This window comes from Nannobrachium achirus (genome assembly GCF_963921795.1).
Source record: "Nannobrachium achirus genome assembly, chromosome: 15".
Classification (NCBI taxonomy): domain Eukaryota; kingdom Metazoa; phylum Chordata; class Actinopteri; order Myctophiformes; family Myctophidae; genus Nannobrachium; species Nannobrachium achirus.
The window spans coordinates 50476757-50548845 of NC_137822.1; the positions used below are offsets into that span (position 1 = coordinate 50476757).

General features: G+C 43.9%; 4 protein-coding genes across 4 annotated transcripts in view; 1 reads left to right on the forward strand and 3 right to left on the reverse strand.

Annotated features, from left to right (window-relative positions):
• mapkap1 (MAPK associated protein 1) overlaps positions 1 to 8459 on the reverse strand; it is a 63413-nt gene extending 54954 nt beyond the window's left edge. Inside the window, exons 1-2 of the mRNA XM_080743136.1 lie at positions 8363 to 8459; positions 5933 to 6281 (exon numbers count right to left, since the gene is read on the reverse strand). Coding sequence (XP_080599262.1) covers positions 5933 to 6113 — 181 coding nt within the window. The 5' untranslated portion in view covers positions 6114 to 6281; positions 8363 to 8459. The remainder of the gene's footprint in view (positions 1 to 5932; positions 6282 to 8362) is intronic.
• Positions 8460 to 14899: 6440 nt separating this feature from the next.
• LOC308298989 (26S proteasome non-ATPase regulatory subunit 6-like) lies at positions 14900 to 16075 on the forward strand (the record flags this gene model as incomplete). The annotated part of the gene is made up of 1 exon (XM_080742707.1): positions 14900 to 16075. The coding sequence occupies one exon, from the start codon at positions 14900 to 14902 to the stop codon at positions 16073 to 16075; it is 1176 nt and encodes a 391-aa protein (XP_080598833.1).
• A 7544-nt stretch (positions 16076 to 23619) lies between these two features.
• fbxw2 (F-box and WD repeat domain containing 2) lies at positions 23620 to 52772 on the reverse strand (the record flags this gene model as incomplete). The annotated part of the gene is made up of 9 exons (XM_080743020.1): positions 52694 to 52772; positions 50123 to 50251; positions 46784 to 46941; positions 38998 to 39220; positions 34179 to 34373; positions 27684 to 27817; positions 26608 to 26694; positions 25336 to 25505; positions 23620 to 23908 (listed from the first exon to the last, which is right to left on the reverse strand). Exons 2-9 carry the CDS (start codon positions 50229 to 50231, stop codon positions 23620 to 23622), a joined length of 1365 nt encoding a protein of 454 aa, XP_080599146.1. The 5' UTR covers positions 50232 to 50251; positions 52694 to 52772.
• Positions 52773 to 60181: 7409 nt separating this feature from the next.
• The window catches only part of naif1 (nuclear apoptosis inducing factor 1), a gene marked incomplete at its 3' end in the record, with an annotated part of 16752 nt that continues 4844 nt past the window's right edge, over positions 60182 to 72089 (reverse strand). Inside the window, exons 3-7 of the mRNA XM_080742821.1 lie at positions 68405 to 68702; positions 65726 to 65773; positions 64043 to 64191; positions 62388 to 62678; positions 60182 to 60328 (exon numbers count right to left, since the gene is read on the reverse strand). Of these exons, the coding sequence (XP_080598947.1) occupies positions 60182 to 60328; positions 62388 to 62678; positions 64043 to 64191; positions 65726 to 65773; positions 68405 to 68702 (933 nt within the window). The remainder of the gene's footprint in view (positions 60329 to 62387; positions 62679 to 64042; positions 64192 to 65725; positions 65774 to 68404; positions 68703 to 72089) is intronic.

Genomic DNA, 72089 nt, shown 5'->3' on the forward strand with positions numbered 1-72089 from the left:
TTTTTACAAAAAATTAAAATGAAAATAAAAAAAAAATTAAACATTTTTTGAAAAAAAATAAGCTCTCAGAAGATGTCCATTGCCCCCTTGCAGTTGGCAGAAAAATATAATCAACCCCAAGAAAAATCTATTTTTAGATTAACACACACAAACAATTACAGCATGTGGATGGTGGCCATTTTGGCAGCCATCTTGAAGAAGGTGTGCAGAAAGCTGATTACATGAATAACATTTTTATAATTTTTTATCAGCATCACAGGCTGCCCAAAGAGCTGTGAACACATTGCTGTCTCATATATTAGTGAACAGTGCCCCCCAGTGGCCAAAAACGGTAGAACGTACAGTAACGTGTAAGGCGGTAGATAGCTGGGCAAAATAGAACGTTTATAAACGTGTAAGGCGGCAGATGTGTTAATCTGTCATTTCAAAAGGGCATATTTCCAGGTAAAATGAAAACTGCAAAAGTAATCCCAGTATTTAAAACGGGTGATAAGCATCAGTTTACTAATTATAGGCCAGTGTCCCTACTTTCACAATTCTCAAAAATCCTAGAGAAACTTTACATCGCTCGACTAGACAACTTTATAGAGAAACATCATTTGTTATCAGAAAGCCAATACGGATTTAGAGCCAACAGGTCTACAGCTATGGCATTAACGGAGTTAACAGAGGAAATAAACTGTATAGATAATGAGAAGTATGCTGTGGGAATATTTATAGACCTAAAAAAGGCGTTTGATACAATTAATCATGATATATTGCTTAAAAAAATGGAAAGGTATGGGATCAGAGGAGTGGGACTTGAGTGGTTAAAAAGTTATATCAGCAACAGGCAACAATTTGTTCAGTTAGGCGATCACAAATCAACTGTACTAGATATCATATGTGGAGTCCCGCAGGGGTCAGTACTTGGGCCAAAACTGTTTATTTTATATATAAATGATATATTTAAAGTATCACAATTATTTAAATATGTCATATTTGCAGATGATACAAACATCCTTTGTTCTGGAGAAAATTTACAGCAGCTCTTGGAAATGGTTAAAATAGAAATAAATAAATTAAAAACATGGTTTGACATTAACTTTTTCCCTGCCAGATGTTGTTATTTATTATTGGGTTTTGTGCCAGCAAAAGCACCTTACCTTTGCGATGATATAGACAAAGATGTATTCATTTTTTTTTTTTTTTCTCTTAAAGAGGTGTACCGTGGCTCTACCAGCAGTAGGGGGCAGCCTCATGCAAGAATTAATGTGAAAATGGTTTCAAATAGGCTCTCGCTTGTCAAGGCTGCTCAAGGCTGTGCAGTCGCTACAGAGCAATAGATCCAGAGAAAAACACATGGTGTGTTTTGTTACTCCATTGATGCTAACGTCCAGTGGGATTTTGAGAGTACTTTTACGAGAGCTGTTTCAACGGTACACACCCGCGCGACCCCTCATCAGGTTACAGACATCAAACCAAGGTACAAAAGAACGAGCCAAAGAACGTACAATTGGCGTTCCGCCGCCGTCAAAAATGGGGCGAACAGGAACGTTCAAAGCGTTGATAGAGTTAATAGATTATCTTTAAATTTGAATAAAACTAAATTTATGATTTTTGGTTATAGGAGGATAGACATACGTTTGCAATTGGTAGTGGACCATATAAGTATTGAGAGGGTACATGAAATTAAGTTTCTAGGGGTAATACTTGACTGCAAACTTTCTTGGAAGCCGCAGGTACAATATATAAGATCTAAATTATCAAGGAGCATTGCTGTGCTGGGGAAAGCAAAACATATACTGGAACAAAGGGTGTTGTATATTTTGTATTGCTCACTTGTATTACCTTATTTGACTTATTGTGCAGAGGTCTGGGGAAATGCCTATAAAACAACTTTACAACCATTATGTATACTCCAAAAAAGAGCATTGAGAATAGTACACCATGTTGGGTATAGGGATCACACAAACATACTATGTATGAAGTCTAAGTGTCTTAAGGTTATGGATCTGGTCAAGTTCAAAACAGCTCAAACAATGTATAAAGCCAAGAATCATCTACTCCCAAGTAGCATTCAAAAGTTATTTAAGGACAGAGAATGTGTGTATAACCTAAGGAACAAAAATAGTTTCGAGAAACCTCATGTTCGTACAAATTTGAAGAGTATGGGTATTTCATTTAGTGGAGTGACTCTATGGGACAGCTTGGATGCTGAAATCAAGGAAAGTAGAACTATTCTACAATTTAAGACAAAGTTTAAAAATATGATTTTAGGGACATACAGACAAGAGGAAGAGGTGGGAGGGGGGGTTGAGGGTACATGGTAATAGTCTATATAGATAACAGTATGGTTCAGCACTGTTCAGTTTTATTATAGCATATTTCAGTTTTATATGGATGACAGATTTAATTGGATGTTGGAAATGTAAAATAGGGGTAGGACCTGATAAGCTTAGGCTTCCTTCCTACTCCTTTCCGAACAGTTATGTTGTTGAAATTAGTATAATTATTCAATATTATGTAAGTTAATTTGCGTTTTGCTTTTGTTGTTTTTGTTTTAATTGTTTTGTTTTAATGCATTATTATTGTGTATTAATTTGTATTTTATTTTTGTCTTTTTAAATGTTCGAAATAAACATTCATTCATTCATTCATTCATTAATTCGTTTTTTAATGTATTGTGTAAGATAAACACCGTAAAGATTTATTATCAGTTAAACCTGGAACAGCTAAAAACAATTTTCACTAGTGGTTCTCAAAGTGGGGTCCTGGGTCCTTGAGGGAGTTCCAGGGGGTCCCCAGATAAATGATAGTTAGGAACCAAATAGAACTTTATGGGTCTGTAACTCGGTGAACAAATGGAACCAAATGGACCTGTTCCATTTGTACTCTAGTATTTTAACATTTAATATAAATTGGGGTCCCAGTGATATAAATATAATTAAATGGGTGTCTGTAGCCTAGTGTATTTAGAAATCCTAGTTCTAAGTTCAAACATTAGCCAAATTGTAAAATAAATATAAGAAATAGGCAAACATTTTGAAAATAGCCGATCTACAAGCTCACACCGCGCGAAAACATTGTATTGAGGACTCATAAAACTTTTCTGGGACCCATTTGAATGACCACCTGTGGGTCCCGGGACCCATTACATTGAAAACCTAGTAACATCACTGCAGTTCAGCAAAAGCTAGGGTATGGCAAAGATGGGAGTCGGATGGACGGATTCGGGGCGCCTATCCGGCTAGACAGAGACGCCGTTGTAACAGGCAAGTCAAAAGCCGGCGGGGTATGCTTGTATATTAATGAACGGTGGTGCACTCTGTACTTTTCCCCTCTACACCAAACATCTTTGCCGAAAATAGCAGATCTACAAGCTCTGATCTGCAAGCTCACAACGCGTCGCGGATGCGAGCTGCTGTGAGCTTGTAGATCGGCCACTTTTGGCACGCAACACGGTGTGATGACGAAGAGTTAGCCAGGATGTGACGGACGAGGCTTGCACACAACAGAGCTGTAAAATAAACATCCAATGCAAGGTACAGTAGTGGGGAACACAGCGCTAACAAGTTGGTAGCTCCCTTCAGCCAAATCCATATCATGCAAGTTCAATGCAATTCAATTCAAAACCTATTCTCTTAGTGTTTCCATTTCCCTTTTGCACATTTAGTTTTTTTTTATAAAACCTCAAAATCCACCTCCTCCAAGAGCATAAATGTTTTTTTGCGAACAATGAAAGTTTATTCGATTTTTTTTTTAATTGTTTCCATTAAAAGATTTATGTGCAAAAGAAAATGGAAACACCACTATAGACATGGCAGACTATACTTTACAGCTGTACTGTAACACTCTGGTGTGTACTGTACACTGGCCTTGTAAAAATAAAAGTATTACTTGGATAAAACAATCCACCTCAATGCCGTGACAACTATCAAATGAGCCTATAGATTTATACAGTATCTCTTATGGCAGTGTTTCTCAACCACTGGTCCTGGGGACCTTTGGTGTGCCCCTGAGAAGGGTCAAGAGTGCCCCTTGACACTGCTTGAAAGCCAGTTTTGTATTTATCATTTTAAAAATGATTTAAACTGCCGATCTACAAGCACACAACGCCTTGTGTGCTTGTAGATCGGCTGTTTTCACTACTGTTGTGCGACGGCCTTGTATGAAGAAGCAGGGCTTTGCTTTGCGAAGAAACGTACAGATTTTAAACTTGGGAAACACAAGGTTTCTTCCCGACAGTGACGATATTTACACCCCCGTAGTATGTTGGTGTGACCATGGATTCTTGGGACATGAAAAGTGTGCCCATGCAGAAAAAAGGTTGAGAAACACTGTCTTCTGGGATATGCATACTCCATAGGTCACATTGCATTATGTTTAGCTCTGGTCCATCGTGTCACCTCCCGGTGACGCTCTGACAGACCCGGCGGGAAATGGCTGGACTCCAGTATCTCAGCCCCTCCGAGCGCTCAACTTCAGTCAAAATAAACTAAACTACTTCACTACTCACCAAACCAAAGGTAGTTTTGCGTTGTTAAAAGTCTATTCTCCGCGGTGGTGAACCCCTCAGCACCCCACCCACTCTGTAAAATACACTATTTTTGTCATGAAATAAAGTGCATCCAACTCGACCGCCGCGTATTTCCGGGTTGTGAACCATTGTATCTGCGGTGGCCGATGGGTGGCTCGAGGTGGGTGCGTTTTATTTCATGACAAAAATAATGTATTTTACAGAGTGGGTGGGGCGCTGAGAGGTTTACCACCGCGGAGAATAGACTTTCAACAACGCAAAACTACCTTTGGTTTGGTGAGTAGTGAAGTAGTTTAGTTTATTTTGACTGATGTTGAGCGCTCGGAGGGGCTGAGATACTCGAGTCTAGCCATTTGCCGACGGGTCTGTCAGAGCGTCACCGGGAGGTGACGCGATGGACCAGAGCTACATTATGTTATACATATGGACTCATGGTTGACTGTTTCACTGTTACATTATAAACAACATGTTTGAGTACAGACGGGGGCATCTGACATGCCCGTAGATCCCGGAAATTTAATTAGCTTTAATCATTATTGTTACGTTAAGTTACGCCCCAGGCTAGGGGTCCCTAGGTGTAACGTAACAAAATGGACTCCCTCCTTCCCAGCCCCCAAACACATCCAGCCAACACCAGCTTAAAAGCGACAAGAATGGATTTATTAAGATTGGCAGACTTTACAGCATGTTACCTCAGGGTGGGCCCTGAACAGAACATCATAACCCAAAAATAAAGACATTACTTCCCAAAACAACCAAAAGGTAACCCACCCCTACATTACCATGTCTGCACTTCACTTCACCCATAGTAACACAGACAGCTAAAACATGCTAACATTAGTGTTGGAGGCTGGCAAGAAGGAAGACATCTTCAAGCTGGTGCCAGCCAGCTTTATAGATCAGCCTAGTCCAGGAGCCAATCAGCAGTCAGGTCCACCTGGTAGCCAACCACTCACAACAATTAAACAATTAAAAGTATGATCGCAGATTATAGCCGTATCGGAGACTTTAGGCCCGCCTCCTAACTGTATCCGGTCGTATTTCCGGTTCAGACCGGATCTAGGTTTCCATATCCGGTCTGAGGCCGCGTCTCCGGTCCCATAGGTTTCCATTGTAAACAAGGAAGCTGACTGCACGGCCATAACATCATATTTTGAAGCCGTTTGATTCTTTTACCCGCCTGGTATATGATCTGCGCACATATGGTCTGCTATGTGCGCGACGTCCCCTCGCAGGAACATAGCGCACAGCTCTGCGTTTCAATGAGTTTTTATGTAAACAGTGGCAGATACAGCCTGACAACGGATATTTATTTTTCCAATGGGGATTGTGCGCAATGCGTGCACGTGCCCACATTAAAAGCTGAGTTCAGGCTATGTTTAAAATGGCAGAGAAAAAGTTAAGATCACTCACCTCCCGTCCAGGCTGGGCCCCCCAGCCCCCCCGGCCCCCCGGGCACCAGGGCCAGCTGGCTCTTCTCCATGTCCACATCCTGGTCCATCAGAACCATCTCACACATCCCCGTGTCGTCGCTGGTCACATGGGACTGACGGATGTGAGCCAGGATGATCAAGGGGTTGTCCAGGAACGCCATGGCGACCGCGGGTCGGTCGGTCGGTGAGACAGACTGTCAGTCTGTCAGTCTGTCAGCCTGTCTGTCAGTCTGTCTGGGGGTTTCAGTGTGTTGTTACGGGGTGAACTAAGAATCAGTCCCGGAGGGAGAAGCAGACATCTTGTTTACGACGGTGGTTCTCCTGGCTTCCTGTTGGGGAGGAGTTAAGAGATGATAGGATTACATTTATTAGTGTTAATAATCATCATATTAATAAAGTTAAAGGACAACTTTGTTTTTTACAACAAGGGTTCATATTCTAGATTGTAATTAGAAGAGAAAGAGACTGCAAAGGAGGAGAAAGCCCTCAACACATTAAATAAGACCGAATGGTCGAAACGCGTGTGTTGTCTCTGTCCAGAGAGGTGGATAAATCATTTGAAATGATTTCCTTGTGTACTGGAGATTGTAATCAGAGAAAAGATATGGTGGCGCTATATGAGAGAGATCCATGTTGATGACATGAGTGTAGACAAATTGTGTACCGATTTGCGTGATTTTAGGGCAAAATCTGTAGGAGCAGTGTCCAAAAATGTGTTTTGCAAGAATCGGCCTAATGGTGGCGCTAGAAGAGGGTCATTGTGAGAATTGGTTGTGGTTTGGCAGCCAAGGAGTGTGTGTGCAAAATGTGGCATGGATCGGGGCAACGGTTGCGGAGATATGAGTAGGGCAAAAGTGTGACGTGTGACAGACTGACGGACTGACAGCCGGTGGAGGTTTTGATAGTAACTGCGACCTGGCGGTCGCAATAACATTACAATCAATGCAAATCAATCAATGCAGAAGTCATGCGTACGTTGGTACGAGCTGACGAGCCCAGACGACGACTACGAAAGAAAGCTTTTGGCTTCTGGTCAGCGACTATGCGTACTTCAAAATAAGGGTTCTGTAGCTGGAGTTGTTGTGGGACTGGTTTGTAGTGTTGACACAGTGTACAGAGACACTGTTGATACCTGACACATCAATACACCTTACTGTGATCCTGTCCTTACCTTACACATCAACACACCTTACTGTGATCCTGTCCTTACCTTACACATCAACACACCTTTAATGACCAGAACTACTGAACAAACCCAGAACCTAACAGAACCCACTAGATGTTACTGAAGTTGAATGTGCAAACAACATCTAATGAATCTCCATTGATTTGACATAAATGTAGTTATAGTTTCTCTTTTAAAATAATAAAATAAAACACTTGCAATTTCCCACAATTGCACTTTCCTTGTTGTAGATTAGCTGTTTGTCTTTGAATGTCGGGATGAATTGAATACACACGACCTTAATGGAAACAAGACACATTGATGTATTGGCTTTTCTGTGCCGTGTTTTTACAAACTGTTCTAAAGTATGACAGACAGACAGACAGACAGAACACAGTACTATGATAGATATTTATTTAACTCATATAACATTGAATGACAGACAGACAGACAGAACACAGTACTATGATAGATATTTAACTCATATAACATTGAATGACAGACAGACACAACACAGTACTATGATAGATATTTAACTCATATAACATAGAATGACAGACGGACAGAACACAGTACTATGATAGATATTTAACTCATATAACATTGAATGACAGACAGATAGAACACAGTACTATGATAGATATTTAACTCATATAACATTGAATGACAGACATACAGAACACAGTGCTATGCAGCAAAATATTAGTAAATCTTATACTGTTCCTCATTAAGACTACAATATTAGTAAATACTGTACTATGTTCCTTATTGAGACTATATTCAATATTAGGACTATCCTAGCCTACAGTATTTGGAAATATTATGAAGACTACATAATTAGTCAACATTACACTGTTCCTCATTAACAATACAATATCAGTAATACTATGTTCCATATTAGGACTACAGTAATAGTAAATATACTATGTTCCATATTAGGACTACAGTAATAGTAAATATACTATGTTCCATATTAGGACTACATTTAGTAAATATACTATGTTCCATATTAGGACTACAGTAATAGTAAATATACTATGTTCCATATTAGGATTACAGTGTATGTTGTGATAGATTAATGAACAGTTGACATAAACAGAGCTAAAGTAAACAGTAGTTCAACACAGAAGGAACATATACTATAGGGATTAAACAGCTCGTTTCCATTGAGGCTGTGTATTCAATTCATCCATGATGCTACACAACATGCTAATGTTAGCTATGATAAAATAATAAAAAACTCACCCTTTAAAGCTCGATGCGTGGATTATCAATGATAAAACACACACTGTGTGTGTTTAGAGCAGGAACCACTGGGTGTTTGTTAGTCCTGTAATCACACACACTACACACTAAACACACACTAAGCAACACACACTACACGATAGAGGTGGGACGTTCACGAACGAATTGAGTCTTTTGAACGGTTCTTTGAAATGAACGATAGGATCCGGTTCACAGTAGGGAGCCGTTCCTTTCTAATGGACAGTCGTGGGAAAAGTACTCAATTTCTTTATTTAAGTATCAATACTGCAATCAAGTAATAAAAAAAGTATTTATATCAAAAAAGTACTTAAAATACCAATAGCATTATCATTATGCAGAATGTCCTGTTTCACAGGTTTTCCAATGAGTAAAATGCATAGGTAAAATGTAGAAAAATCATTAGAAAATAGCAGATCTACAAGCTCACAATGTGACGCATTGTGAGCTTGTAGATCGTCTATTTTCAAATGGCAGGTTTGTACCTATAGGCTATATGTCCACAATAAATGTATAGGGTTGAATTCATAATTATAATCAAAATCTACAAAGTAACTAGTAGAATGAGCCAGTCTTTTGAACGGCTCTTTGAAAGGAACACCATCCCAGAGATCCGGCTCACTTCAATGAGCCATAAATCCCATCCCTACAACACAGCTGCGCAGTAACACTTCCGGGTCAGTAGCATTTCAAAGTAAGATGCCCTCCTCCGTGTGCGACCGCGCGTTTCCCAACGGGTCTGAGGCCTCAAGCTAGATGCAAAACAGACCCACATTTAGAGTGAATATTTAACTAAAATCTTTGTTTCTGGGGGTCCCTGGAACAACATAATGTGCGGTGGGGGTCCATCCGTGGGAAAACATATTTTGAGATGGGGGTCCGCGGCCAGATACATATTTTGGGGGTCCTTAACCACTGATAGGCACATTCTAGTGATTCTACAAAAAATGTCTTCTAAATATTAACGCTTTTCTGTGCAAAATTTTCAGTGGTTCTCAAACTTTGTACATGTCAAGGACCCCCCAAAATGATATGTATTTGGCCGCGGGCCCCCATCTCAAAATATGTTGTTCCAGGGACCCCCCAGAAGAACATATTTAAGTTAAAGATTTTCACTCTAAAAATTGGTCTATTCTGCATCTAGCTTAAGGCCACAAACCCGTTGGGAAACGCGCGGTCGCCCTCCGCGTCTGTCTTGGGTTATTCTAGTAGACTGAGATCAAGTTGCTGATCCGGTCTGAGTCTGTACTACCGGAAACGTTTCTTCCATGTATGTGTGTGTAAATAACCGGATACAGTAGGCGGGCTCTAGGCCGGATCACGCTGGTTGATTGGCAATAGAAACCAGGCTTCCCACGGGTGCTGTGGAAAGCCTGGTGGAGCCCCCACTCCCCCTAGTGGCGGGAAAAATAACCTCTGGGGACAATTTTAAAGGCCACCCAACATTAAACCGCTAGTATTGTGAAAATAGCAGATCTACAAGCTCACAACTTGTGCAGTGAAGATCTGCTATTCTCTGCTAACGGATATTTTGCGGATATTTTGACAAAAAATATTGTATGGAGGATCCCTTAAAAAGATACCATAGACTAATTTATTAAAAATGTATATTTTCTTAAACTAATAAGGGTATTAATAACTAGAAATACTGTTCCTACGAAACAGTGTGGGCTCTTATGTAACACCATGTATGGGCATAAAGATCTATCCTTTGGCTGCTCCTCATTGGCCCTGCCTTTGTACCAGGGACGTGCTGGGCCCCTGATTCAGCCCGGGAAAAAGAGTTGGAGAGGCCCTCATTGCCCTCATATAGAGATCTCTCTCCATAGTGCTGCTGCTACTCAAAGATTTGACATTTCAGATCATGACAAGTGACAAGCCAGTGGGCCAATTACATGAGTTATATTTCGTCGTTGTCGGGTGGAAACCTTGTATGTCCAAAACCATTTTTAAAATGATTTAAACTAGTGAAAACAGCCGATCTACCTCGCACCGCGAGGCGTTGTGTGCTTTACTTGTAGATCTGCTGTTTTCACTACTTTTGTGCGACAGCCTTGTATGATGAAGCAGGGCCCTGCTTTGCGAAAAAATTTACAGATTTGAAACTTTTCCTAATAGCCGGCCTGGACCGGCCGGGAATGAACCGGCCGTTCGGGAGTCGTCCCGCTTTTCCCAATGGCCAGCACGTCCCTGCTTTGGACTGTCTACCTTGTCCAGCCAATGAGGCTGCTCCTCATTGGCCCTGTCTTTGTACTGTCGGTCATTTGTCTGAGGAGAATAACCCAGGTATGGCAGGCAGGGACAGTATGGACAGCCCTTTAGTCGACTAAATATCATAAGATTTGAATCAGGGACGTGCTGGCCAATGGGAAAAGCGGGACAACTCCCGAACGGCCGGTCCATTCCCAGCCAGTCCAGGCCAGCCATTAAAAAAAATAGCCGTCCCACAAAGTAACAAATATGTAATTGGCCCACTGGCTTGTCTCTCATGATCTGAAATGGCCAATCTTTGAGTAGCAGCAGCGCTATAGAGAGAGATCTCTCTCTATAGCGCTGAGTAGCAGCAACTCATAGAGCCATCCCACTGGCTTGTATATCATCTGAATACCGGCCCACTACTCCCTAGCTTCCTTGACTACTCCTGGATGGTCCTCATACAACATCATTAGACTCTCTTTATACCAGAAAACGATGAGACCTAAAATCACAGTAACCGTTAATGGGTTAGTATTTGGGGTGGTATTCGCGGCACGTCCGGAAGGCGAAATAATCTGGTCCGCAACGAGGGCCTCTCCAACTCCTTTTCCCGGGCTGAATCAGGGGCCCAGTACGTCCCTGCAGCCATACCCTGTGTCGATAGGATGAGGGTGTAATCTTCATCCTAGCAGGGTGAGGGACATCACAAGACTATGGAGGGTGTAATCTTTGTTAAGGTATTTTGTTGTGGTTTATATCCTCTTTTTATCAATTCATATTGATGACCAACTGACCACCTGACCCTAAGGCACAGCTTGTGACTGTGTCATGCTATAATGTCATGTACCAGACCCACAAGGTCTCTGTCTGGTAGAACTTAGGCCTTATCTTCTGCCATGGAGCCTGTACCTAAAACAATGAGAATTGTTTTGGTTTATAAGGCTCAGCCTGGTGTCATGCAGACACCAGCGAAGGACATCTCTTCAGGAACCTATGAACTCTTTGTCTTGTCATTTGTGGAAACATCCTATGAACTGTTGAAACGTCATCCATTGACTGACCAAATGACCATACTTATACTCATGTCAAAACATCATTTGTCAGAGAGAGCACGAACCATTGAACCATTATTCTGTACTGTACATGTCTTGAATTCTCTCTCTCCATAGTAAAACATTCCATTCTCACTCTGAATCACTCTCCTGTCTTATTTATTTGTGGTGGATTATTGTATCTCATAGGGGAATAAGAAGGTGTTGTTGTTGTTTACAAATAATATTTCTATCAATCTTCATCCCAGCAGGGTGAGTAACATCACCAGACTATGGAGGGTGTAATCTTCATCCCAGCAAGGTGAGGAACATCAGCAGACTATGGAGGGTGTAATCTTCACCCTAGCAGGGTGAGGAACATCAGCAGACCCTGGAGGGTGTAATCTTCACCCCAGCAGGGTGAGGAACATCAGCAGACCCATGCCCTGCGTCCCCAGTATGAAGGGGGTGAGGAGGCCCCAGGCGGGCCACAGCGCCACCGTGAGGCAGAGGGCGGCGGCCAGGAAGGCGGTGGTGGTGAGCGGCAGCAGGGCGGGGTAGCGGTGCTCGTAGCGCGTCACGCCGCGCCACCACTGCAGGTAGAGCAGGCAGAACGCCGCCAGCAGCAGGCACGCCGCCAGCAGCGACACACCGGCGCACAGCCACCGGCGCCGGACGCTCTCCCCGCCCAGCACCGTCCGCACGAAGTCCGCCCGGTGGGAGACGCAGAGCGACGCCGCCATCCAGAACAACGAGTGTCTGTTGACGCCGCCGCCGCCAGGCTGAGGCACGGCGGGGCGGGCGTCAACATCTGATTGGTTCTTTACACCAGACTCCTCCTCCACTTCCTGTTCTACTTCCTCTTCCTGCCACAGAGACTCCGCCTCCCTCTTAAACCTGTTCCTCAGAGCCGTCAGCTGTCTGTCAGAGAGCATGTTGGTCAACCATTCGTCTGTCTGTCTGTCTGTGATCCAGACCAACGGTGCAGAACCCACTGGCATGGTCGGCTATCATAGTATATTATTATATTATAGGAGGCTGACTTACACTACGCCATGGGTCCCATGTCATGGCGTCACACATCTCCATCTTTGGGCGTACTGAGGCCATGGGGAGATCGCGGCCCTCAGTTCAGTCAGATATAACTCATAGAATAGAATAGAATATAAACCGATATCTTAGCAACATGATGCAAATACCATACAGGCATTGACACTAAGGCTTGCCCACCTGCCCTCGGCAGGTAAATAAAACGTCAGGGCAGGTGAAGATAGATGCCTTTCAGGTTGCCCGACAGGGCAAGTGCTCATTTGAGAGGGGACACAAATGTCTATAAACACAACACGAGATATCTGTCTAAACACCTGAACGTGGCCAGTGTGATGTGTCTTCTGGTCTGTGGAATGTAAAATAAGAGCACTATTTACCTATAATGTGCTGTTTTTACTGTTGCTACATTTAAAAATATAAAATAACAAGTGTGAAACCATAGACATATTCAATCATAGCTAAAGTATTTGGTATTTGTATTTGGAGGTATTGAGGTATGACATTTTATCGCACAGCCCCAGAAAGTAAAGAAATAAGTGTTAAATTGAGCGGTAATTAAAATCGTACCTATCATTTTATAATGGACAATTTACTTTTCGGGCAAGTGGGCATTACCTTCGGGCAAGTAGAACATGACCTGTACTTGCCCGATGGGCAAGTGCCTCTGAGACCTTAGTGTCAACCCCTGCCATAGACACGCACACTACCCAGGTGCCAACTTGTGCCTTGTGGCCATGCCCAAATATGGCCTACTTGTGCGCCTGCAGAGCGTGGGTGCTGTCTGTTTGGACAGGTTGGCACTCCTGATTCAGCCCGGGAAAAAGAGTTGCAGAGGCCCTCATTGCGCGCTATAGAGAGAGATCTCTCTCTATAGCGCTGCTGCTGCTACTCAAAGATTTGCCATTTGGGCCAATTGCACGAGTTATATTTCGTCGTTGCCGGGTGGAAACTTTGTATGTCCAAAACCGTTTGTTTTGTATTTATCATTTTAAAAATGATTTAAACTAGTGAAAACAGGATTTATCTGTCCCGTACCGGTGATTAAAAATGTCCAATGAGACCATAGTTTGAGGATTGGTCAAGCTTCACATGACAATCCGGCCCTCCAGATAAAATCATTCATTCATTCTGAATTCTGTAGCTCTAGACAATTTTATACTCAGATTCACCGCTTCACTTCGAACCGAGGTTTGATTTTTTTAATTAAAGTCAATGGAGAAAATGTATTCATGAGTACATGTACAATATATATACATTAATATTCATGAGTACATGTACAATATATAAATCAACTATAATATAAAGTATCTCTTAGCTAAATGCACCCCTACGTGTCCTGATGAAGCTGCTTGGTTTACGTATGGCCCGGAGTCCCACCAACACTATGGGAGGAGCAGCAGCAAAATAACGTTTATCTGGGAAGGAACCGAAGGATGAATGGAAACTAGAAATACTGTTCCTACGAAACAGTGTGGGCTCGCTGGTGACTATATTCTACAATATGCTAACTGTCATGTGAAGCTCAACCAATACTCCAGCTAACACCACTCCCAGATTTTACACACCTCAATTGCACCTCATTGGCTAAGAGCCCTGCCTTTATACTGTCTGCTACGGAACTCACTCTATAAATAATGAAGAATAATGAAGTGTTCTCGCCTTTCAGGCAACAAGAAAAACAAATAAATAATGTTCTTAATTTCTTATGTTTGCCAACGTGACTATATTCTACAACAGACTAACTGTCATGTGAAGCTCAACCAATACTCCAGCTAACACCACTCCCAGATGTTTTTCCGCCAATTGCACCTCATTGGCTGCGGCGGAAATATGCGGCGGAACTGACAATATATAAATAATGAGGATAACATAGTGTTCTCGCCTTTCAGGCGATCCCACAATATAGTCGAACACGTACTACTATAGTGTGGTTGCCCTGTGTTGCCTTGACATCGCAGTGACATCATCCTATACGTCACTGCGGTGCTGTCGATAAATGTATATAAATACATATATACAGCAGGTACGGATCCAAGGCTGGCAGTGACACAACCCTGGGAGAACATTAGAATCGCCCAACATAAAGAGCTTGCCTCAGACGTTCTCTGTGTTTCGTAGACTGATCAGACGTTCTCTGTTCGTAGACTGATCAGTCGTTCTCTGTGTTTCGTAGACTGATCAGACGTTCTCTGTGTTTCGTAGACTGATCAGACGTTCTCTGTGTTTCGTAGACTGATCAGCGATGCCTCTAGAGAACCTGGAGGAGGAGGGGCTTCCCAGGAACCCTGACCTGCGGCTGGCGCAGCTGAAGTTCCTTCTGACGGCGGGCGGCGGGCAGCAGCAGGACGGCGGCGAGGCGGAGGAGGAGCTGATGGCGGCGGTGCGCGCCAACAACATGTCGCCGTTCTACGAGGCGCTGTGCCGCGAGCTGGGCCGCGCGCCCGACCAGGACCTCCTGGCCCGGATGAGGGGCGCCAACCGCGAGGAGCTGGCGCGCCTGGACGCCGCCCTGGACGACGCCGAGCGCAACCTGGGCGAGAGCGAGGTGCGCGCGGCCGCCATGGCCCGCGCCGAGCACCTGGCGCGCATCGGCGAGAAGGAGGCGGCCGTGGACGCCTTCCGCGCCGCCTACGGGAAGACGCTGTCGCTGGGACACCGCCTGGACGTGCTGTTCTACCTGCTGCGCATCGGCCTCTTCTACATGGACGCCGCGCTGATCACGCGCAGCTCGGAGGAGGCGCGGGCGCTGGTGGAGGAAGGCGGCGACTGGGACCGCCGGAACCGCCTCAAGGTCTACCAGGGCCTCTACTGCGTGGCGCGGCGGGACTTCGCCGGCGCCGCCGAGCTCTTCCTGGACACGGTGTCCACCTTCACCTCCTACGAGCTCATGGACTACCAGACCTTCGTGCGCTACACCGTCTACGTCAGCATGGTGGCGCTGAAGAGGCCCGAGCTGCGGGAGCGCGTGGTGAAGGGCGCCGAGATCCTGGAGGTGCTGCACGGCCTGCCGCGCGTGCGCCACTTCCTGTTCTCGCTGTACGAGCGCGACTACGCCGCCTTCTTCCGTGCGCTGGCCGAGGCCGAGCAGGAGATGCGGCGGGACTGGCTGTTTGCGCCACACTACCGCTTCTACACCCGCGAGATGCGGATCCGGGCGTACGGCCAGCTGCTGGAGTCGTACCGCTCGCTGACGCTCGCCTACATGGCCGAGGCGTTCGGCGTGGGCGGCGACTTCGTGGACCGCGAGCTGTCGCGCTTCATCGCCGCCGGGCGGCTCCACTGCACCGTGGACAAGGTCAACGGGGTCGTGGAGACCAACCGGCCCGACAGCAAGAGCTGGCAGTACGAGGAGACGATACGCAAGGGAGATCTGTTCCTGAACAGACTGCAGAAGCTGTCCCGCGTCATCAACATGTGATGTCATCAACATGAGACCATCAGGAAGGGAGATCTGTTCCTCAACCGCCTGCAGAAACTGTCCCGCGTCATCAACATGTGATGTCATCAACATGTGATGTCATCAACACGTGGTCAAACCTGTGGGTCAGGGGGGGTGGGACTGATCTAAACCCCCCAGGGGCGCCCACCGGTGGCGCCGTGAGGATACTGCAGGTGGGGCGGCGGGAATCATCAAAATAATTGGACAAAATATATTTTTATGAGAGGAAAAAAAGGATATTTAAAAATATCTAATGGTATTATAGTTTGTTTGTTTAAAGTCAAAGGTGCAGTGCAATTTTTTTAATCGCATCCCAGCCCTAGTTTTTTTATGTGGCCACACTCACCCGTAGACGCCTCCTCGTGGGTGTTGGTAAAAGAACTGGCAAGCTTCTGGATTTCTGAAGGACGCTTCCTTGGGCGTGACAGAATGGGACGTTCGGTAGGCCAATCAGATGCGGGACCAGTGTTGATTTCGTCGACTAAAAGTTCATCGACTACCTTTTATCACTGACAAAAACTAAGCTGTGATGACTAAAACTATGACTAAATATAATGACAATTTTGTCAACAAATAAAAACTAGGCTAAAATGTCACGGTAGGGACTAGTGTAGAAGAGATCCAGCAGAACTAAAAGACAAGTAATTTTATGTTTGGTTGCATTCTGGTGTTGCACTCTGAAAATAGCAGATCTACAAGCTTGATGATATCACAATACACACGATACTCGATATATTGCAAGACATTTCATCAACAATATCAATATCTGTAACTGAAAAAAAGGCCCCTCTCTAAAATATCTTAAAATGTCCGACAGGACAGGCTGCATGAAGTCCTGCACTCTGCAGCAAACCAGGGAATCCATGCATGGTGGAATTAAGCAGTATCACACGAGAGGGTGTGCATTATGGTCAATATCATCACGCCTGCAATGAGAGGGTGTGCATTATGGTCAATAGCATCACGCCTGCCTCAGAGGGTGTGCATTATGGTCAATATCATCACGCCTGCACTCAGAGGGTGTGCATTATGGTCAATATCATCACGCCTGCGATGAGAGGGTGTGCATTATGGTCAATATCATCACGCCTGCGATGAGAGGGTGTGCATTATGGTCAATATCATCACGCCTGCACTGAGAGGGTGTGCATTATGGTCAATATCATCACGCCTACACTGAGAGGGTGTGCATTATGGTCAATATCATCACGCCTGTGCTGCCTCAGAGGGTGTGCATTATGGTCAATATCATCACGCCTGCACTGAGAGGCTGTGCATTATGGTCAATATCATCACGCCTGCCTGAGAGGGTGTGCATTATGGTCAATATCATCACGCCTGCGATGAGAGGGTGTGCATTATGGTCAATATCATCACGCCTGCGATGAGAGGGTGTGCATTATGGTCAATATCATCACGCCTGCGATGAGAGGGTGTGCATTATGGTCAATATCATCACGCCTGTGCGGCCTCAGACACGAGCCCGAAGGGAGAGTTCCGTAGGCCAGGGCTTTTCAAAGTGGGTGACGGGACACCCTGGGGTGCCGCGAGATCATTTGATAATATTTGGAATGTATTTGGCCACTTGGACACACAAATATTTAGTATCATTTTAAACTTGAAGTACAAAGTTATTTTCAGTCAGTTCTAACCAAAATGGCTGTTATCTCAACGTTTTCCTCACAACATAATCACTAAAATATCATCACTGTCGGGCAGAAACCTCGTATCTCCAAGTTTCAAATGTGTACGTCTTTTGGTAAAGCAAAGCCCTGCTTCATCATACAAGACTGTCGCACAAAACTATTGAAAACAGCCGATCTACAAGCACACAACGCCTCGCATGCTTTTAGATCTGCTGTTTTCACATGTATGTTGCTAACGTATGGCAACATGACTGGTGCTTCGCGCGGGTGCAAGACACCAGTCGTGTTGCCATACCTTAGCTTTTTCTGAACTGACGCCATTGCCCGCCCAGTGCAGCTGATTTCATAGATTGACGAGAGCGTTCCATCATGCTGGTTATCATCACGGGTAGAGAGCTATTCAACCAATAAGGTTGCTTCTTCGTAACTACCCGTTATATAATGAGATATGATCACAGACCTGCAGGTGGAAGAAGCAACAAGTGGATGAAAGCCTATTTTACCAGCAGGGTTGATTTCATTGACTAAAACTATGACGAAAATGTTTGTTGACTGTGTTTTTTCACTGACAAAAACGAAATAAAAACTAAGCTGTGATGACTAAAACTAAGACTAAATATACTGACAATTTCATCAACAAAATAAAAACTAGACTAAAACGTTAGGGAGTGACTGGTGGAGAAGAGAGTCATTTTATGTTTGGTTGCTCTCAGGTGTTGTGTGCTGGAAATAGCCGATCTACAAGCTCACAACGCATCAGCTTGTAGATCGGCTATTTTCAGCACACAACCAAGTGTAAAATCAGTCATTACGATGCCATCAAGGCCTGCCAAAATACATTTTAGTCGACTAAATCAACTTTAGATTTATTCGCCTGAAATGTTATATTTAGTCGAGTAAAATTAGACTAAAACGAATACTTTTCAGGTGACTAAATTATGACTAAAACTACATCAAAATGTACCAGATAAGCCAGAGTAACAACATCACGTTCATACAATAATCCATTTATTGTACATAAAAATAAAAGAAATAAAATCAGAGCATGGAAGATGATGAACATGTTGTACCTTTTCTCCTCCTGGCTTTTTTTATTGATGTGAGCGGTGATGTTTCAACCGTGGGTTTTATTGGTTTTTATTGATGTGAGCGGCGACGTTTCAACCGTGCAGGTCTTTATCGCTGAATAAACGACTCGTCTAAAATGTTAGGAAACACTCTCTAAAAAACGCTCTCTAAAAACCTCCAGACGTCAGCAGAAGAAATGATTTCTTGAGATACAAGAAGAAAGGCCATTTGAGAAATGCTTAAATATGATTATTGAAATGAGCCAGATCTTATTTAACGCGGCAGAATAGAAAGGCGTTCTGTGACCATGCTTTATGCTTATCCTACACAGAATGCATGCAAAACAACCTTCCTTTCAACAATTACATCTTCAATTCAATTAATTAGGCCTAGAATTATTGAATGCTTTAACTATTTGCGAGCTTGTAGATCTGCTATTTTTGAAAAAGTCGTGAAAATGTGTGCAAATCTTTGAATATAGCCTATGCAGGCATTGACACTAAGGGTTGCCCACCTGCCCCCGGCAGGTAAATAAAACCTTCGGGCAGGTGGAGTTTGCTTTCAGGTTGCCCGACCGGGCAACTGCTCATTTGAGAGGGGACACAACCGTCTATAAACACAACACAAGATATTCTGTCTAAACATCTGAACGTGGCAAGCGCACTCTGTCTTCTGGTCTGTGGAATGTAACAAGTGTGAAACTAGACATATTCAATCATAGCTATGTAGGTATTTGGATTGGGAATATGATACCAACAGTATCATCTTATAATGGACAATTTACTTTTCGGGCAAGTGGGCATGACTTTGGGGCAAGTAGAACATGACCTGTACTTGCCCGACGGGCAAGTGCCTCTGAGACCTTAGTGTCAACCCCTGCTATGTATTTTTAAAGCGAATGTTTGTAACTCAAATTTTGCTTCTGGGTGGTCCCTGGAACTAAATATTTTGAGATGGGGGTCTGTGGCCAAATAGATATCATTTTGGGGGTCCTTCACATGAAAAGGTTTGAGCACAACTGACATAGTAGTCTCTCAAGAACAGACTAACTGAGCTCCAGTTCTGGCTGGCCAGATTGCTGACAAAGAAACATAGGTTTTTCAAAAAACCTTAGAAGGATTCAAAAGACACTTATAGAATCGGGTCAGAATTCTAATTTACACGATTTTTCTAAAATAGAAGATCTACAAGCTCGCAGTGCTTGTAACCTACCAACGTGGTAAAAAGAAATGACGAATGAGCCATCGTCATCATTTAAAATCATCATCATCATCATCATCTTCATCATCCATTTATAAAACCATTCCCTTGGCAGGCGTTGACACTAAGCTCTCAGAGTCACTTGCCCGTCGGGTAAGTAAAGGTCACCTTCTACTTGCCCAAAGGTCAGGTCCACTTGCCCCGAAAAGTAAATCCTCCATTATAAAAATGACAGGTAAAATTTGAATAAGACGTTCAATTAAAACATTTTTCATACCTCAATTTTTAAGCCAAATACCACACATAGCTATGAATATGATTAGGGATGGGTTATCGTTAAGATTTTAACCATTCCAATTCCGGTTCTGCTTATCGATCCGATTCCTAATCGATTCTCTTATCGATTCTCATTGGGGGGGGGGGGGGGGGGGGGCTTTTCTACCTCCTCCCCTCCTCATGCTCCTCCTTTTCTTTTTGTAGTTTTTTTTTAATTAAATTCAAAAAAAGGTTATTTTTTACAGTGTGCTAAATCCAACTAAATCAGAAGCACTGTCTTCTACAGTATCGCTCAACGGATTTACACGCTTTTCTTTCTTGCACATGTGATTTATAGGGGAGCATTTAGCAACACGGAGCACATTGGACATTGAGCCAGGCTTTTATCCAGCCCACTGTTGAGCGTTTCTTGGAAAGACGTGAGAAGACAAATTGTGAACAGAACCGGTCGGTATCTTTGTTTTATTGTGGAGTTGTGAGTGGCTGTGAGTTGGCTGACCACCATCTATGAAGATGACAATTATTGACAAAAGCAAAAGAAATATTATCATTAAATATCATTAAAACAACCATTCATTAGTGTGCAATAAGACAGTGTCAAATGGCTTATTATTATGAATAGTACTGTAATAATGTGTGACTCGATAACAAGCTTGATAAGCCCAAAGCTTATTGATACCCAGTGTTGGGGAAGTTAAAGTTACATGTAACTGAGTTTGCTGTAACTTGCTGGTAACTGAGTTACATTCATATTTCAGTAACTCGTCAAGTAACTGAGATACTTTTTGGGTCATTTTTAAGAAGTTACAAGCAAAGTTATAATTTTACATTTAAGTTTTGTTAAGATTGATGGTCAAATGTCATGTAACAGTTTAATTAATATGTATAGCAAAGGTGTTGCTATCACTATTACAAGGCACCAGTCTTTTTCTATTTTTTACAGTTAATTTACAGTTTTACAGTTGAGATGTGATCAAATTGAAGATCAAATGTCATGACTAATTTACAGTATCCTCAACAGATCCTCTTGTTTTGTGGAATTTTATTTTAGGAAAACAGAAATGTGATGTTTACAAAAGAAAATGTCAACCCTTGTTAAATAAAATTATAAAAATCAGTTGAGAGGCATATTTCTGCTGGCATTTTTTGTATATTTTGTTTCATGTACACCAAATGTACATTCTCAATTTAATGCTGAAAAAAAAGTAACTGAAGTTACTCAAGTTAATTCTTCTATGTAACTTGAAACTATAACAAGTTACTTTTCTCCCAGGGGTATAACTTTAACTTGATCAAGTTACTGCCATGTTGAGTTACTTGTAACTGTACAAGTTACACTTTCAAAGTAACTTCCCCAACACTGTAATGATACCGGCTGCTCAGTACTCATGTGTTCTAGAGTTTGGAAGCGGCTCGGGTTCGAGCTCCGCCCCAAGCCTTAGTGTCAACGCCTGCGTTGGTTCAGCGCGCTGCGGAGACACGGTCACATGACCACGGAGAAATGGTAGAAAGAAAATCAACCGAGAAGAAAGGTTCTGGTCCGTGGTGGTCCTTGAGGTCCATGCATAGGCCTAGAATTATTGAATGCTTTAACCAGTGAAAAATATTTTTGAAAAAGTTGTGAAAATGTGTGCAAATCTTTGAATATATGTATTTTCAAATCGAACGTTTGTAACTCAAATTTTGATTCTGGGTGGTCCCTGGAACTAAATATTTTGAGATGGGGGTCCATGGCCAAATACATATCATTTTGGGGGTCCTTCACATGAAAAGGTTAGAGAACCACTGACATAGTAGTCTCTCAAGAACAGACTAACTGAGCTCCAGTTGAGTGAAAAGGACCTTTTCTTTGACGATGGCTGGCCAGATTGCTGACATAGAAACATAGGTTTTTTCAAAAAACCTTAGGATTCAAAAGACACTCATAGAATCTGGTAAAAATTCTAATTTTCACGCAGATCTACAAGCTTGCAGCGCGGCACTCGGTGCCGCGTTATGAGCTTGTAGATCTGCTATTTTTCAATAGTTAAAGCATAAAATAATGATACACAATACTGTGTACCCGTTCTGAATGGGTTAACCATGTCATCTCCATGTCCTCCACAGTTTATCAAAGCAAAGGGGAGGCAGGGGCTCAGGGGTAGAGCGGCTGTCAGTTCGATCCTGGGCTCCCCCAGAGTTAGTGTGGAAGAGTCCTTGAGCAAGACTCTGAACCCCTAACTGCTCCTGATGAGCAGGTTGGTGCCAAGCATGGTTTCCTCTGACATCACTGTATGAACCATTGCACCCTGTGAATGGGTAAATGTAATGAATGTGTGTGAATGGGTGAATGTAATGCACAATCAATGTAAAACACGCTATATAAATGCACCTTTAAAAAAAAGGGTTCCTTGGGGGGGGGGGGGGGGGGGGGGGGGTCCAAATACAGGTCTGTATAAATGGAACCAAACGGACCCTTTAAGGCTCATTCATAGTCCAGGTGAAGTGAAGAGCAGTTTTCTAAAGTCTCACTAGGGTGAAGTGAGACTTTAGAAAACAGTTTTCTAAAGTCTCACTAGGGTGAAGTGAGACTTTAGAAAACAGTTTTCTAAAGTCTCACTAGGGTGAAGTGAGACTTTAGAAAACTACTCTTCACTTCACCTGGACTATGAATGAGCCTTAAGGGTCCGTTTGGTTCCATTGTGCACGCTCTCAGAGTTATGGGGGGAGGGGTTTCCGTGGAGGAGGTTCCCTGTTCATGGTAGCCTCGCGTAGCCAGGCTTTACTCATCTGCCAAGAGAAAAGCCTGGTGACAATATCAGGCAGAGACCGTTCAACTTTCCGCCGTGAGAATTTCACCGGAAGACTTGCAGCGCATGATGTAACGTCCGTTAACACGTAGCACGTCCGCCACTTCCACTAGAACCAACCAGAAGTTATACTGTGGCCAGGGTGGGTGTGTTCATGGAGTCTCCTCCCACAGAGCCAGGTGAACGCTATGGTCCTGTGGTTCCCGGACGAGCCCCCACTTGTCATAACACAAATGGGGGCTCGTCCGGTCCTGGATGTTGCAAGGCCAGCATTGACAACAGGCGGATGCTATGGCCTCCCCCCCCCCCCATGGAGTTCATCCATTCCACCTCCCACAGTACTAGGTGAATGCTAGGGTCCTGTTAGTTGGATGCTATGGCCTCCTCCCCCCATGGAGTTCAACCCATTCCCCTCCCATAGTACTAGGTGGATGCTAGGGTCATGTTAGGTGAATGCTATGGCCCCAGTAGTTCATCCATTCCACCTCTCACAGTACCAGGTGAATGCTATGGCCTCCTCTCCCCCCCCCCCCCTGCATGTAGTTCATCCGTTCTCCTTCCACAGCACCAGGTGGATGCTATGGTCGGGCATGCTGGTAGCGAACACCAGGCCAGAGTCGTTGTGTCCGTCCAGGCCGTGCAGCCAGGACGTCCCCCCTGGCAGGAAGCTGGAGCCCCTCTTAGACTTCCTGTAGGCGGGCAGCGGCCAGCGGCCCGAGATGACCTCGCTGCGGAGGTCCATCACGTACAGGAAGCGCTCGTCAAACAGCAGCGCAAACACCTGGCCGAAGCTCAGCAGAGACAGGTTGGCCGGGTCCTGGACCTTGATCACCCTGGGGTTATATAAAACACTTTATATAAGACACTTTATATAAAACACTTTATATAAAACACTTTATATAAAACACTTTATATAAAACACTTTAACCCTTTATATAAAACACTTTATATAAGACACCTTATATAAAACACCTTGATCACCCTGAGGGTATATAAAACACTTTATATAAGACACTATATATAAAACACTTTATATAAAACACTTTAACCCTTTATATAAAACACTTTATATAAGACACTTTATATGAGACACTTTATATAAAACACTTTATATAAGACACTTTATATAAGACACTTTATATAAAACTCTTTATATAAAACACTTTATATAAAACTCTTTATATAAAACACTTTATATAAAACACTTTATATAAAACACTTTATATAAGACACTTTATATAAAACACTTTATATAAAACACTTTATATAAAACACTTTATATAAGACACTTTATATAAAACACTTTATATAAGACACTTTATATGAGACACTTTATATAAGACACTTTATATAAAACACTTTATATAAAACACTTTATATAAAACACCTTATATAATACACTTTATATAAAACACTTTATATAAAACACTATATAAAACACTTTATATAAAACACTTTATATAAAACACTTTATATAAAACACTTTATATAAGACACCTTATATAAAACACTTTATATAAACACTATATAAAACACTTTATATAAAACACTTTATATAAAACACTTTATATAAAACACTTTATATAAGACACTTTAAATAAGACACTTTATATAAGACACCTTATATAAGACACCTTATATAAAACACTATATAAAACACTTTATATAAAACACTTTATATAAAACACTTTATATAAGACACCTTATATAATACACTTTATATAAAACACTTTATATAAACACTATATAAAACACTTTATATAAAACACTATATAAAACACTTTATATAAAACACTTTATATAAAACACTTTATATAAGACACCTTATATAAAACACTTTATATAAAACACTATATAAAACACTTTATATAAAACACTTTATATAAAACACTTTATATAAAACACCTTTATCACCCTGAGGATTACAAAGTACAGTTTTAACATTTATAGGGAGCCCTGAGACAAAAATGTTTGGGAACCCCTGCTCTAGAGAAAGTACTTTCGGTTGGGACCGGATACGGATGTATGTGGTACCCGGAAACAGGGGGCGGGGCAACACATGTATTGTAGATGCCGTTCCAACGCATTACTTTCTTGTTTACTCAAATTATTGGTTTAGGAATGCAACAAAAACCTTTTTTTTTATTGAAGTCTACATGGGGTGAGTAATCCACTAAAAAAAGGTTGTTTTGGGGGTGAACTACTCCTTTAAGAGCATCTTCTAAATGCCTAAATTGTAAATTGTGAGGACGGTGTTTACCTGAGAACCTCGAAGCTGGCGAAGTCCCACTGGTAGACGCCCAGGTCGGAGCTGCAGACGATGTAGCGCCCGTCAAACTGCAGCCGCGGCTGCAGGCTAACGCTCCTGTCCTCCGATACGGAGAGCGTCTTCAAGCACTTGCAGTTGATCTCTCTGCCTAGCGGCCATACCTTCATTAGCATTAAAACACACTAGTTATAGCCTAGCGACCACACCTTCATTAGCGTTAAAACACACTAGTTATAGCCTAGCGACCATACCTTCATTAGCATTAAAACACACTAGTTATAGCCTAGAACACACTAGTTATAGCCTAGCGACCACACCTTCATTAGCGTTAAAACACACTAGTTATAGCCTAGCGACCACACCTTCATTAGCATTAAAACACACTAGTTATAGCCTAGCGGCCATACCTTCATTAGCGTTAAAACACACTAGTTATAGCCTAGCGACCATACCTTCATTAGCATTAAAACACACTAGTTATAGCCTAGAACACACTAGTTATAGCCTAGCGACCACACCTTCATTAGCGTTAAAACACACTAGTTATAGCCTAGCGGCCACACCTTCATTAGCATTAAAACACACTAGTTATAGCCTAGCGGCCATACCTTCATTAGCGTTAAAACACACTAGTTATAGCCTAGCGACCATAGCTTCATTAGCATTAAAACACACTAGTTATAGCCTAGCGACCATACCTTCATTAGCATTAAAACACACTAGTTATAGCCTAGCGACCATACCTTCATTAGCATTAAAACACAATAGTTATAGCCTAGCGACCATACCTTCAAAAAAATAATTTGGACCCCAAAAAATTTAGCAGGCGTGATAGCAATCGCGAAATTGCATGTTTAACCGCCATAGCAACCCCATCTTTCACACATGGCAGCCATGTTTGTTTACATTTTAAGAAAACATAATGGCTGCTATCTCATGAATGCCTGAACGGATTTCCATTCGGATTTTTTTGTTTGAAAGCTGTGAGCAATGTGGACACACGTGGTGCATGATCTAGGCATGGACATGACATGATCAGTGCACTATGAATTACATGGAAGTCTATGGAGAAGGAGGCGTCTGGAACTTTGAAGGTATTTTCAAAAGACGGTGTATGAGTTAAAGAAAAAATAAGAAAAAAAACGCGAATATTCGACTTCGGTGAACAACGGCGACTTTGATATTTGAATATTGGAATAGTTGGTGAATGCCCTACCATGTATATGAGAGAGATAGAGAGAGAGAGGTCAGAGGTCATTTTACCTTAATCTCATACTTATCAGCAGATAACAGGATGTAATCACCAGGACTGTGGACCACCGACTCTACTTCACTCTGCTGTAAGATCACCTGTGATTGGACAAGAGCATGGTGTAAGATCACCTGTGATTTATTTATTTATTTTATCTTTAATTGTATTTATTTGGACAGGACAGCACCAGTTCATGGACAAAGAGATAATGACATATTGCATAATACAACCTACAAAGGTCTTAGTGTAAACCAGCCGGAGTTAGCTTAAAGCTAAATTTCATCCGTTGTCCTCACATAAAACAAGAAACAAAACAAGACTAACAAAAACAAGAACAGAACAGTACAGGGCGAACAACAACACAACAAGAACAGAACAGTAAGGGGCGAACAACAACACAACAAGAACAAGGTGCTTGGTGCAACAGAGTGCCTAATGCGACAAAGTGCCAGAAGTATTGGATGAGAGCATGGTGTAAGATCACCTGTGATTGGACGAGAGCACGAGTACGCCTAAGACTAAATATACTGACAATTTAGTCAACAACTAAAAACTAGACTAACATGTCAGGGAGGGACTAGTGGAGAAGAGATCCAGTAGAACTAAAAGACACGTCATTTTATTGTTTGGCTGCACTCGGGCATTGTGCTCTGAAAACAACAAGCTCACAACAATCTTGTAGATCTGTTATTTTCAGCCTTTACAACACTATCTAGGCAAAGTACGTTTTTGTCGACAAAATCAACTAGTTTTAGTTGACTAAAATCTGATGCTTAGTCGACTAAAACTAGACTTAAAGTAAAACATTTCAAGTGACTGAAATATGACTAAAACTAAACAGCATTTTATTCAAAAGACTCAAACTAAATCAAAATTTAATGTTAAAATCAACACCGTCTCCCAGTACCTTGTTGAGCCACTAGGGGGTGTAGTTTGACAGTACCTTGGTGAGCCACTAGGGGGTGTAGTTTTACATTACCTTGGTGAGCCACTAGGGGGTGTAGTTCTACATTACCTTGGTGAGCCACTAGGGGGTGTAGTTCTACATTACCTTGGTCACCCACCAGGGGGTGTAGTTCTACAGTACCTTGGTCACCCACTCGGTGTGTCCGGTCAGAGTGTTCAGGCAGACTCCTTGCGTCAACGCCCAAACCTTCACGGTGAAATCTGCCGAGCCGCTGACCAGGATGTCCAGACCGTCGTTATAATCCACACTGAACACTGTTAGAGAGAGAGAGAGAGTTATAGTCCACACTGAACACTGTTAGAGAGAGAGAGAGAGTTATAGTCCACACTGAACACTGTTAGAGAGAGAGAGAGAGTTATAGTCCACACTGAACACTGTTAGAGAGAGAGAGAGAGAGAGTTATAGTCCACACTGAACACTGTTAGAGAGAGAGAGAGAGAGAGTTATAGTCCACACTGAACACTGTTAGAGAGAGAGAGAGAGAGTTATAATCCACACTGAACACTGTTAGAGAGAGAGAGAGTTATAATCCACACTGAACACTGTTAGAGAGAGAGAGAGAGTTATAGTCCACACTGAACACTGTTAGAGAGAGAGAGAGAGAGTTATAGTCCACACTGAACACTGTTAGAGAGAGAGAGAGAGTTATAGTCCACACTGAACACTGTTAGAGAGAGAGAGAGAGTTATAGTCCACACTGAACACTGTTAGAGAGAGAGAGAGAGTTATAGTCCACACTGAACACTGTTAGAGAGAGAGAGAGAGAGAGTTATAGTCCACACTGAACACTGTTAGAGAGAGAGAGAGAGAGAGTTATAGTCCACACTGAACACTGTTAGAGAGAGAGAGAGAGAGAGTTATAATCCACACTGAACACTGTTAGAGAGAGAGAGAGTTATAATCCACACTGAACACTGTTAGAGAGAGAGAGAGAGAGAGTTATAGTCCACACTGAACACTGTTAGAGAGAGAGAGAGAGAGTTATAGTCCACACTGAACACTGTTAGAGAGAGAGAGAGAGTTATAGTCCACACTGAACACTGTTAGAGAGAGAGAGAGAGTTATAGTCCACACTGAACACTGTTAGAGAGAGAGAGAGAGAGAGAGAGTTATAGTCCACACTGAACACTGTTAGAGAGAGAGAGAGAGAGAGAGTTATAGTCCACACTGAACACTGTTAGAAAGAGAGAGAGAGAGAGTTATAATCCACACTGAACACTGTTAGAGAGAGAGAGAGAGTTATAATCCACACTGAACACTGTTAGAGAGAGAGAGAGAGAGTTATAGTCCACACTGAACACTGTTAGAGAGAGAGTTATAATCCACACTGAACACTGTTAGAGAGAGAGAGAGTTATAATCCACACTGAACACTGTTAGAGAGAGAGAGAGAGAGAGTTATAGTCCACACTGAACACTGTTAGAGAGAGAGAGAGAGTTATAGTCCACACTGAACACTGTTAGAGAGAGAGAGAGTTATAGTCCACACTGAACACTGTTAGAGAGAGAGAGAGAGAGAGTTATAGTCCACACTGAACACTGTTAGAGAGAGAGAGAGAGAGAGAGTTATAGTCCACACTGAACACTGTTAGAGAGAGAGAGAGTTATAGTCCACACTGAACACTGTTAGAGAGAGAGAGAGAGAGTTATAGTCCACACTGAACACTAGTGATGCGCGGGTCAGGTTTTTTTCATAACCCGCACGACCCACAGCCCGCACGAAACGTAACCCGCCCGTGCCCGCCCCGCAGAACAATATACAAATCAACGAATCCGCCCGCCCCGCAACCCGCATTTAAAAAAAAGATGGTATCTCTCCAGAATAGCTCATCTGTATACGGCTCTTCTAAGTACCCAACGTCGCTTTACAGAAAGGTTTACAGTAGCACAATATTGTCATGGGCTAAATAAACAAACGTGTTGTTCAAATTGGGGTTTAGCCTAAAAGACATTCATTCAAAGACGTTCATTCTCTCTGGGGCATCGTCGGGGAAGAATGGCGTTTCAGGTTTTATGTCAATCATATTTATACAGCGCAGACAGCAAAAGACGGACAATATTACATTCTGTTGGTTATTGATTCACCAGATTGGAGAGATGGGATCATGGGAGCGACTCGAGGTGGGCGCATGGTGATTTTCCGATGGCCTTAAAGTCCGAGTGACTTAAAGTCCGAAAGGCTGTTCAATTTAGTAGCCTATATGAGAGCGGAGACACACAGGAGGAGGAGAGAAAGAGGAGGAGAGGCGGCTGACTTTGGATGCGCAGCATGTGATGTTTAAGATGTTAAACTTGGTCTCACACATCACACATAGGCCTATGAGTGATTACTTTGTTTGATTTGAAAGCATGATGGATAATAAAGACCTGGATGTTACCTCTTATTGTGTGATCCAGGATGGATGCAGTCAATTTGAAGAAATAATAATCCAGCATGGACAATAAGAAAGCACTGGCCTACGTTTTCATTCACTTCTTGGCTGAAAATCTATTCTATATAGCCTATATGTCATTTTATAACCTAGTTTAAACTAAGGGAGGCGGGAGCTGCTCGACTCTTTTCAGACGAGCGCTGACACAATTGAGTGCGAGAGCTTAATTGAAATGACCTACATAATATATGCGCAGTGAACTGGAATTATATAATTAATTATTTGGGAGCAGGTGTGTAAAGATTCTAATCTATAAACATCTCAAATAGCTTTTATACTTTTTTTAATTCTCGAGGCGAGCGTGGTTGGTTCATTCAGTCAAAAAATCCGTCTCACTTGCGAAAGTTGTGTTTCAAATCGTATCCGTTGACTGGCTGGTTATAGTCTATAACTTACCCGACACAAAGTATTTAGCTATAAACGGACTTGTGTGGATGACAGAGACACATACGGTAAGTGAAATCCTGCTGAATTGTTTGTGCATTCTTCTGCTGTGCTCACGTTGTGTCAAATGTTGGCAAAATGCGGTTCGCGGGCCCAACAGGAGCGGAATTGGGACGGTCCTCGCACCAAGGAGCGGAGGAGAAACCTCGCTCCTCTCTGGCGCATTTTAAAACATGCTCGCTCGCTCATGCTCGTATTCAAACATTATATTCTTATTCTTATAGGACTACTCTTATTAAGAATAAAAGGCAAATAAGAACAGGTGATTATTCTTATTTATTTTTTGCACATGAGAGTGGTGATAACCCGCCCGCCCGCCGCCCGCCAATATTGAGTCTCAAACCTTGACTCACCCACCCGCACGCGGGCGGGTTGGCGGGCGGGTGGGGGCACCGGGTCGGCCCGCGCATCACTACTGAACACTGTTAGAGAGAGAGAGAGTTATAGTCCACACTGAACACTGTTAGAGAGAGAGAGAGTTATAGTCCACACTGAACACTGTTAGAGAGAGAGAGAGAGTTATAGTCCACACTGAACACTGTTAGAGAGAGAGAGAGAGAGTTATAGTCCACACTGAACACTGTTAGAGAGAGAGAGAGAGAGAGTTATAGTCCACACTGAACACTGTTAGAGAGAGAGAGAGAGTTATAGTCCACACTGAACACTGTTAGAGAGAGAGAGAGAGTTATAGTCCACACTGAACACTGTTAGAGAGAGAGAGAGAGTTATAATCCACACTGAACACTGTTAGAGAGAGAGAGAGTTATAGTCCACACTGAACACTGTTAGAGAGAGAGAGAGAGTTATAGTCCACACTGAACACTGTTAGAGAGAGAGAGAGAGTTATAGTCCACACTGAACACTGTTAGAGAGAGAGAGAGAGAGAGTTATAGTCCACACTGAACACTGTTAGAGAGAGAGAGAGAGAGTTATAGTCCACACTGAACACTGTTAGAGAGAGAGAGAGAGTTATAGTCCACACTGAACACTGTTAGAGAGAGAGAGAGTTATAGTCCACACTGAACACTGTTAGAGAGAGAGAGAGAGAGTTATAATCCACACTGAACACTGTTAGAGAGAGAGAGAGTTATAATCCACACTGAACACTGTTAGAGAGAGAGAGAGTTATAGTCCACACTGAACACTGTTAGAGAGAGAGAGAGAGAGTTATAGTCCACACTGAACACTGTTAGAGAGAGAGAGAGTTATAGTCCACACTGAACACTGTTAGAGAGAGAGAGAGAGTTATAGTCCACACTGAACACTGTTAGAGAGAGAGAGAGAGAGAGAGAGTTATAGTCCACACTGAACAGTTAGAGAGAGAGAGAGAGTTATAGACCACACTGAACACTGTTAGAGAGCGAGAGAGAGAGAGAGTTATAGTCCACACTGAACACTGTTAGAGAGAGAGAGAGAGTTATAGTCCACACTGAACACTGTTAGAGAGAGAGAGAGAGTTATAGTCCACACTGAACACTGTTAGAGAGAGAGAGAGAGTTATAGTCCACACTGAACACTGTTAGAGAGAGAGAGAGAGAGAGAGAGTTATAGTCCACACTGAACACTGTTAGAGAGAGAGAGAGAGAGTTATAGTCCACACTGAACACTGTTAGAGAGAGAGAGAGAGAGTTATAGTCCACACTGAACACTGTTAGAGAGAGAGAGAGAGTTATAGTCCACACTGAACACTGTTAGAGAGAGAGAGTTATAGTCCACACTGAACACTGTTAGAGACATATTTTATATTAACAGTGTATTCCATATAATATGTCCACACTGAACACTGTTAGAGAGAGAGAGAGTTATAATCCACACTGAACACTGTTAGAGAGAGAGAGAGTTATAGTCCACACTGAACACTGTTAGAGAGAGAGAGAGAGAGTTATAATCCACACTGAACACTGTTAGAGAGAGAGAGAGTTATAATCCACACTGAACACTGTTAGAGAGAGAGACATTTTAACAGTGTATTCCATATAATATGTCCACACCATAAGACACTACACCAGTAAGGTGCCCTCCACACTAAGCGCGGTTGCCGTCGGGGCTGCCGCTAGGATCAGCGGTGGCCGCACCGCGGTGAGACACAAACACACTCGCTCAGTGAGTAAACGCTGCGCGGTATTTCACAAAGATGAACACAAACCATCTCTCACCGCCCGCGTACGCATGCACAAACGAGCACGCTCGCAGTGGATTTCAAGGGACCGCACCCGCTCCCCTCGCCGCCCCAAAACTTTGCTGCGCGGCCGGAAAAGCCGCCCGCCTCTCATTGAGAATGAATTACTAGCAGGCGATGACCGCGCCTAGCGGTGACCGCGCCTAGTGTGGAGGGCACCTAAGACTACCTAAATCGGGAGATACAACATACACAAACTTTAGAAGGCAATGGTAGGCCATTCAGGAGGGAATATGGGAAATGGGACAGATCCATGTTGATGACGATACAGTGTACCGCTTTGTCTGATTTTAGGGCAACATCTGTAGGAGCAGTGTTCAAAAATGTGTCTTGCAAGAATCTGCCTCATGGTGGCGCTAGAAGAGGGCCATGTGAGAAATGAGGCACTGCACGGCACTGATCTGCTATTTTTGAGAAATTGTGAAAATGTGTGCAAATCTTTTAACACTTTGCAAGCCAAGGGGAGCCCCTTAATGTTAAAACCGTACTATATCGAACTTCCTAGGGGGGGAGGGGCAGCCAATCGTCTTTTCCCGTACTTTCCCGTATTTACCGAAATAAATGATTTTCATCCGAAAATCGGCGATCGTCTAACCTTCCCTAGTCACCACTCGTGCATCGATAGCTCATGGCTGGGCTGACATGAAGCAGAAGTGATGTCATTGGCCTTTCCTTTTCCAAGGCATATTCCCCCATTCGGTTACTGTCTGTACCCTGGTGCTTCTACAGCAGCCATGCTTGGGGCTATGCTAGCGAAAACCTTCAGTTCTGCTCTTGAGTCACACATTATTATGCGGGGACATTTACGTGAACGGATCGCGCACGCGAAACGCACGGGGAGATCGATGATCGGCCAAAACCCCCATTCTATCCCAACGGAGATCGAGAAAATCACGGTGAGCTAATGACCTGAAAAGAAAAAAAAAAGAAAAAACAACGGCGCTGTCCAAGAAGGAGGGGCGGCGGGCTCATGTTTATAAACATATATTTTATAATGTCTCAGATCACAATACAATAATAGAAATTTCACGGCTAATCTACCAACCACCATTCTATTTCGGACGGCAAAGTGTTAATATACATCTTTTGTAAGCAAACATTGTTACTCAAATGTTGACATGGGGGGTCCCCGGCCAAATGCCTATAATTTTAGGGGTCCTTGACGTAAAAAAGGTTGAGAACCTCTGACATAGAAAGGTTTATCAAGAAGACATTCAGGTCTTTATGGGTTAATGACATTAACTCATACATAGCACCTCTCGCTTCTCACTGGGTGGGATTTGTATATCTATGTCTGAACGGACCTGCCCCGGTCTGACCTCTGACCTCACCTGCCCCGGTGTGACCTCTGACCTCACCTGCCCCGGTGTGACCCCTGACCTCACCTGCCCCGGTGTGACCCCTGACCTCTGACCTCACCTGCCCCGGTGTGACCTCTGACCTCACCTGCCCCGGTGTGACCTCTGACCTCACCTGCCCCGGTGTGACCCCTGACCTCACCTGCCCCGGTGTGACCCCTGACCTCTGACCTCACCTGCCCCGGTGTGACCCCTGACCTCACCTGCCCCGGTGTGACCTCTGAACTGCTGTATCTTGGCGCCGGTGCTCCACTCCCAGCATGCAATGGTGTTGTCGAAGGATCCCGTCACCAGCTTCTGCTCGTCGAACTTGACGGCGGCGCAGGTGTGCGTCTGGATGCCGTAGACGCACTGCCCCGTCCGCACGTCCCACAGCTTGGCCGACAGGTCGTCTGAGCCTGGGAGGGACCGCACGACAAAACAAACACACAGGTCGTCTGAGCCTGGGACCGCACGACAAGACAAACAGGACAGGGATGATTCATTTCATAGAACAACGTTTAGCAGACGCTTAGGGCTGGACGATACGGACAAATAGACTATCACCATGTTCTTGAAGAAGAAGAAGAAATACCTTACTCCTCCCGCGGGGGAAATTCAGATATCGCAGCCCAACCCAGCTGCTTTTTTGATCAGCTTAACCCAGCTGAACCCTTATGAACCCAGTGCTGCCCACAAGGAGCGCGAGGGAAGGGGAGCAGTGGTAGCTGGAGTGGGGAATCGTACCTGCGACCTCTGGGACCTCCGGAGTCCTAGGTGTGGACACTAACCACTCATTAAATGTAATACCTACAATTCCAAGTGCTTGTCAGGGTGGGGGTCCCCAGTTCAAATATGTTTATTTTGGGGGTCACGGCCTAAAAAGGTTTGAGAACCCCTGGTATAGAGCATTAACACATTCATCCACCAGGGGCATTGACAACTCATTCTTATGACTTCCTATCTCGCCAAGCTTTATAAACTATTTTTTAAAGAGAGAAAGAAAAAAAAAGAAAAGGCGAATATTCGACTTTGGTGAACAACGTTGAATAGTAACTTTGATATTCGAATATTCGAATATTTAGTGAATGCCCTAGCAGGCGCTAGGGCTGGACGATATGGAAAAATACACTATCACAATATTCTTACAAGCTTTATCACCATACACACTCTTATCACGCTCTTTTTCATGTTGGATTTTATGATTATTTTTCAAGTTACTTAACAGTACAACCACCTACAAGGTAACACAAACAAAAAGAAAAAGCAGTAACAGACCATTTAGACCAGTGGTCCTCAAAGTGGGGTCCAGGGACTCTCTGGGGTCCTTTTGGGAGGTCTAAATTGATCCTTACAAGTATGTAACTCTGACAGTATACACAGTCAGAGTTGAGGGAAGACCTTTTAGAGTTTGAGAACTACTGATTTAGACCAACAAACATGGTGATAAATATTGTTGAGGTGATTCAATGTCTCTACGATATGCCTTTATATCCTATATATCCTATATATCCTTTATATCCTTTATATCCTATATATCCTTTATATATCCTTTATATCCTTTATATCCTATATATCCTATATATCCTATATATCCTTTATATCCTATATATCCTATATATCCTTTATATCCTATATATCCTATATATCCTATATATCCTTTATATCCTATATATCCTTTATATATCCTTTATATCCTATATATCCTTTATATCCTATATATCCTTTATATCCTATATATCCTATGTATGCGATAAGGTCTTGCTGCGCGGTCATTACGGCTTATATGGACACGACGGGGTGATAATTCCCCGAGGCGGAGCCGAGGGGAATTATCAGCCCGAAGTGTCCATATAAGCCGTAATGACCAAGCAGCAAGACCTTATAGCACTTATTACCCGGCTAATACATAAAATTAATAATTTGACTCAAAACTAAAATCAAAACAAAGTGTTTCCTTGTTTACAGACGGCTGAAAGTGCGTCCCCCCGAGCGCAACACACTCGCCTTGGAAAACAAGGAAGTGCTGATCAAATAGAATCCATTTCTGTTACTGCGTCGTCTATTTCTCGCCTCAAATGTTTTTTAAAACATTCTTCAGAGCAACGTTTGGTTGTAAATGTCGCTGTGTGTTTGTTTACATGGTAGACATGTTGGATACGGCACGAAATCCACGCAGTGCAGCCTGAATACAGCAGCTGCTCTGAGCCTTTGATTAGGCAGCGGTGAATTATAGAGCGGAGCGGTCATTATCCGCTCATAATTCACCGCTGATTTCAGCGCTCGACCAATCAGAATCAAGCGTTCAACCAAGCCGGGTAATAAATATCCTTTATATACTTTATATCCTATATATCCTATATATCCTTTATATCCTATATATCCTATATATCCTATATATCCTTTATATCCTATATATCCTTTATATATCCTTTATATCCTATATATCCTTTATATCCTATATATCCTTTATATCCTATATATCCTATATATCATTTATATCCTTTATATCCTATATATCCTTTATATCCTATATATCCTTTATATCCTTTATATCCAATATATCCTATATATCCTTTATATCCTATATATCCTTTATATCCTTTATATCCTATATATCCTTTATATCCTTTATATCCTATATATCCTTTATATCCTATATATCCTTTATATCCTATATATCCTTTATATCCTATATATCCTTTATATCCTATATATCTTTATATCCTATATATCCTTTATATCCTATATATCCTTTATATCCTTTATATCCTATATATCTTTATATCCTATATATCCTTTATATCCTTTATATCCTTTATATCCTTTATATCCTATATATCTATCATATATATACTATCTTTATATCCTATATATCGTCGTGATACTATGAGGGAGAGCCTTATAGAAAACCTTTATATCCTATATATCCTATATATCCTTTATATCCTATATATCCTTTATATCCTATATATCCTATATATCCTATATATCCTTTATATCCTATATATCCTTTATATCCTATATATCCTTTATATCCTATATATCGTGATACTATGAGGGAGAGCCTTATAGAAAATCCTGTTGAATTGTTAACCCTTTTAGGCCTAACCTATTAATAGTTAGTCCTAAATCAGAAATTAGCTTACACAAACAAATATGTTGCTGCTACATACTGTACATGTTCTGTAAGCCCCTCCCATACACTAAAATGTGTTCCCGGCCTGAACAGAGATCCATTGCAGAATTTAGTTTAAACCTGCATTTTTTATTTTTGGTTTCATTTGTATACTGTCAGAGTTACATACTTGTAAGGATCAATTTAACCTCCCAAAAGGAACCCAGAGAGTCCCTGGACCCCACTTTGAGGACCACTGGTCTAAATGGTCTGTTACTGCTTTTTCTTTTAGTGTGTGAAAAACCAACATAAAAGAATCATGATAAGATCATGTATCAAGATACAGCTTGGAAGAATATGATGACAGTGTATTTATGACAGAATATGGTAACAAGAGTATTTTTTACCCAGCCCAAATTTCAGTGTGAGTGAACTGACACTAAATACTATATCTAAAGTCATGTTTCCACAAACGTATTCGAATTAGGGAAGCGAATTATCAGAAATGCGTATTAAGACAAAGTGAATTTAGCCTATTTCCATTTGCGGGTGTCATTCGAATTAGCGACGGTCGCATGAGTCGATCGGGCAGATTTTTTCAGACCGAACCGAGACGTGAGCACTGCACGTCTGACTGCTGTGACTCCATCGCTGCACAGTGCTCATCCTGCAAGTTTCAGCGTCCTCTGGAAGGTGGCCGATCTGCAAGCTCACAACGCGGCACGGAGATGCCAGCTGCTGTGAGCTTGTAGATCGGACACTTTTGGCACACAACACCGCGTGACGAGGAAGGGTTAGCCACGGATGGCTTGACTCCGGGAGGTGAAAACGGGAGGAACACAAAACAACCGGTTTGTTTTGTGGGCTATTCACGATATTCCTGGCCCCGCCCCCGGCTTCCTGTTCATATCCTGAAAGAAAATAAAAAACATCATTTGGTTTCCTGTGTCCTTGCATTAAAGTGTCAGTAGAGGCGCTCTGGGCTCTTGGCTCTGAATGAACCGGTGTTGCCATGTCTGCTTATAATAAGCAATTGGTGTCGTTGTTTATTGGGCTTACTTTCTAATATTTTTTAAACCAGTGGTTCCCAAATCTTTTCATATCAAGGACCCCAGAAGAACAGATTTGTCCACAGTCGCAGACCCCCATCTGAAAATATGTGGTGCCAGGGACCGCCACACAGATTTGTGTTGTTAAAATGTTTCAAAAATATTCAAATTATTTTCGTTTTTTCTTTCCTCTATATTTTTTAAATAGCAAATATACAAGCTCACAATGTGTCACAATGTGACACATTGTGAGTTTGCTGATCTGCTATTTTCAAATGTAAATGTAAAGTAGTAAAACTGAACCTAGTTAATTCTATTGGGCTTATTATTCATAGACCTGGCCGCTTGTCTCTGGCAATATCTGGCAACAGACAATTCCCTGTCACTTCCTTGGGATCTCTTGTTCTTCGACTTGGGAGGAAGTGAAAAGATGTTTAAAAATGCTCCAGCGCCCTCTGTAAAAGGAAAATGGCAGCCTCCATAGAATGGCCAGGAATATCGTGAATAAACTACAATAGGCGTTAAAAGTTGGAGGACGACATGGACCCAGAACGTCATAATGTGTTCGTACCGGTGCAGATATATATATATATATATATATATATATATATTATGACAGGCGTACTGTTCGTACCGGTGCAGATATATATATATATATATATATATTCTGACAGTCCTAATGTACGTACCGGTGCAGAGCAGGCCGTCCTTGTAGTACAGCGCGTAGACGCGGGTTAGAATATAATAATATAGATAGATAGGTAGGTAGGTAGGTAGGTAGGTAGGTAGATAGGTAGATAGGTAGATAGGTAGATAGATAGATAGATAGATAGATAGATAGATAGATAGATATTATAACAGGCCTACTGTTCGTACCGGTGCAGAGCAGGCCGTCCTTGTAGTACAGCGCGTAGACGCGGGCGCTGTGACCAATCAGCGAGGAGGTCTCGAAGGCTTCCTGGTCGCTGATCTGCGCCATGCGGAGCCGAGCCTTCAGGTACACGCCCTTCCAGTGGGGGGCGTCCGCGATGGACTCATCGATCCTCCAGCCAAGCTCCCTGCACACACCCTGCCACACCTCCGTGCACGAGTTGATCACCTGCACACACACACACACACACACACACGCACACACACACACACACACACACACACACACACACACACACACACAGTTAGATCATTAGATCACCTCTGTAACCACTTGATCACCTGGACACATGCATAGTTAGATCTAGAGATGGACCGATTGCAAAATTCTTGGCCGATACGGATCCACCGGTTTTATGAAGGTCTGACCTGCCAAAACCCATTTTTCCGATACCGATTTCTTTAGCTAAGAACTAGAAAATAGGGTTGCTCCAATACCCTTTTCTTTCAGGCCAAGTAGGCCTACAAGACATACTTCAATTTGAGTACCAATAAGCTAGAAGAACACTAATGCCAAATCAATCACAATAGTACAATATCCAAAATCACAGACAATATCCAGTCTAATATGACCGTCTGGACTAGGCAGGTTTCAGGTGACCCATGCTTTTTTTCTCTTCTTTTTGGAGACGACATTGACACAAGATTATGGAATATATCCTTACATTGCAAAGGTAATCAGCACCATCTGTATTCTGTAGGCTGCCACTAAGTAGACTGGCTGCTACTTGCTAATGTTTACTTTAGTCACAGGACCAGAGCATCATGCTGTGCAGTGCCATAGACACAATTGGCATAAAACCGGTATTTATGTCAGTGAGCTGCCGGTCACCGATTCGGCGGTTTGATATCATACCTGCCGATTTTTGATATTTGCCGATTCCGATTTCCATCCCTAGTTAGATTAGATCACCTCTGTACCAACGTTGTTCTTGACAGCAAATTTTGATTTAGTTTTAGTCATCATTTAGTCACCTGAAAAGTATTAGTTTTAGTCTAATTTTAGTCGACTAAATCTGCAGTTGATTTAGTCGACTAAAATGTATTTTGGCAGGCCTTGATGGCATCGTAATGACTTATTTTACACTTGTTTCGCGTCTGCGATGCGTTGTGAGCTTGTAGATCTGCTATTTTCAGCCTGAGAGCAACCAAACATAAAATGACTCTTCTCCACTAGTCCCTCCCTAACGTTTTAGTCTAGTTTTTATTTTGTTTACGAAATTGACAATATATTTAGTCTTAGTTTTATTCATCACGGCTTAGTTTTGATTTCGTTTTGATTTCGTTTTCGTCAGTGAAAAAAACACAGTCGACAAACATATTTCGTCATAGTTTTAGTCGACGAAATCAACACTGCTCCGTGCACCAGTTGATCACCTGTAACTGTACGTACAGTTACATTAGAGCAGGGGTTCCCCACCTTTTCAGGCCGCGACCCCCAAAATAATCATATTTCAACTTCCTCCCCGTCCCGTGGGCCAGAGCTAGATCCCCGCCCTGTGGGGCAGAGCTAGATCCCCGCACTGTGAGCTTGTATATCTGCTATTTTTCAACAGTTAAAGCAGTCAATAGTTCTAGGCCTAAATAGTTGTACCAAACTAAATACAAGTGGGATAAAAACACATTTGACAGTCTATAAATATTTCTACCACAGCGTACAGCTATAGGTTAGATTACCTCCGTGCACGAGAGCCAAACGTTTCCATTTATTAACGCACATCAAAGAAAAATCAAACCTCGGTTCAAAGTGAAGCGGTGAATTTTTATTCTATGTGTTCTAGAGCTATGAAATCTGTGTTCTAGATCTATACATTCTGTGTTCTAGATCTATACATTCTATGTGAATTCTGAATGAATGAATGATTTTGTCTGGAGGGCCAAATTCTCATCTGAAGCTTGACCAATCCTTAATTCTGCATGTACGGGACATGTACGAGACAGACAAAGAATATACGGCAGAACTCATTATATATTTCCCCCCAAAGGTGACGTGTTAATTGTCATGTGAAGCTCATCCAATACCCCAGCTAACACCACTCCCAGATTCTCCACACCTCATTGGCTAGTGGCCCTGCCTTTCTACTGTCTGCGGCGGAACTCAAATACAATCATGCCACCTCATTGGCTAGTGGCTCTGCCTTTCTACTGTCTGCGGCGGAAATATATATTCAAAGATTTGCACAAATACATGATTTCTCTAACATGGCAGATCTACAAGCTCATAGCGCGGCGCTATGAGCTTTTAGATCATCCGACCGTTGAGCGATTTTCCCGACTCAAGTCGGGATGTGTTGTTTCCTATTGTAAACAGTAAAGCGTGCGGTCTGTGGCACCCGGCACTGAAGCAAAAACTCAAATCCCCATAATCCATCGGGAGAAAACAGAAGCAGGAAGTGTAATCCACCGTTGGAAGCAATGGAATGATCAGCAGGAAAACGTCTTTATCTCGGAATCCATCTCCAGATGGCGTTCTTGTTTAAAACTCGCCCTTCTCTACAGAGCATAACAAAAGCACGGATAATTCTTCTTTACACTGAAAAACCCTGGAATAAGCTACCAAATGAATGCATTCTATATCTAGCAACCACTGTGTTAATGGGACTAAAAAGCCCTTTTCGTGGTATCGTAGTACAAGTACAGGAGTAAGGAAGAACCGAGCTATCTTCGTTCCTACTCTCACCTATGGTCATGAAGTGTGGGTCATGACCCAAAGAATAATGTCGCTCATACTCCCTTAGAGATAGGGTGAGGAGTTCAGTCACCCGAGAGAGACTTGGAGTAGAGCCGCTGCTCCTTCACTTGGAAAGGAGTCAGCTTAGGTGGTTGGAGCAATACGTTATATTTATGGATGCCCCCCGAGCGCCTTCCTAGGAAGGTCCTCGATGCACGTCCCACTGGGAGGAGGCCCCTTTGCAGACCAAAGACCAGATGGAAGGATTATATCTCCACACTGGCCTAGGAACGCCTCGGTATACTCCCTGAGGGAGTGGAGGAAGTTGCTCAGGAAAAGGAAATCTGGAAATCCCATTTGGAACTGTTACCTCAACAACCCCATTCTGGATAAGCGGTTGAAGATGGATGGAATCATGGATGGATAGAAGTACAAGATTATGAATTCAAACAAATGAAAGTATTCACTAAAGACAAACGTTTACACAGTTTGTCAAGAGTCTCGCTAACAAAAATGCGGGCGTTACTTCTTGTGGCCCGCTGGCAGTGTGCCCACGAGAGAACTGGCACCGATCAGTCCGGTGGTTTGAGATCAGACGGCGTGCGGAGAAGATGGCGTCACGAAAAAAGGATAAGCGTAACTAGACGTCTGGATCCGGGAGGAAGATGAGCTGGGCGGTTTCTGCCGAGGGGGGCGGGAGGGGGGAGGTATCGGGCCCCGAGCCCGGCCCCGAGCTCGGGGCCGCCAGGACGTAGCGGCACACGGGGCAGGTGCCGGAGCGGTGCAGCCACAGCGCCACACAGTGGCGGTGGAAGCCGTGCTTGCAGGGCAGGGCGGTGAGCGTCTCGCCCGGCAGGTACTCGCCGCAGCAGATGGGACAGGAGTCGTCGTGGTCCTCCCGGACCACGCTGATCCGTGGCAGAGCGTCGATGAGCCGCCGGTCGGCCGGCGGCGGCGGCGAGGCCTGCTCCGAGTCGTCGTCGTCTGCGGCGGCCGCGGCGGCGGCCGAGGCCATCATGGACTCGCGGTTGGCCAGGGCTTCCATGGCGGCGGCCAGCTGCTGCTGCTGCTCCATGGCCATGGCCAGCCGCTGCTCCAGGGCCAGCCTCTCCTCCATGGCCTGGGCCAGCTGCAGCTGCTCCAGCGCCGCCGCCAGACGCTCCTCCAGCGCCAGCTTCTGCTGCAGCGCCTGGGCGCGCCGCTCCTCCATGGCCCGCGCCAAGCGCTGCTCCAAGGCCACGTAGCAGTGGAGGGGGGGGCTCTGGGAGGAGGACAGCCGCCACTCCAGCTCAGAGTCCTCCTCCTCGCTGGACTCGCCGTTGGCAGCGCCGACATTCGCGTCGTCGGCGTCGTCGTCCAAGTCCAAGTCCAAGTCCAATTCTCCCTGGAAGAACAGGTCCTTCGTCTGGACGGAGGAGTAGTCGCCGCAGTCCTCCGACTCTTCGTCGTCTCCGCTGCTGTCGGCGTCATCTTCGTCGTCCAGGCCGTATTCCAGGAGCAGCGGAGGAAGAGCTTCCTCCAGATCCTCACAGAGAAGAGCCTCCGACAGCAGCACCTCCTCCTGCTCCTCCTCCTCCTCGTCTTCCTCTCCCTCATCCTCCTCCTCGTCTTCCTCTCCCTCCTCCTCCTCTTCCTCCCATCTGCTGCTGCTGCTTCGCTCCTCCGACGTGGAAACCGTCCAGTCGCCCAAGCGGTCGCCTTCCCTTCGTGCCGCGGCCGTTCGCCAGCAGCTGCAGGCGCAGGTGCAGGTGCGCTCGCCGGGCGACTCGCCTCCGCGTCGGCCCGACCGCCAGAGGGCTGTCCGAGCGCCGTCGTCGACCCCCTGAGCCGCCGGGCGCTCCGGCCAAGGGGAGGCGTCCTCCTCCCCGGGGTGGGCGTACGAGCGGGGACGAGCAGACAAAGAGGTAGGCTCCTCGTCTTCCTCGGGCCTCTTGGTCCGCACGGAGGCGCCCGCCGCCGTGGGGCCGCCGGACACCGCCCTGGCCCTGCTGGATGAACTCAGGACGACGGTCAGCGAGGGATCAACGGTGAATTCCTGATCCGACTGAGAGTAGAGAATCTGACGATATCTCTGCTGTTTCACATGGAATGGAGGTCTGTGTTGTTGTTGTTGCATCCGCTCTGCTCCAGCCTCCCATGCCATCCTGTTCTGTATCCTCTATGCGTGCTTCTGATTGGTTGAGAAGGTTGTGATTGCTCCGCCTCCTGGTCGCTTGGATTGTCTCCTCGCCGTCCCAGAGGTCTTTTATATGGCTGCCGTCATGGTGTGGGGGTGACGTCACCACCCTGATATTAGGCTACTGGGTGACAACCATAGAGTTATAATAAGAATAGAGAGGACACCAGATATCCCCGCCCGTCCACTTGCATTGAGTTGCTCACCCAGCGCATGAAGCGTACTTCCGTGTTTGGAAACGCCTCTGAAACGTGACGTAGTGGGGCTTCCGTGACACGTTTTGCGTCATAGTTTGTGTTATGGACGCGCTGGGGCTCCAATTCATGAACGAGCACTTCCGCTATGAACGCACAGCCAATACAAAGAAGCCTAGAATGCGCGTTCGTCGTTAGAAGCCCCAACTGCAGTACCTCAAACGGCCACCATGTCCATGGCGCTTCAGAGCTCCCCCTAGGTTCCACATGGGGTCAACAGGTTGATGTACTGATTTACTAACCTTGCTTAGTAGTGTGGTTGCCTAGAGAGCAACCACACTACAGTTCTAGTGTAGCTTTCTTATTATTTTCCTGGATAAAAAATCCACACTGTAAACAGTAAGTCCATTGAGTTCAATGGGGGAGAGGTGCTAGCTTGATGATTGGTCGAGCTTCACATGACAATCTGGCTGTCCAGACCATAAATAGGCAACCACACTTGCAATTTCCCAGAATTACATTTTTCTAGTTAGTGTGGTTGCAACTAGGGTGAGCAACGTATTGATTTGTACATGTTTTGAGCGTAGTATGGACTTTGGGGCTCAACCAGCGAGAGCCATATGACTCTGGCTTATAACTCCAGGAGAGACATCACATAACGTCCGAATATTAGCGCCCTCTCCTGGAAGTTATAATGTATGGCTACGTTGTTTCCACATTGTAAACAGTGGCAGAGACATGCATCTGTACAGCATTGTTGTTGTTGTTAGCCCTTAGCACTGATTAGTGCTATGCTCTGTAGCAGCAAAGTAGACACAGCACTCTACTGCTCTCTTTGTCAATCAAAGTCGTGGAGCTCTCCTCTGCTCCTGCAACGAGGCACGCTGGCAGCGAGCCTTCCTGCTTGAGCGTCGGTGGAGCGGCAGTGGAGCACCCTTCAATGATTAAAACCGGAGCGTTCCCAGCGTTGCCGTGCCGCTCGACGCGCTCGGTGAAGCCGGGGGGGTATAAACGTTGACGTTGGTTAAGGCAGACATTCCCAGCATTCCTTCTGTAGAGGTGGCCTGACATCACCACTCACCACAGCTGCTTGCAATGGAATGCACACAGCTAATGCGCGCTGATGAGACCCGTTAAGAGAATCGGACCAGCAAAAATGATTGACCCGGTTCTGGACCCGCTATCATGGAACCGGTTCCTAAAAAGAACCGGTTTCGGGTCCCAACCCTAGTTGCAACACATTGTAAGGTGCGGTGTTCCTGCAAACGTATTCCTCGTTAGAAAAAATCTGGTCTACGTCTCCTGCTCCGTCGGTTGCTCTCGCAATAAACAATATACAAACATTGATTCAAGCGATGTTACATCTATTAAAGGGGAAGACCACCCATTTTCAATATTGAACTATGTCATTAATATACCTTAGAGGAGTTGTGTGGAAATAGAAGAAAGTTCCCCCTCTTCTGTGTTGCCTAGAACTGGAGGATTGATTTTGGGGTTTGTATTGTAAAGTACAATGTGTGATGTCATCAAGTTGTACTTTACAATACAAACCCCAAAATCAATCCTCCAGTTCTAGGCAACACAGAAGAGGGGGAACTTTTTTCTATTTCCACACAACACGAACACGAAAATGGGTGGTCTTCCCCTTTAAGAGTGAGTTAAGAGCTACAATCTATTTTAGTTTTCTTGCTGGGGAATGTAAACTGACCCGCACCACATGACGTAACTTACGTTAAAAAAAAATCTTGGAATCAACCAGAAGGCATATTGTGTACAGGGTGGTGTGAGGGTACAGACCAGGCTGCAGGTCAACAGGGTTAGGTTTAGGTTCAGGGTTAGGTTCAGGGTTAGGTTCAGGGCTAGGTTTAGGTTCAAGGTTAGGTTCAGGGTTAGGTTCAGGGCTAGGTTCAGGGCTAGGTTCAGGGCTAGGTTCAGGGTTAGGTTCAGGGTTAGGTTCAGGGCTAGGTTCAGGGCTAGGTTCAGGATTAGGTTCAGGGCTAGGTTCAGGGTACAGACCTTGTTCCACTGCTTGCAGACCAAGCAGCAGGTCAGAAGGTCCTGAGGGTCCAGCCATCTCAGCAGGTAGAGGGTTAGGGTTAGGTTCAGGGCTAGGTTCAGGGTTAGGTTCAGGGTTAGGTTCAGGGCTAGGTTCAGGGTACAGACCTTGTTCCACTGCTTGCAGACCAAGCAGCAGGTCAGAAGGTCCTGAGGGTCCAGCCATCTCAGCAGGTAGAAGGTTAGGGTTAGGTTTAGGGTTAGGTTTAGGTTCAGGGTTAGGTTCAGGGTACAGACCTTGTTCCACTGCTTGCAGACCAAGCAGCAGGTCAGAAGGTCCTGGGGGTCCAGCCATCTCAGCAGGTAGAAGGTTAGGGTTAGGTTTAGGGTTAGGTTCAGGGCTAGGTTCAGGGCTAGGTTCAGGGTACAGACCTTGTTCCACTGCTTGCAGACCAAGCAGCAGGTCAGAAGGTCCTGAGGGTCCAGCCATCTCAGCAGGTAGAAGGTTAGGGTTAGGTTTAGGGTTAGGTTTAGGTTCAGGGTTAGGTTCAGGGTACAGACCTTGTTCCACTGCTTGCAGACCAAGCAGCAGGTCAGAAGGTCCTGGGGGTCCAGCCATCTCAGCAGGTAGAAGGTTAGGGTTAGGTTTAGGGTTAGGTTCAGGGCTAGGTTCAGGGCTAGGTTCAGGGTACAGACCTTGTTCCACTGCTTGCAGACCAAGCAGCAGGTCAGAAGGTCCTGAGGGTCCAGCCATCTCAGCAGGTAGAAGGTGAGCTCCAGGGGGAGAAGACGGAGGAAGTCTCTCTTCAGCAGCGCCTCCAAGCCGTTGGAGAGGTGACGTAGCTGCACTGCACCTGGAGAGAACAGAACAGAGAGGTGACGTAGCTGTACTGCACCTGGAGGGAACAGAACATAGAGGTGACGTAGCTGCACTGCACCTGGAGGGAACAGAACATAGAGGTGACGTAGCTGCACTGCACCTGGTGGTGACGTAGCTGCACTGCACCTGGAGGGCAGAGGATCCAGTGTTCATTTTTTCAGCAAATTTTGATTTAGTCTCAGTCTTTTGAATAACACACCATTTAGTCTTAGTCCTGTCTTGGTCTTCTGAAATAGTTTTTGTCTTGTCTAGTCTAGTCTAGTCTTAGTCAACTAAATATCAAAACATTTTAGTCTTAGTGTAGAAAATCCCCCTCTTGCTCCTGCTCAGCCCCCTGTGGGAGGAGCCCAGACTGATTCACATTAACACCACCTGCACCCAATCAGTGTTCCTTTAAAAGGCAGCCATTTTACCTCAGTCAACAGAGAGGCATGTTGTGATTTTGTTTGGGTCTTATTTAGTTTAAGTTTCCTGAGTTTGGTTCCTTTGTTTTCCTGAGTTTGTTTTCCTAAGTTTGTTCCTGAGTTATTTCCTGTGTTAGTATTTGATGCATTATTTGAGTAAGTATTCATTGGTTTATTTCTTGATTTAGTTTGTTTCCTCATTTTGGTTTTGTGTATTTGTTTCTGATGGTTTGTTTCCTTTGTATTTCTTTATAGCACTTAAATCATCAATTACCACCCTAACCCCAACCCTAACCCTCCATTCATCATCTTTACTGCCATGTTGCCAAACTTGCCATCATTGCCATAGTTACAATAAATAAGAACTGGTAACATTTTACCCATCTGGTCTACTGTCTGATCTTAACACATCCACTGCCAAAAACTTTTATATACGTTTTTGGGTACCCAGCTGTTGCCTGCCAAAAACGTATATATACAGGGTTGTCACACTGCTCTCTGGGCAGCCTGCACACTGGCCTAACCCATAGCAGTTCGTGTGTGCAGATGGGCGAGCCCGGCGAGTCAGTCCGTAAGTCTCCAGCCAATAGCATGTGTTCTCCTCCCCCACCCCCCTCTGCTCCTCCTCCTCCTCCCCTCGCTCAGAGAATGCAGCTGCGTTATGACGTCGTCAACACATTCCGATCGGCGAATCAGCGTCGTGAATCAGCATCTTGTGATCAGCGTGGGTGGGGGTTTCCCAGAACTCATGTCTGTTTCCAAGTACAGCAGCCTGCGCCGCTGCCGTACCGTACCGCGCATCGTGTCGCGGTAAAATGCGATCGTATCGATCTCGCTATGAAACACCAGTAGCAGGCATGTTATGTTGTGTTTGATTACTAGTTCGTAGTGCTCCTATTCTGGACTGTTTCTTTGGTTAGCAAGTAGCACTAGCAAGCAACAGGCTAGCCACTAGCCAGCCAGGCACACATAACAACACTATGTCATGTGTTGGTCGGTGAACCAATCGCTCTGCTCCTCCTCCTCCTCCCCCCGCTCAGAGAACGCAGCTGCGTTATGACGTCGTCAACACATTCCGTGCAACGCCCCTCTGCACTCTGATTGGTTAGGGAAAATCTACTCTTCCTCCAACAGTGATTCTAATGGGAACGCCCAGGCTTCATTTTTTCCGGATCGCCAATGAAGCCTGGGTTTCCGAGGCTAGGCAGCCTGTGATGCTGATAAAAAATTATAAAAAATGTATTCATGTAATCAGCTTTCTGCACACCTTCTTCAAGATGGCCGCCAAAATGGCCGCCATCCACATGCTGTAATTGTTTGTGTGTTAATCTAAAAATTGATTTTTCTTGGGGTTGATTATATTTGTCTGCCAACTGCAAGGGGGCAATGGACATCTTCTGAGAGCTTTTTTTTTTTTTTTTTTTTTTTCAAAAAATGTTAAAAAAATATATATTTTCATTTTATTTTTTTGTAAAAAGCCTGACATTTCTTAGATAGATGTTTTTTTTAACCCTTGGCAGGCAATGTGTAATACTCTATTCTGGTGCCGAGTGCTTATATTTATACCAGCATTTTAGTATACAACTTTTACACTTAGTCTTTTGGGATTAGTCTTAGACATTTAGGGCTCTATTATGATCCAGGTCTTATGCCTTATGCCTTAACTTCTTTGCCTTTCTTTTTACTATTTTGAAAAACATTTTCAGCATTTTTCAAATGCTGATCTACATCTGCACGTTGTGAGCTTGCAGATCAGCTATTTGAAATATAAAAAAAATATATGTCTATATAATAAAAAAAGGCAAAGAAGTTAAGGCATAAGGCATAAGACCTGGATCATAATAGAGCCCTTAGTCTTCGTCTTTTAGGATAGGAATTGTCTTCTACTGCCTGTTACTTGGTCAAAATAAGACTTCAATGAACTGGTTCGCTCAACTCGTTGTAGAATTTGTCGTATTTCTGGGTTTCTTGGGTGCGGAATTCGGGATAACATAAGAAGAGAAGCAACTCTTAAAATATGTTTATTTTGGGGGTCACGGCCTAAAAAGGTTTGAGAACCCCTGGTATAGAGCATTAACACATTCATCCACCAGGGGCACTGACAACTCATTCTTATGACTTCCTATCTAGCCAAGCTTTATAAACTATATATGTTTAAAAAAAAAAAAAACCTTGTTTCGAAGTGAAGCGGTGAATTTTTATTCTATGCGTTCTAGAGCTATGAAATCTGTGTTCTAGACCTATACATTCTGTGTTCTAGATCTATACTTTCTATGTGTTTTAGTTCTATATCTTTATGAATTCTGAATGAATGAATGATTTTGTCTGGAGGGCCGAATTGTCATGTGAAGCTTGACCAATTCTCAATTCTGGACGCACGGGACACACATATTTTTATGAATTGTCATGTGAAGCTTCAAAGTATGGTCTCATTGGACATTTCTAATCATCCAATCATCAGACGGGGACGCACGGGACACACAAAGCCACTCCTTGGAAGCGGCTTTCACCACTTCAAAAAGCGAATATTGGACTTCGGTGAACAACGTCAAATAGTGACTTTGATATTGTAATATTTGGTGAAAGCCCTACCGCTCAGGGTCAGGGTCAGGGTCAGGGTCAGGGTTAGGGTCAGGGTCAAGGTTAGGGTCAGGGTCAGGGTCAGGGTTAGGGTTAGGGTCAAGGTTAGGGTCAGGGTCAGGGTCAGGGTCAGGGTTAGGGTCAGGGTCAGGGTTAGGGTCATGACCTTACCGCTCAGGGAGATGAGCTTGTCCAGTGCTCCGTTCCTCTGCTGGTCGCTGAGGGTCAGGAAGGACGACGACACCGAGTCCAGCCACGCCTCGAAGGACCTCTTCTCCATCCTCTACCTAACCCTTCCACCTGGAACAATAACAATACATATTAATAACAATACATATTAATAATACATATTAATAATAATACATAATAAATAATAGTAATAATAACACAGAGTCCAACCACGCCTCGAAGGACCTCTTCTCCATCCTCCTTCACCCTGGACAACAGAAACAAGAAGAATTGTGACCGCCAGTCCGTCATGTCTAGTGGTTTGAGTGTCTGCCCTGAGACTGGGAGATCGGGGTTCAAACCCCGGTCGGGTCATACCAAAGACTCTAAAAAATGGGACCCAGTGCCTCCCTGCTTGGCACTCAGCATCAAGGGTTGGATTGGGGGTAAATCCATGTGACATACTAGCGTCATCTCCAGGGGGTGTACTTGTACATCAAGCTGCCTTACGCTACAGAAACAGGAGATAGGCTCCTGCCCTATGAGCCTCATGGCTCGGCTGAGTCATATGGGACTCATGGCTCGGCAAGGCTTACTTACTTACACTATATCTCTGCCACCGTTGGCCCTATCCATGCCAAACTGTGCTCACACACTCCTTGGCTGGCAACCCACAACCTCCACCTCCTCATTTCTCACATGGCCCTCTTCTAGCGCCACCATGAGGCCCATTCTTGCAAAACTCATTTTTGGACACTGCTCCAACACGTGTTGCCCTAAAATCACGCAAAGCGGTACACAGTATTAGAGATGGACCGATTGCAAAATTCTTGGCCGATACCGATCCACCGGTTTTATGAAGGTCTGAACTGCCAAAACCCATTTTTCCGATACCGATTTCTTTAGCTAAGAACTAGAAAATAGGTTTGATCAAATACCTTTTATAGCTAAGAACTAGAAAATAGGTTTGATCAAATACCTTTTATCAGGCCAAGTAGGCCTACAAGACCTACTTCAATTTGAGTACCAATAAGCTAGAAGAACACTAATGCCAAATCAATCACAATAGTACAATATCCAAATTCACAGACAATATCCAGTCTAATATGACCGTCTGGACTAGGCAGGAGGAAAGCAGGTGACGCATGCTTTTTCCCCCTTCTTTTTGGAGACGACATTGACACAGGATTATGGAATATATCCTTACATTGCAAAGGTAATCTGCACCATCTGTATTCTGTAGGCTGCCACTAAGTAGACTGGCTGCTACTTGCTAATGTTTACTTTAGTCACAGGACCAGAGCATCATGCTGTGCAGTGCCATAGACACAATTGGCATAAAACCGGTATTTATCTGCTGGTCACCGATTCGGCCGGTTTTGATATCATACCTGCCGATTTTTGATATTGGCCATCCCTACACAGTATCTCTAAAGTCATGTCATCAACATGGATCTGTCCCATTTCCCATATTCCCTCCTGATTGACTACCTTGCCTTCTAAAGTTTGTGTATGCGACCTGATAGCTTATAATCTCCCGGGACGGACTGACTACTGACTGACTGAGTAAATTATTATTATTGTTTACAGTAAATTATTATTATTGTTTACAGTAAAACACAAAGTATAAACACTATGCTGTCAGTATGTTGGCTCACATTGAGGGGTCCATGTGGTCCCCAGCTGCTAACCAAATGGACCCTTATAAAGCTTTAATGAAACCAAATGGACCCTTATAAAGCTTTAATGAAACCAAAAGGACCCTTATAGATATTTAATTAAACCAATTGGATCCTTAAAGATCTTTAGCTTATCTCTAGAGTATAAAATGAAACCAAATGTACCCTTATAGATGTATTAAAACACAGTATAGAACAGAAGCACCCACCAGTGTGCTGTCAGATCTGCAAGCTCACATTGAGAGGATCTTTAGATCTTTAGCTTATCTCTAGAGTGTAAAATGGAACCAAATGGACCCTTACAGATCTATAATGGATCCTTCTAGTAGTAAGTATATAAGATAACCACCCACCAGTCTGTCAGTCTGCAGCTCTCATCCACAGTTAGTGGTTATCTACTATATACTACTATTACTATACTACTACTATACTAACCCTAACCTAACCCCAACCTCACACCCAGAACAACATGGTGAAAGGGTTAGGGTTAGGGTATAGTAGTAGTATAGTAGGGTTAGGGTTAGGTTTAGGTTTAGGGTTAGGTTAGGGTTAGTACAGTAGTAGTATATAGTAGATAACCACCCACCAGTGTGCAGCTCTCATCACACCCAGAACAACATGGTGAAAGGGTTAGGTTTAGTATAGTAGTAGTATAGTAGGGTTAGGGTTAGGGTTAGTATAGTAGTAGTATAGTAGGGTTAGGGTTAGGTTTAGGGTTAAGGGTTAAGGGTTAGGGTTAGGTTTAGGTTTAGGGTTACCCACCAGTCTGCAGCTCTCATCACACCCAGAACAACATGGTGAAAGGGTTAGGGTTAGTATAGTAGTAGTATAGTAGGGTTAGGGTTAGGTTTAGGGTTAAGGGTTAAGGGTTAGGGTTAGGTTTAGGGTTACCCACCAGTCTGCAGCTCTCATCACACCCAGAACAACATGATGAAAACTTTTAGGCTCCTTGTTGTGTGTCTTCTTGCATCATCATCTTTATTCTCCCTTCATCAGAGTGTTGTCTCCTGGGTGGTCCGCAGGGTGGTCCCTTTGGCCTAGCGTCCATGAGCGTCTATGTGTCCCCAGATGTGCGCTGATCGACAGATCGATGGGTCGATGCATCGATCTGATCGGCTGTGTTTTGGATCGTTGAAGCAGAAGTCACTGAGATGTTGTTCTGTTGGTGAATGTAAGATGGACAATGTCAGGCGGCCGGTGGTACAGCTCTTCACAATAAGAGTATTTGGCCGCCGACCCCCCTCAAAGATTTGCTAAAACATTGTCGATTTTTTCCAAACTGGCAGATCTACAAGGTCGCAGGCAGCTTGTAGATCTGCTTTTTCTTTTTTTTTTCTTTTTTTTTTTTATATAGTTAAAGCATAAAAATAGTGCACATGATATGAAACATACGAAATATGAATAAAGCTACAAATTATTGACATTAACATAAAAAATGTCTACTTTGAAATTGCCTTTACAAATTGGACGCTGGACAGTAGGCAGCTCTTGGTGTTATTTTGACACAGGCCTACGCAGCATACATTATACATAGGCCTACATTACTATCGGAGAGTGTATAGTAGCAGGGGTGTCGCACCAAATTCTGGGCCCCGGGTACAAGGATTCACTGTGGGGCCCCCGTGCTTTAACTATTGAAAAATAGTAGATATACAAGCTCACAGCGCGGCACCGAGTGCCGCGCTGCGAGCTTGTAGATCTGCTATTTTTGAAAAATCATGAAAATCTTTGAATATTTCAAATCCTTCTAAGGTTTTTTGAAAAACCTGTGTTTCTATGTCAGTGGAGCTCAAACCTGTGTAGGACGTGAAGGACCCCCAAAATTATATGTATTTGGCCACGGACCCGCATCTCAAAATATCTAGTTCCAGGGACCACCCAGAAGCAAAATTTGAGTTACAAACGTTCGCTTAAAAAATACATAAATATTCAAAGATTTGCACACATTTTCACGACTTTTCAAAAATAGCAGATCTACAAGCTCACAGCGCGGCACTCGGTGCCGCGCTGTGAGCTTGTAGATCTGCTATTTTTCAATACCACCACCTTGGGCCCTGGTAACTCAGTTCCACTTTCCTACCCCTAGTGACGCCCCTGCAGAGTAGCCTACTAACTACTCTGGCAGAGGTCTGGTATGTCAAAGTGCTGCCAGACATGAAGACCGTCTCCTGTCCAGCGCCCACTGCTGCTATTGTAATTCATGTTCTTTATTTTTTACTTCTTTTTTTTTTAGGACACACATGTACGTCCATTCAAAAATACATTTGTGTGCGTGCGTGTGTCCAGAGAACTTCAGTTTTCAGACTCTAGGCCTACTTGACACACACGCACGCACGCACATGTATTTTTTTTAATGTAACGGTATATCCTTTAAAAAAAACATTAATTACAATAATCTTATTTTGAAGGCGGAAATGTAATATTCCCCCTGTTCAAAAACCGGATGTCTTAAATTTGCTGATAGAATGGAGATGAAAAGCTGTCGGCTCCACTTCCGGTCCAGAGGACCCCACTTCCGGCGCGTTGCTCAACAGGGACCGACGTGAAACCAAATATGGTCATCAATGGTTCCCCTCGTTTCCGTTCCGGATGTGAGGTTTATTAATACAACTATTAATGAGGTTGTTTTGATTGAAGGATTGATATAAAAAAAATCATCAACTTTCAAAATCAATCAGTATTTAAAATACTCTGCTTTTCGGACATGTTTGTCAACTCGGTAATGTCTTGATTAATATGTTTATTCAATTGCTGATACATTATTGACTGTTTTACTGCTCGTTTGAAGTTTTGAAATACATTTAATTCCATTATGTTTAAAATTAAGTTTGGAACGTGGCTTTGGTGATACGTTTTATTTTATAGGCCAATATTTGAACGTGAACGTACTTGTACTTTTTCTTTCACTCGTTGTACTCAGCACCGCCACACGAGGGCGCCAGATAGACACCCTCCAATGTTGAAGCAGTCTGAACCGGAGGTAGGGAGCGCTCCGTTGTGAGCTCAGGTAATATAATAGGCCTTAAGGGACGTGCTGGGCTCCTGATTCAGCCCGGGAAAAAGAGTTGTAGAGGCCCTCATTGCGAGCTATAGAGAGATCTCTCTCCATAGCGCTGCTGCTACTCAAAGATTTGACATTTCAGATCATGACAAGTGACAAGCCAGTGGGCCAATTACTGTACATGAGTTATATTTTGTCGTTGTCGGGTGGAAACCTTGTATGTCCAAAACCGTTTGTTTTGTATTTATCATTTAAAAAATGATTGTTTTCACTATTTTTGTGCAAACAGTTTAATTTTTACTTTTGAGCAAACAGTTTAATTTTTTCCTAATGGCCGGCCTGGAGTTGTCCCGCTTTTCCCAATGGCCAGCACGTCCATCATGTTTCATAACATATAACACAATAAATAATCATAACACATTATAAACATTAATTTATAAGGTCAAGTATTCTACTTAATAATTGTGACTTACAAGAACCATTATCATAGTTATAATAGACCTACATTTACAGTAGTTTAGGCATTTTGGTTTGATAAGGTTGTGGGCAGAACAATTTGTCCTTGTTATTTGACTATTTTTACTTTAATTTTAATTAAAGACACTTCATAGTGAATTAGTGATTATAATAAATTGCCTATGTCATGATTGTTGTTATAGTAGATCAGATTGTGTTTATAATATAACGCCGGTGCGCCTCCGTCATCTCCACCGAAAACAAGCGCTCCCCCTTGTTCCATTGTTGGAACCGGGATGTCTGTCTTTCAAAGTTATATGAGATACTTAAAGTGTGGTTCCTGTAGAAATAAGCCTCGGCTTTCTAGGATCTCCTTTTAGTTGACCTTGTACCAGTGATTTGTACTGTCATGAAACTTTATAGGTATAGGTCTACTGGTTTCTCAACCAATCACAGTGACTGTCTGAACCTCTGTCTGACAGCGCGCTGCACAACAAGTTGACAACAAACAACATGGCATGGCTTTATCTAAATAACAGAATGAAACCGTTGTTTCACAGTGGAATATGCTACCTGGGGTTAACTACAGACATCCATAGGACATGTGGATAACTTTTTGACGCTGTTCAAAGAAGCTGGATGACATGACACGTTGTGTTGTGTGCCTCCAAGGAATAGAATAGCACTTTCTTCTGGGCTTTGGCTTTAACACAGAACACTTTAACAGAACGGGAACTTTTGGAATTTGAGTGGCTCAGAATCAGATGGAGGAGAAATTGGGACAACAATGAACAGAACTGACTGCCTGGAGTTAGCATAACATATCCAATGTGAAGCCCCAAAGACACCTGAAAATGACTTAATAAAGGAAACCCGTTTTAGTCGACTTTATACCCCAAAATACCCATTTTAGACGACTTTATACCCTCTATTATAACCGCAAAAAAAAAAAAAGAAAAAAAAATCCTGGATTTGTGCTCCCCCTAGTGGGGACAGAGTTAGGCGCCGGTGCTGTACTATACTGTATATGTAGTTTCATCTAACCACCCATAACACATGGAAGCAGGTCTGAGCTCCTATGGATTCCATAGTGTGACCATGAGAAGAATCAGAATGAGAACAGACTTCTCTTTCATGAGGAATAAGAACGGAGTCCCTTTTAGTCGGGGCGAATCCGATACCTCCGTGACCACGAGAGCAAAGTGGTTTTGTCAACTATGTGTCTCGCTAAAATGCGGGCAAAATGTTTGACAACTAGGGTAATTTTCAGTCTCATTCACATACTATACACTATACTATAAAGGAAAAAATGACTCCCAAAAAATATGCCAACTATATGGTTTAGTGATGAGTCATCACTTTTCAGTCTTTTGGGGTCCGTTTTTAGCCCAAGGAATGTTTTACATGCAAAACAATGGATTCATAATAATTTAAAAACCCCTAGTTTGACCCCTCACATCCCACTTAACCCTCTAAGGCCCGCATTAAGAAATACTTGAAATAAAAAATTGAAAAAAATCAGATGGTGTTGTAGGAGTCCTATTAAGAGGAAAATGTAATGTTTTTTTCAAAAAAATGTTTTTGTAAGATTTTATAGCCATAAATCAAAAATCATAAATCATGCTCTAATTTACATATGGGGGATATTTTTCACAATAATAACATATGTACATGTTCTAGACATTCTAATGATCACCAAAAAAAATAGTACAGGCATTTTACTTATGTTTTTGTGAGGTATAGCTTCCATGAAAAAGTGAGATGTTGTTCGTCAAAACTCTGGAATTTCAGCGGGTGTGGCGGGTGTGAATGTCAGCCCCTGTGGGGGGTATTTATATGCAAATATTGTGGCAAATGGCATTGTAATACTAAACAATAGAATCCAATGGTGGTGTTTAGGTGGTAGGGGGAGCTAAAATAAAATTATTTAAACCTTTTTTTGGATAAAATACAAACGTTGTAATATTACAACCGTGGGCCTTAGAGGGTTAAAGCAGATTTTTTAAGTGAATGAGACTGAAAATTACCCCTCGCTGTCAAACATTTTGCCAGCATTTTTGCGAGGGACATGGGAGCTCAATTTGTTATTTAACCTTCATAGTTGACAAAACCACTGAGAAACGGACCTTTGCTCTCCACGGTCACGGAAGTATCGGATTCGCCCCAACTATTTGTTCTTCTTGGTTACTTGGTCCCTAGGGCTCCTTTTAAAATGGCCATTATGTGAAATCACCCTTTTATATACACAGATCTACAAATCACCCTATAAATACACAGATCTACATGTTGTCAACAGGGAGACAAGACACGTCAAAGAAAACAATGAACAAGAATTTAAACAACAAACAAGTAAATATAAAACACGTGAACTGACATTTATTTCATTGAATCACTTGAGCCCAAAACATTGAAAAACAGCCGATCTACAAGCTGGCAATGTGGGCTGTACCGGTGCATTATGGGTAACTGGAGACTTTGGCGGTTGCAAACCCTTATCTTAATTATCCATGCTAACGTAGCTGAGCTAAGGAACAGTGGCGACCGCGGTTTTCCCGTGAACCTGAGCGCAACGGTGGGGGCGCGGGATCGCCGATGATGGAGAGGTTATAATAATATAGCTTTATGTATTGAGAGGCACTCTTGCCGATTTCGTAAGAGACTCGTCGCCAATTGCAAAATATTTAAAAGTTATTTGGGGCCATGATGATAACCTCTTCTTCCCATTATTAGACTAAGGATTTATATTGTCTGTGTTATTATAACCATAATTATTCACGTGTGGCAAGATCGCGGTTCCACTAGTTTTACTAGTAGGCTAGTGTAGGCTTAGAAGCCTTTTCAGAAGTTAATTTAATGTTTTCCCTTTAATGATTTCCTTTATCCTCATCTTGCGCTAATCCACACAACTGTTTTCGACAGGTTTTAAGGTCTTATTTTAGTTGTTTCTCATAAGCTGGCGACCCTCCTTGCCCATCGGCCCCCACCTTTGTGCTTGGGTTCACCGGGAAAATCGCGGTCGCAGAGCAGTGTTGTTTACACAGGAAGTAAGCTGAACAGGAAGTGGTCACAGAGAAACTGGTTGTTCCGGCCTAGTCTCGCATGGCCAGACTGTTGCCTCCGCGATTTGGTCAAATGCTCCCGGCATACAGTCTGGTAAAGGGAAATAGAAACGATGAGTGCGAGATGAAGCGGAAGTGAAGCCTCCTCGTCACTTCCGTTTCAGTCTCACATCACACACATTTATCATTATATAAATAAAAATCATATAAGCATGTTTAGCTTGCTGCTTAGCAGAAATGACATTTTAAAATATATTTTCTTGAACGGTAATAGCCGTTTCCATTACTCGCCGTTCGGGAGCTGCTGTTCCAGACTCTATATAGCATTCAGAGATTGTGGAATAGTTGTCTGGCTACGCCAGACTAGTTCCGGGCCAATAAAAAAGAAGATCTGTTTCCGTTTCCTGTCCCAAACAGGAAGCAGTGTCTTTGGGGCATTTAGGCCCCGCGGATGGTGATCAGATCATTCATCTGAAGTCAGGGGAACTTTGATGATCTTTGTTTGTTTCGTCGCTGGATGGAGCTGTTCGCTAGCTTATGGGTGCCGAACGCAGCAGATCTACAAGCTCAGACAGCAGATCTACAAGCTCGGACAGCAGATCTACAAGCTCAGACAGCAGATCTACAAGCTCAGACAGCAGATCTACAAGCTCAGACAGCAGATCTACAAGCTCGGACAGCAGATCTACAAGCTCAGACAGCAGATCTACAAGCTCAGACAGCAGATCTACAAGCTCAGACAGCAGATCTACAAGCTCAGACAGCAGATCTACAAGCTCGGACAGCAGATCTACAAGCTCGGACAGCAGATCTACAAGCTCAGACAGCAGATCTACAAGCTCAGACAGCAGATCTACAAGCTCAGACAGCAGATCTACAAGCTCGGACAGCAGATCTACAAGCTCAGACAGCACACCAGGCCGTGAGGCAGAGTTTGGTGGCAGCCCTCGGTGAGCAGACCTGGGAACCACCTTAAAGGCCCATTCCCACTGGGCCAGATAACAGTTACAAAAATCTCTTTCTCCAGATATTTTTCCATTCAAAGTGGATGGTAGATACAGATAAAATAAATATCTGCCACAGATATTTATTTTATCTGTTATCTGGCCCAGTGGGAATGGGCCTAAGCATTATGTCACTCTTTAACTATTGAACAAATAGTAGATATACAAGCTCACAGCACGGCACCGAGTACTTAGATCTGCTATTTTTGAAAAATCTAGATTTTTTTTTGAAAATCATTGAACATATCCTTTATAAAACAAACATTTCTAACTCAAATATTTGCTTCTGGGGGGTCCCTGGAACAACATATTTTCAGATGGGGGTCCTCGGCCAAATGCATGTAATTTTGGGGGTCCTTGAGAAGAAGAAGTTTGAAAACCACTGATTTAGAAGAAGGATTCAGAAGACATTTATAGAATCTGGTCAAAAATGTTCAAGATTTTTCAAAAGTAGCAGATCTACAAGCTCGCAACGCGGCGCCGCACTGTGAGCTTGTAGATCTGCTGTTTTTTAATTGTTAAATTATAAAATAATGGTTGAAGTTATAATGAGTTCCAACACACACACGCACACACACACACACACACACACACGCACACACACGCACGTAGACGCACGCACGCACGCACGCACGCACGCACGCACGCACGCACGCACGCACGCACGCACGCACGCACGCACGCACGCACGCACGCACGCACGCACGCACGCACGCACGCACGCACGCACGCACGCACGCACGCACGCACGCACGCACACACACACACACACACACACACACACACACACACACACACACACACACACACACACACACACACACACACACACACACACACACACACACACACACACACAGTGTCTATCGTGGCTCCTCCTCTTGCTGTGGGGGGGCGTGGTCTGTGGGCGGGGTCTTGGCTCCAGGCTGCTCCTCATTGGTTGACGACGCCTCGGCGGCGTTGCTGCCGTCGCTAACGCAGCCCGCTGCTAGCGATGTAGCACCCATACACTGTAAAAACACATGGACAGCATTACGCCCATATAAGGGTTACACTGTAAAAACACATGGACAGTGTTACGCCCCCATATATTCTACAGCAAGGGTTTTCAAAGTGGGTGACGGGGCGCTTGTAGATCGGCTGTTTTCACTAGTTTAGTACATTTTATAGATGATAAATACAAAACAAACAGTTTTGGACATACAAGGTTTCCACCCGATGACGATATGCTATAAATATAAGGTGCTGGGAGTGAGATAATAATGTAGGGGTGCCTCGGATTAAAACAATATTCATGGGATGACCTCTGACCTGAGACAAGAAGGTTTGGGAACCCCTGGTCTACAGCAGGGTTTACACTGTAAAACAAATGGACAGCATTACGCCCATATAAGGTTTACACTGTAAAACAAATGGACAGCTGAATAAACTAGAACTCCACTCTGTCGAGGTGCCAACTTGCGTCTTGCGCACAAGTAGGCCATGTGCCTACTTGTGCGCCGGCAGAGTGCACTCACCAGGATGGCTGGTTGCTGGTCCCTCATTGGCTGTTAATGATGACGTTGCCTGAAATGCGGGTCCCTGATTGGGCTAGGGGCCCATACAAATACAGCTACCAACCTACCTACCTACCTACCCTACGCAGCCAAACGCAGCGCTTGCACGCTCTGCTGGCTCAAGTAATAATTAGGTATGGGTATCGTTAAGATTTTAGCGATTCCGATTCCGGTTCTGCTTATCGATCCGATTCCTTATCGATTCTCTTATGGATTCTCAGCCCCCTCGCCAGAGCTGCTCAGAAGTAGTGGCCGATGGTCTTTTCTACCTCCTCCTACTCCTTATTCTCCTCCTGTCATTTTCTTCTTTTTCGAGTTTTTATTTAGATTTTTCACACACACAAAAAAAAAAATAGAAAGTGCCCTCTCCGGCCTCTCCTCTCAATATGCATTAATGCAAGTAAAGAAAATAGCTGACCTCCGAGCTAGGAGGTCTACTATTTACAATATGTTCACCTTAAGGCCCTTTTAGATATTTCAGCCCCTGCCTCTCTAACATTCTCTGCACGTCCCTGGTGTAAGCCCCACCCCGTCCTCAACCTGGTGTCGGAAGCGCTTTCCGCATTCATTTCTTCCATAGACATTTCATAAAGTATTTATTTAAACGTTTTTAAGCCTTGGACAAAGCCACCTCGGCTGGAGAGGAATGATGACAATATTACATTTTTTTTGAATGCAAAGATTAATTAGAAAGCTGAAAAAAAGGGCAGGGTACAAGACTGTGTACATCATTATTTTTAAAATTGCGGAAACTACACTCCCAGAATGCATTGCGAATGACACTTGTTTCCTGAAATATAGCCCTTAAATCACGCTCAGTTTAGTTATCCAGGCCAGCATGTGGCCTGAAATGTAGTGATTGTCATCTCTGTGGACGCTCTTATCGTCATCCTTAACATAGTGCATCATATTTGTAAAAGAAAGACGATCGCTCACGGAGTTCTGCTGAAGTGCAATAATCTGCCGGGCAGACAGGGGGCAGTAGCTACTTCTGCGGTAACCGCAAGATATGTGAAAGAAGAAGAAGCTAGACCAATCACAGACGTCGATTTCACGGGATGTACATGTTTAGCAGTATGGGAAATGCAGTTCTTCTCTGTGCGATCTTGATTAAAACGTGTTTTTACTAAAACTAGAGTGATTGCATACATACTCGGGGGTTCTACAGGAGCATATAGAACCATTTTACAAACACCAGCCTAGTGGTAAGTGTACATTGAATTGCTACGACTTTGTGGCTGATAATGAAAAACCCTATGGTAAGAATGAACGGCGAGCTTGCTTCCGACACCTCACTGCGATGCTCTATCGTGGGCTGCTAGCTTGTGGAGCTGTTGCTGTCCACACACAGCTAGCAGAAGCAAGCACTGTCTGATACAGTTTGGATCAACGGATTTACACCATTTATAGGGGAGCATTTAGCAACACGGAGCACATTGGACATGTAGCCCGTTTTGTAGTAAGACACTGAGCCCTCTGTACTTACATTAGCGGTAGCGGTAGCGTTACTTACATTAGCGTTAGCGTTAGCCGCCTCGCTGCCTGTGCCCTGCAGGAACCGTCGCAGCTCCTTGACGGCGGGTCGTAGCGTCTGCAGCAGCGCCAGCAGGGCGGCCTGCGTGCCCTCTAGCGCCACCGCCTGGCGCTCCTGGGCGTAGGCCATGGCCTCCTGGGAGCGCCGCATGGCCGCCAGCAGCTCGTTCTGCCCCTCCAGGTGCACGGCGATCTGACGCACGTGCACGTTGGTGACGCGCTGCTCCTGGAGCAGCCGCGCTGAGTTGAGGGCGATGCGACTCTTCAGCTCCTGGGGGGGAGGGGGGGGGGGGGTCATTATGACAGGGGAGGGGGGTCATTATGACATGTTGATGGATTAACCCATTTAGGGCCAAGAATTATTGAATACCTTAACAAGTGAAAAATAGCAGAAGCTCACAGCACGGCTGCTATTTTTGAAAAATGACGTGCAAATCTTTGTATATATGTATTTTCAATGTGTTTGTAACTCAAATTTTGCTTCTGGGTGGTCCCTGGAAATAGATATTTTGAGATGGGGGTCTGTGGCCAAATAAATATCATTTTGAAGGTCCTTCACATGAAAAGGTTTGAGAACCACACTGACATAGTAGTCTCTCAAGAACAGACTAACTGAGCTCCAGTTAAGTGAAAAGGACCTTTTCTTTGACGATGGCTAGCCAGATTGCTGACATAGAAACATAGCAGATCTACAAGCTTACACTCGGTGCCGCGCTGCGAGCTTGTATATCTGCTATTTTTAACTGGTTAAAGCATTCAATAATTCTAGGCCCTAAATGGGTTCAAATGTGGTGAACCACAGAGTTACAGGATCCCGAGGCTACAGCGGTGATGATGTAATAGCAGTGATGATGTAATAGCAGTGATGATGTAATAGCAGTGATGATGTAACAGCGGTGATGATGTAATAGCAGTGATGATGTAATAGCAGTGATGATGTAATAGCAGTGATGATGTAATAGCAGTGGTGATGATGTAATAGCAGTGATGATGTAATAGCAGTGATGATGTAATAGCAGTGATGATGTAATAGCAGTGATGATGTAATAGCGGTGATGATGTAATAGCGGTGATGATGTAATAGCAGTGATGGTGTAATAGCGGTGATGATGTAATAGCGGTGATGATGTAACAGCGGTGATGATGTAATAGCGGTGATGATGTAATAGCAGTGATGATGTAATAGCAGTGATGATGTAATAGCAGTGATGATGTAACAGCGGTGATGATGTAATAGCGGTGATGATGTAATAGCAGTGATGATGTAATAGCAGTGATGATGTAATAGCAGTGATGATGTAATAGCAGTGATGATGATGTAATAGCAGTGATGATGATGTAATAGCAGTGATGATGTAATAGCAGTGATGATGTAATAGCAGTGATGATGTAATAGCGGTGATGATGTAATAGCGGTGATGAATGTAATAGCAGTGATGATGTAATAGCAGTGATGATGTAATAGCAGTGATGATGTAATAGCAGTGATGATGTAATAGCAGCAGTGATGATGTAATAGCAGTGATGATGTAATAGCAGTGATGATGTAATAGCAGTGATGATGTAATAGCAGTGATGATGTAACAGCAGTGATGATGTAACAGCAGTGATGATGTAACAGCGGTGACATCATACCTGGGGTTTGGCCTGGCCCTGGGTGGCCCCGCCCCCCAGCATGTCCACAGTGGGCGGGGCCTCCAGGCTGGGAGGGGCCTCCACCGTGGCCACGCCCACCGTGGTGGTGCAGTACTCCACCACGCCCCCGTCCTCCATGTAGGCGGAGTCTGAGGGCGGAGTCACAGGGGGGAGGGGTCAGAGGGGGCCCAGTGAGCAATAGTTGTCTTTTAGACTGTCGCACAAAACTAGTGAAAACAGCTGATCTACAAGCACACAGCTGGTAGATCTGCTGTTTCCACTAGTTTAGTACGTTTTATAGATGATAAAAACAAAACGAACGGTTTTGGACATACAAGGTTTCCACCCGACAACGACGATATGCTATAAATATAAGGTGCTGGGAGTGAAAATTATAATGTAGGGGTGCCTCGGATTAAAACAATATTTATGGAGTGACCTGAGACAAAACAGTTTGGGAACCCCTGATCTAGAGCATGGCAGTGCAGAACCCCATGAGGGTCAGGTCAAAACAGAGACATTAATGGGATGAAAAACACTTATCTACACATACGGAAACTTAGTTTACATAATAAACTACACACAACTTAGTATACATAATAAACTACACACAACTTAGTTTACATAATAAACTACACACAACTTAGTTTACATAATAAACTACACACAACTTAGTTTACATAATAAACTACACACAACTTAGTATACATAATAAACTACACACAACTTAGTTTACATAATACACTACACACAACTTAGTTTACATAATACACTACACACAACTTAGTTTACATAATAAACTACACACAACTTAGTATACATAATAAACTACACACAACTTAGTTTACATAATAAACTACACACAACTTAGTTTACATAATAAACTACACACAACTTAGTTTACATAATAAACTACACACAACTTAGTATACATAATAAACTACACACAACTTAGTTTACATAATACACTACACACAACTTAGTTTACATAATACACTACACACAACTTAGTTTACATAATACACTACACACAACTTAGTTTACATAATACACTACACACAACTTAGTATACATAATAAACTACACACAACTTAGTTTACATAATAAACTACACACAACTTAGTATACGTAATAAACTACACACAACTTAGTTTACATAATAAACTACACACAACTTAGTTTACATAATAAACTACACACAACTTAGTATACATAATAAACTACACACAACTTAGTTTACATAATACACTACACACAACTTAGTTTACATAATACACTACACACAACTTAGTTTACATAATAAACTACACACAACTTAGTATACATAATAAACTACACACAACTTAGTTTACATAATAAACTACACACAACTTAGTTTACATAATAAACTACACACAACTTAGTTTACATAATAAACTACACACAACTTAGTATACATAATAAACTACACACAACTTAGTTTACATAATACACTACACACAACTTAGTTTACATAATACACTACACACAACTTAGTTTACATAATACACTACACACAACTTAGTATACATAATAAACTACACACAACTTAGTTTACATAATAAACTACACACAACTTAGTATACATAATAAACTACACACAACTTAGTTTACATAATAAACTACACACAACTTAGTTTACATAATACACTACACACAACTTACCACTGAGCTGTTTAGCTTCATCACAAACTGTCCCTGTGACCGGCAGAGCTGGAGACACAGAACACACTTATTAGATCAACATTTTCAGGCCAGGGATCCCTTAGCTGAGAGAGAGATGAAGCAGGGACCCCTTAGCTGAGAGAGAGATGAAGCAGGGACCCCTTAGTTGAGAGAGAGATGAAGCAGGGACCCCTTAGCTGAGAGAGAGATGAAGCAGGGACCCCTTAGCTGAGAGAGAGATGAAGCAGGGACCCCTTAGTTGAGAGAGAGATGAAGCAGGGACCCCTTAGCTGAGAGAGAGATGAAGCAGGGACCCCCTAGCTGAGAGAGAGATGAAGCAGGGACCCCCACAACCTGTTCATAGATTCCATATAATTTCATTGTTTGACAGCACAATCATCAGTGTATTTTGGGTTCATGTCAATTTGTGTTTTCAGATATTTAACCACTTGAACCGTCAATACTTAATAAACTTGACCTTTCACTCTGTACTTAGTCTGCTCTTTTTCCCCTCTAAACCAAACCTCTTTGCCAAAAATAGCCGCTCTGCTATTTTGGCTAGAGTTCTCAGAATAAGGACACTAGGGTTCAAATAGTTAATATGAAAAAGGAGAATAAAGGTTTCTATCACACAAAGATTTGGAGGACCCCCTGTAGTAACTCTGAGGACCCCCTAAGGGTCCCGGACAACCTGTTGAAGACCCAATTATTAGATCCATCCATCCATTCTACAATAGCAAAACTATTAGATCTATGGTGCGTTATGGGCATCAAATGAGTTAACCCTTGGATGAATGACCTACCAATACCTACACTCTTCCCCAATTAAAATCACTGCGTTTTTCCAATAAACTACTTTGCTCTCACACATAACTCTGCCATACTTTTGCCTAGCAACATAATTTCAACTTTAAAACGCTCACACAACTTGGGCCTTTTTCCGGCCAATAGGGACAAGCTGTAATTGTTGAAGCCCCGCCCCCTCTATCTACTAAACACATGCAGCAGCTGTCAAACTTTGATGTCACACTTTGATGTCACACTTTGCTCTCACACGTAACTCTGTCATACTTTTGCGTAGCGGCTCCGCATCAGTGTGCCGACGGGCCGGTATTCCGACAGTAAAACTAACCCTAACTCTACCCCGAACCCTAAACCTAAACCTAAACCTAACCTCTGTAACCGTGACGAGTAACTAACCTGACGACGCTAGTCGGAACAGCGGCCCGTCGGCACACCAAGCGGACCCCTTGCGTAGCAACGTGATTTCAACTTTAAAACACACAACTTGGCACGTTTTCCGGCCAATAGGCATGAGCTGCAATTGTTGAAGCCCCACCCCCTCTTTCCTCCTATTGGCTGGGCTTTAAACAGCCAGAACTCCAGTTTTCAGCATGGTACCATCTGTAAACTTGGTATCTGGACTCGACGGACGATATGGACCAGCATTACAATTACGACCGAAGGTCGCATTATACCCTGAACAACCTCGTTGCTTGTCTGTCCGGCTGTACAGGAAGTCAGTGTCAGTGTGATGTCACGTGTTTTTCAGTACAGGAAGTGATGTCACGTGACATCACTTTTATGCCCATATATGAGTCATTCTGTACCACATCACTGTGACTCACTGTCACTCTGTGCCACATCACTGCTCTGAAGTTGATTGCAGGGCAAAGCGAAAGTTGATCACAGTGATGTGGTACAGAATGACTCATATATGGGCATAAAAGGGATGTCACGTGACATTGTACAGAATATGGAGACCGAAAATGAGAATGTTAGGGTACCCCCTTAAGCCCATATATGGAGATCCACAGGCATCAAACCAAGGCCCTAACTCACCAAGGACCTGCTTGGCATTACTTACGTACGTTTTATGCCCATATATGGAGATTCCTATATTGTCAATATTAAGGACATTATTATATTATGTTATCAATATTAAGGACATATATGGGAATGCCCATAATTTGGTAATGTCCATATATGGGCATGTTTTGACGTAACATAACTATCATGAAGGGGTCTCCATATATGAGTAACTGGTCCCATATACATCACTGGCCAGATGGCCAAGAATTGGCGCGACCTCGAGGTCGCATGTCACCCTGAGGTGTCTTACTAGTATAACATTACCACCATGTGTCTAATATCAAACATATAATTTTCCAAATGTCTGAGTGAGTGTCTGTCTGTCTGTCTGTCTGTCTGTCTGTCTGTCTGTCTGTCTGAGTGTCTGTCACAGCGTTTCTCCTCAGTGGCTGGAGCAATTGATCTGAAATCGCATCACCATTAGCATATGAACACACCTGACATAACTGTGAAGCCCGTTTGTCACTTTCACAAATCATATGCTGTATATTAGCATTTTTATGGTGTATCTACTATCCATTCTGCATCTAGCATGAGGCAACATGTTTAACCAGCAGGGGGGGGTGTCTGGCCCTGTTACAGATGTTGTCCAAAAATCATGCAGATCGGTACACAGTATCTCTGTAGCCATTAAACTGAACGGGTATTTTTTACATTGATGCTCCTACATATTATCATGCAAGCACCAGTTAAAGTTACTTTCCATCCCTCATATACTGTGTGCAGTGCACATCCCATAACCCACACACTGCACATCATGTCGGAGCACATATCTTTGAACGGGTAAGGGCTATAACATGAACTCACCATCAGTGAGCGTGACAGTGATTTCTCCAGGTCCTACCACCATGTCCTCTGGGTCGGGCTCCCCCTCGGTGGGGTCTGCTGGTAGGCTGATGATGGTTGCTTCTCCCAGCAGGTTGCAGATCCTCTGCTGCATGGCGGAGAGAATGACGGGCACCCCGGGCGCCGCCTCGCCCCCCGCCCCGCCCCCCTCGATGGCGGCGCGCGCCTGCGCCACCTTGCGCCGCACCTCCGTCTTCATGTCCGACCACTTCTTCTTCACCTCCGCCAGCTCCCGCGGGCACGTGGTCACCGCGTTGACCTGGGGGCGCCGGGGCGGAGATAACGCACCACATCAGTTTACATTTACTTAATGTGCCACTGACCCTAGTCTCGCATAGCCAGACAACTATTCCACAATCTCTGAATGCAATATATAGTCTGGAACGGCAGCTCCCGAACAGCGAGTATCGGAAGTAGCCACTGCTGCACTGAACTGTAGTCCCATTGGAAACATAACAGAAACACACTAGCACAGACAGAGTCATTATAATGAACTGTAGTCCCATTGGAAACATAACAGAAACACACTAGCACAGACAGAGTCATTATAATGAACTGTAGTCCCATTGGAAACATAACAGAAACACACTAGCACAGACAGAGTCATTATAATGAACTGTAGTCCGATTGGAAACATAACAGAAACACACTAGCACAGACAGAGTCATTATAATGAACTGTAGTCCGATTGGAAACATAACAGAAACACACTAGCACAGACAGAGTCATTATAATGAACTGTAGTCCCACTGGAAACATAACAGAAACACACTAGCACAGACACAGTCATTCAAATGAACTGTAGTCCCATTAGAAACATAACAGAAACACAATAGCTCAGACAAAGTCATTCGAGCGGCCTATTCTTGTTATGGGTGTATAGTTTAAGAAAACGTTTGAAAACATCATGGAGGTAACACCAACAACACCAGAGAAAGATGAAATAACGCCCCCAGAAATATTGAAAGGAGACATAACGCTTCCAGTAGGACATGTTATTGCTGCTGCACCAAGGGAGCGGTTGCATCACATAAGCTTTATCTTGCACTCATCGTTTCTATTTCCGTTTGCCAGACTGTTGACGAGAGCATTTGGCCAAATCGCGGAGGCAACAGTCTGGCCTCGCGAGACTAGGCTGACCCTAACCCAGGGAGCAGCGAGACTAGGCTGACCCTAACCCAGGGAGCAGGGAGACTAGGCTGACCCTAACCCAGGGAGCAGGGAGACTAGGCTGACCCTAACCCAGGGAGCAGGGAGACTAGGCTGACCCTAACCCAGGGAGCAGGAGACTAGGCTGACCCTAACCCAGGGAGCAGGAGACTAGGCTGACCCTAACCCAGGGAGCAGGAGACTAGGCTGACCCTAACCCAGGGAGCAGGGAGACTAGGCTGACCCTAACCCAGGGAGCAGGAGACTAGGCTGACCCTAACCCAGGGAGCAGGGAGACTAGGCTGACCCTAACCCAGGGAGCAGGAGACTAGGCTGACCCTAACCCAGGGAGCAGGGAGACTAGGCTGACCCTAACCCAGGGAGCAGGAGACTATGCTGACCCTAACCCAGGGAGCAGGGAGACTAGGCTGACCCTAACCCAGGGAGCAGGAGACTATGCTGACCCTAACCCAGGGAGCAGGGAGACTAGGCTGACCCTAACCCAGGGAGCAGGGAGACTAGGCTGACCCTAACCCAGGGAGCAGGAGACTAGGCTGACCCTAACCCAGGGAGCAGGGGAGACTAGGCTGACCCTAACCCAGGGAGCAGGGAGACTAGGCTGACCCTAACCCAGGGAGCAGGAGACTAGGCTGACCCTAACCCAGGGAGCAGGGAGACTAGGCTGACCCTAACCCAGGGAGCAGGAGACTAGGCTGACCCTAACCCAGGGAGCAGGGGAGACTAGGCTGACCCTAACCCAGGGAGCAGGAGACTAGGCTGACCCTAACCCAGGGAGCAGGAGACTAGGCTGACCCTAACCCAGGGAGCAGGAGACTAGGCTGACCCTAACCCAGGGAGCAGGGGAGACTAGGCTGACCCTAACCCAGGGAGCAGGGAGACTAGGCTGACCCTAACCCAGGGAGCAGGAGACTAGGCTGACCCTAACCCAGGGAGCAGGGGAGACTAGGCTGACCCTAACCCAGGGAGCAGGAGACTAGGCTGACCCTAACCCAGGGAGCAGGAGACTAGGCTGACCCTAACCCAGGGAGCAGGAGACTAGGCTGACCCTAACCCAGGGAGCAGGGGAGACTAGGCTGACCCTAACCCAGGGAGCAGGGCCCCCCCCCCCCCCCCCCCCGCTTTTAGAGCCCCGCTGCCCGGCAAGAGGCAACACCCCTCTCTGTGAATTTTAGCGAATCCGCCATTTCAACAAATAAACACAAACAAACATATTCTCATGAACAATGGGAATGTAACAACCAGGGTTAAAGCAAAAAAAAATCCCAAGACGGAAATTTATTTTCCAACCCCCCCACCCCCCCCCACCCCCCCGCGGCACTGGCCACCTCCATTTGTTTTTGCCTGTGCTAAGCACGTCCGAGACGAATCTTCATTCACAACTAAACCAACCGCTCCAACCACCACACGTGGGTAATGTTATGAGAGAAACACTGCCCACGTAGTGTCCGCCTAGTAGCCTACAGCCATGAGCACCAATCATGATAGGCTACGCTGCGTCGGTCCCAAATGAAACACTGCCCCGAAGTTTTGAATTAGCATCTGTATGGATACAGGGGTTAAAGCAAAAAAAAAAAATCGCCGCGCTTGAAAAGCGTCTTTTTATCGTTGCTGCCATGCTGCCATATAACAGATTTCTGTTGCACACACAACATAAACAGGCTCCTGGTTCTCTCACCGTTTGACACCAGGACCTGAATGGCTTTCCCGTCACCTCCATTTGTTTTTGACCGCACTGAGCACGTCCGAGCCTTATTGTCGCTGACTGAACCGATGCCACACGTGGGTAATGTTATGAGAGAAACACTGCGATGCAGTGGAGAAATCTCGCCTATTGCCATGAACAGTGAACACCAATCACTCATAATACGTTGCTTTCGGTACCAATGAAACACCACCCCTAAGTATTTCATACATCTGTATGGATCACTTTTGTGAGTGACAAATAAATCCCCCCAAATCTCTGATTTGCAAACATAACAAGTGTTCCGTTGCTTATTTTAACGCAGAGAACGTAAGCAAACCATAGACTGTAGGAAGCAAACGCGTATTGTCAATTACTGCTGCCCCCTGTAAACACATATTTAGATAGTATAGCCTACCTGCTGTTTACATGTAAAACTCCAGTGACTTCATCTTTTGACACAGCCATCCATACATTACAGACAGAGCGACATCTCGTTCCTTTACAGCATGATATAATAACACCACCAGTCCACTCATCTATTGGAATTCAGCGTAGGTCCAAAAAGTTTAACAAACTTCCAAACGGTGTACATCGTTTAAGCCACAGGAGCATGGTTTTCTATCATAAATATGAACTTTAGCCAAACTATTGCGAGTAATCCAAGTGTTGTTTTGTTTATCCAGCACGCAGCATGCATCGTCGCAGTTAGCTTACAGCAGCAACAAGTAGCTACAGAGGCATTTCCTCTCAGTGTAGGGCGGATTTCAAAATAAGAGCCTAACGTAATCTGAT